At 47.6% G+C, this 72,089-nt stretch overlaps 1 protein-coding gene across 1 annotated transcript; it reads left to right on the top strand.

Annotated features, from left to right (window-relative positions):
• The first annotated feature begins 20,993 nt into the window (after nucleotides 1-20,993).
• PEPKR2 (phosphoenolpyruvate carboxylase-related kinase 2) lies at nucleotides 20,994-24,748 on the top strand. Its single transcript, XM_048674627.2, has 3 exons — nucleotides 20,994-21,865; nucleotides 23,781-24,077; nucleotides 24,164-24,748. Exons 1-3 carry the CDS (start codon nucleotides 21,133-21,135, stop codon nucleotides 24,469-24,471), a joined length of 1,338 nt encoding a protein of 445 aa, XP_048530584.1. The 5' UTR covers nucleotides 20,994-21,132; the 3' UTR covers nucleotides 24,472-24,748.
• The last annotated feature ends 47,341 nt before the right edge of the window (nucleotides 24,749-72,089 follow it).

Here is a 72,089-nt window from a genome sequence, read left to right as displayed (position 1 = left end):
CCTAACAAAGAAAAATCAAATCGTCGATTGTCCGGATGCAGAGGCCCTAGCAACTTTTAAGCACAACATCCACGATGAGTGGCTCGCCCGGCACCTTGGCCAGGAAAAGCCGAAATCTATGGCAGCCCTCACGACACTCATGACCCGCTTTTGTGCGGGAGAGGACAGCTGGCTGGCTCGCAGTAATAACATATCAAAGAACCATGGTACTTCGGATACCAAGGACTACAATGGCAGGTCACGTCGCAACAAACATAAGCGCCACATCAACAACGACAATACCGAGGATACAGCAGTCAATGCCGGATTCAAAGGCTCTAAACCCGGTCAGCGGAAAAAACCATTCAAAAGAAGCACTCTGGGCCCGTCCAGTTTGGACCGTATACTCGATCGCTCATGTCAAATACACGGCACCCCCGACAAGCCAGCCAACCACACCAACAGGGATTGTTGGGTGTTCAAGCTGTCCGGCAAGTTAAATGCCGAAAACAAAGACAAGGGGTCACATAGAGATGATGAGGAGGAGCCCCGACAGCCGAACACCGGAGGACAGAAGAGGTTCCCCCCACAAGTGCAGACGGTGAACATGATATACGCAACCCACATCCCCAAGAGGGAGCGGAAGCGTGCGCTAAGGGACGTATATCCGTTGGAGCCAGTCGCCCCAAAGTTCAACCCATGGTCCTCTTGTCCGATCACCTTCGATCACAGGGACCACCCCACTAGTATCCGTCATGGCGGATTCGCCGCACTGGTCCTAGACCCAATCATCGACGGATTTCACCTCACTCGAGTCCTTATGGATGGCGGCAGCAGCCTGAACCTGCTTTATCAGGACACAGTGCGCAAAATGGGTATAGACCCCTCAAGGATCAAACCCACAAAAACGACCTTCAAAGGCGTCATACTAGGTGTAGAGGTCCATTGCACAGGCTCAGTCACACTGGAAGTGCTCTTCGGATCCCCGGATAACTTCCGAAGCGAGTTAATCTTTGATATAGTCCCGTTCCGCAGTGGCTATCATGCACTGCTCGGGCGAACCGCATTTGCGAGATTCAATGCGGTACCGCATTATGCATATCTCAAGCTCAAGATGCTAGGACCTCGGGGGGTCATCACAGTTAATGGAAACACAGAGCGCTCTCTCTGTACGAAGGAGCACACTACGGCCCTTGCAGCAGAAGCGCAAAGCAGCCTCTTAAGGTAATCCACTAGCTCGGCGATTAAAGACCCGGACACCTTCAAGCGCACCCGGAGTAATCGGCAACAAGACCGCGTGGCACGTTCCGAGCTCGCATAGCAATGCTGCCCCCACCCCAGCCCCAGCCAAACGGCGAAATCCGTGCCACCCGTACACAACTACGCATTGAAAACACCATGGGCACAGGTGGGGAGGGGGGCACAACTACGGCACGCCCAAAGACGCGGCTCAACCGCACTAGGGGCTTCCCGCTTTGTTATTTTTCTCTCTTTCAGGACTTTAATCTCTGGAAACCCTGTCCGGCAGCATGATTGCCACACACATGATGCAGCAACCAAGGAGGCAGAAAGCTACATCGCACCACTAAACTCCCAGGTGGATTCCGATAACGAGTGAAATACTTGCTTTAAATACCATTCCTCAGCTTGCCCTTGGAGGGGACATGTCAAATAGTCCTACTTTCTACTTATCGCACTACTTGTATCATTCTGGTTTAACGCACCTTTTTGAATAAACAATGCATAGCACTAGACTATTATCGCATTCTCTATTCTTCTTTATATATATATATGTTCATTCATGACATCCAGCACCCGTACACTCTGGTACGGCCAGTATGCTAGGGGCTTAAGCATACCCCATAATACGGTGTGAGAAGTCCGAACACTTTCGACAGTGCGGCACCCTGAACTTATATCATTATATGCATCAGCTCTGAATCATGTCTTGAGTCAATAGTTGGGTTTTCCCGGCTCCCATGTGTTTGGTACCTTACGTTCCGCTATATCAGCTAAGGTAGCACTGGGAGAACTACTGCGATTGTGCCCCGGTTCAGCTGGGCTAAGCACCTCAGTAGAGAAAGCTAAAAATGATGTCATGATAAGGCGAGAGCTGGTCGCTCTTCGAGAGGTTTCGAGTCCCTAAAGACTTATGCCGCTTAGAGCGAGGAGTCGGCTTTGTCCGGCTTAAAGGCGTGTATAGCGCCCCGAATTCGGCCTTACGAATACTAGGGGCTTCGCCAAAATTTAAAATTATAGAATTCTATGGCTAAGTGAGAGTGATAAAGCATTATAGTCCGATTGCCTTGTTCGTTGTGCTGAGCACCTCCCTCGAAGGACCCAAAAATGGGAAAAAGAGTGCTCAGGTTTATCCCGAACACCCCAGCACTCGTGGCATGGGGGCAGAAGCTGACGACTAGCCATCTCTCGGATTTGATAAACAGCCAAACAGAAGGTAATATTTTAAATTCAAACAAGCATTGCATAGCGCATATGAACAAGTTTTCATAATACAGGATCACACGAGCAAGTTCATTCAAATATTACATCTTTCGCACACTCGTCCGCTACAAGACGGGCACCCTTCAGGACACCCTCATAATACATCTCGGGGTGGCGATGCTCCTTGCCCTGCGGCGGCCCCTCCTTCACCAGCTTCTCAGCGTCCATCTTGGCCCAGTGCACCTTTGCACGAGCAAAAGCCCGGCGGGCACCTTCGATACAGACGGACCGCTTGATGACTTCCAGTTGTGGGCAGGCATCCACAAGCCGCCTCACTAGGCCGAAATAGCTGTTGGGAAGGGAGTCGCCTGGCCACATCCGGACTATAAAGCCCTTCATGGCATGTTCGGCCACCTTGTGCAGCTCGACCAGTTGCTTCAGCTGGTCGCTCATGGGAATCGGGTGTTCGGTCCCAGTATATTGAGACCAGAACAACATCTCCGTCGAGCTTCCCTCTTCGGCCTGGTAATATCTCGCGCATCCGACACGCTGCGGGGCAAATCTGCGAATGCTCCTGGAGAGCTCCGGACTCGGGTAAGTAACAAGTAATTTACTTTCACATGCTTGCTTTGCATATTGAATGTCTTACCCACCGCTATCTTCCTCATCGCCTCAATCTCCTAGAGGGCCTTTTGGGCTTCAGCCTTGGCATTCTTTGCGCTCTCGAGGGCCGCAGCAAGCTTGGACTCTTGTGTCCTCGAGTCAAGCTCCAAAGCCTCGTGCTTCTTCACAAGATCCTGGAGCTCTTGCTGCACCTCGCCCACCCGTGCCTCTTGCCTCTCCCGCTAGGTGCACTCCTTGGCCGCTTTGTTTTCGGCCTCGGACATCGCTTGCTTCAGGGTTGCCACTTCGGTCGTGGCCCCTGGCACATTCATGATGATCCTGTCATTTCGCAACCACATTTTATTTTATATATAGACAAGGTATTACTTACCTTTGTTCTCCTCGAGCTGCCTCTTGGCAAGGCCGAGCTCTTTCTCGGACCCCTCGAGGTCCTGCTTCAGTGCGGCGACCTCCACAGTCAGTGCGGCAGAGGTCAGCGGTGAAGCCTGCATATGCATACAGACATACTTATTTTAGACTCCTGCGGATATTATTTGATCCTCTATTCGGCTTTTCTTTGTGAACACCAAACAGAGCATCGGGGGCTACTGTCTATGCGGTAATATTTTCCTATATTCTAAATACTTACCTCAAAGCCTGTTAGAAGGCTGGCACAAGCTTCAGTCAGTCCGCTCTTGGCGGACTGAACCTTCTTGATCACCGCACTCATAATAGTGCAATGCTCTTCATCGATGGAAGCGCCGCGAAGCGCTCCCAGCAGGTTGTCCAGTGCCTCTGGATGGACAGAGGTCACCGGCACGGGCGGCTTGCCCCTCTTGGAAGAGGGCCGCATGCTCGAGTCCGGAACCACTTGAGGTTCCGGCGCGGTGTTCGGCTGAGAGCCGGACTTGGAGCCCCCGGGAGCCTTGCTCCCTTTGCTCCTGGAGTCTGGGAGGTCGCCTTGAGGCGCCTCCGGGACCGTCTCCCCTAGCTCGGTGCCCCTTGAGACAATGCCTCGGCATTGTCCGTAGGGCAATGGGAGGAGGCGGTTGGAAGTGTATCACTATTCATGTCCGACGAGTCCAAGGAACCGTCCGACGATGATACATCGATACGGGCTTGGGGCGGACTGCATAATCATATTCGACGTTAGGAGAAGCAGTGCGACAAAGGTATACTATGAGTTACTCTGGTATCTGAATACTTACGACTTCGCCAAGGGCTTGGCCCTGAGCAGGCACTCGTCTTCGCCGTCGGCGGCGGTGGTGGAGCAGTCCGGAAGGAGAGTCCTTCCCTTCTTGGACCCTTCGGCCTCCCCGGTTGGGGAGGCTTTCCTTTTCTTGTCTCCCCCGTCTGGAGGGGGAGAATCTTCATCATCCTTCTCCTCGTTTTCACGGGAGGAGGATGTCTCGGTGTTGTCGGACAATGAGTCTGATACCACCTGGCGCCGAGAACTCTTTCGGGTTCCCTTGGCCTTCTTCTTGGTCTTCTCCGGCACCTCATAAGGAGCCGGAGTCCGCATCTCCATCAGGAGAGCGTCCGCAGTGTCTTCGGGAAGAGGGGTCGGACAGTCAATCTGCTCCGATGCCTCCACCCAGTCTTGTCAAAGGCATGGGAGCTCAGACCCCGCACATGGTTAAGCTATGGGAAATAAATATCCTACCAAATGTACAGAACTTACCAGATTCGCAGGGCGCTTCACGCTTAGCCCGCGGTCCTCAGTGAGAGAAGGAGGACCTCGGCGCCCTTGAACATCACCCTCCAGACATCTTTGTGCATCGTGTCGAAGAGCTCACTTAGAGTTTGGTGCCGGGCCGGGTCAAACTCCCATAAGTTGAAATCCCGTTGTTGACACGGGAGGATCCGGCGGAAGAGCATGACCTGGACTATGTTGACAAGCTTAAGTTTCTTGCTTGTCATGTTCCAGATACACTTCTGGAGTCCGTCCAGCTCCACCGATGAACCCCAGGACAGGCCCTTCTCCTTCCAGGAAGTGAGCCATGTGGGGATTCCAGATCGAAACTCGGGGGCCGCCACCCAGTTGGTGTCGTGCGGCTCGGTGATGTAGAACCACCCCGATTGCCACCCCTTTATGGTCTCCACGAAGGAGCCCTCGAGCCATATAACGTTGGGCATTTTGCCCACCATGGCTCCGCCGCATTCCTCTTGTTGGCCGCCCACCACCTTCGGCTTGATATTGAAGGTCTTCAGCCATAGGCCGAAGTGGGGCCGGATGCGGAGGAAAGCCTCGCACACGACGATGAACGCCGAGATGTTGAGGATGAAATTCGGGGCCAGATCATGAAAGTCCAGCCCGTAGTAGAACATGAGGCCGCGGACGAATGGATGGAGGGGAAACCCCAATCCGCGGACAAAATGGGGGAGGAAAACCACCCTTTCGTGAGGTTCCGGGGTAGGGATGATCTGCCCCGCTGCTGGCAGCCGGTGCGCGATATCCACGAATAAGTATCCGGCTCCACATAACATTTTGATGTGCCCCTCCGTGATGGAGGAGGCCATCCACTTGCCTCCCGCTTCGGACATGTTTGGAGAGAGTTGAGAAGGAGGATGCGGATTTGGGCGCTGGAGCTTGAGTGCACGAGAATGGATGAGCAAGGAGGAAGAAGGTGTAGGTAGAAAAAGGTGAAATCTTATCCCTTTATAAGGGCGGACTAAACTATGCGCCCCCACTAGCCTGGTAAAACTCGCTTATCCCCCAAGCACCGTAATTGATGGCGCGGTTGGGTTACCCACGTCCATATTGATGAGAATCCCGTAATAAGGGGAACATGATCTCTGCTTTGACAAGACATGTCAAGAAACCACCTCGCGTTATGTGCAGGGCTGGTTAAAGAAAAATGGTTCAAATAATTACCGGGCCGTGGCATGATGTCATGCTGCCAAAACGTGTCAGCAGATTAGATTTGTGGTAATATTATTCTCTCTACGATGGTATGTGGAACTTATTTTGCAGGGTCGGACACTATCCTTGTATTCAAATTCTTCCGTGGTGTATTCGGAGGAGGAACCCGCCTTGCAATGCCGAAGACAACACTGCGTGCCGGACTCATCGTCACTGAAGCCTGGTTCAAGGGCTACTGAGGGAGTCCTGGATTAGGGGGTCTCCGGACAGCCGGACTATATCCTTTGGCCGGACTATTGGACTATGAATACACAAGATTGAAGACTTCGTCCCGTGTCCGGATGGGACTCTACTTGGCGTAGAAGGCAAGCTAAGCAATACGGATATGTATATCTCCTCCTTTGTAACCGACCTTGTGTAACCCTAGCCCCTTCTGGTGTCTATATAAACCGGAGGGTTTTAGTCCGTAGGAAAACATACAATTAGACCATAGGCTAGCTTATAGGGTTTAGCCTCTCCGATCTCGTGGTGGATCAACTCTTGTACTACTCATATTATCAAGAATAAATCAAGCAGGACGTAGGGTTTTACCTCCATCAAGAGGGCCCAAACCTGGGTAAAACATCGTGTCCCCTGCCTCCTATTACCATCCACCTTAGACGCACAGTTCGGGACCCCCTACCCGAGATCCGCCGGTTTTGACACCGACAATGAGGGTTATGTGGAGAAGACAAAAAAGGAGAAAGTCTCACATCGACGCGGCTAATCAACGGGCTAGGGATATGCCCATCAATTGAGTTCAATGCAAGGAGTAGGGATTGCCATGCAACGGAGATGAAGCGTGTCATAAATGAAACGGTGGAAAGTTGCATGTCAATATATCTCAGAATGGCTATGGGAATGCAATAATAGGTAGGTATGGTGGCTGTTTTGAGGAAGATATAAGGAGGTTTATGTGTGATAGAGCGTATCATGTCACGGGGTTTGGATGCACCAGTGAAGTTTGCACCAACTCTCAAGGTGAGAAAGGGCAATGCACGGTACCGAAGAGGCTAGCAATGATGGAAAGGTGAGAGTGCGTATAATCCATGGACTCAACATTAGTCATAAAGAACTCACATACTTATTGCAAAAATCTACAAGTCATCAAAAACCAAGCATTACTCATAAAAACAGCAATTGCACTAGGCCTTGGGTTAGTAGGTTAGTCCCAAAAATAATATAAAAGTGTACAGTAAGGCCCATTAAACATCCGAAACAGATAATATAATAGCATGGAAAAATCAAAAATTATAGATACGTTGGAGACGTATCAATTGCTTTCTTCATGACATATACATATTCCTTTGACTATGAGATTATGCAACCCCCGAATACCGGAGGAACGCCTTGTGCGCTATCCAATGTCACAACGTAACTAGGTGATTATATAGATGCTCTATAGGTGTCTCCGAAGGTGTTTGTTGGGTTGGCATAGATCGAGATTAAGATTTGTCACTCCAAGTATCAAAGAGGTATCTTTGGGCCCTCTCGGTAATGCACATCACGAAAAGCCTTGCAAGCAATGTGATTAATGAGTTAGTTACGGGATGATGCATTACGAAACGAGTAAAGGGACTTGCCGGTAATGAGATTGAACTAGGTATAAAGATATTGACGATCGAATGTTGGGAAAGTAACATACCGATGACAAAGGGAATGACGTATGTTATCATTGCAGTTTGACCGATAAAGATCTTCGTAGAATATGTAGGAACCAATATGAGCATCCAGGTTCTGCTGTTGGTTATTGACCAGAGATGTGTCTCAGTCATGTCTACATAGTTCTCGAACCCGTAGGGTCCGCACACTTAACATTTGATGACGATTTGTATTATGACTTATGTGTTTTGGTGACCGAAGATTGTTTGGAGTCCAGGATGAGATCACGGACATGACGATGAGTCTCAAAATGGTCGAGAGGTAACAATTGATATATTGGACGATGATATTCGGACACCGGAATGGTTTCAGAATGATTCGAATATATTTCGGAGTATCGAGGGGTTACCGGAACCCCCCGGGGAAAGTAATGGGCCACTATGGGCCATAGGGGAGAGAGGAGGCATCCCACAAGGGGTGGCCATGCCCCCTTTCCTTCTCCTCCTCCTTCTCCCTTCCCCTTTCCCCCTCCACGAGTAGGAATAAGAGGGGGGGCCCGAATCCTACTAGGACCAGGAGTCCTAGTAGGACTCCCCCCACTTGGCGCGCCCCCTAGGGCTGGCCTCCTCCCTCTCCCTCCTTTATATACGTGGGTAGGGCATCCCTTGGAGACACATCAATTGTTCCAAGCCATGTGCGGCATCTCCCTCCACAGTTTACTCCTCCGGTCATATTGTCGTATCGCTTAGGCGAAGCCCTGCGCGGATCACATCACCATCACCATCACCATGCCGTCATGCTGACAAAACTCTCCCTCGACACTTTGCTGGATCAAGTGTTCGAGGGATGTCATCGAGCTGAAAGTGTGCTAAACTCGGAGGTGTCATATGTTCGGTACTTGATCGGTTGGATCGCGAAGACGTTCGACTACATCAACCGCGTTAACCTAACGCTTCCGCTTTCGGTCTACGAGGGTATGTGGACATACTCTGCCCCTCTCGTTTCTATGCATCTCCTAGATAGATCTTGCGTGATCGTAGGAATTTTTTTTGAAATTGCATGCTATGTTACCCAACACCCACACCTTATCGTGGGTCGTGCCGAAGAGGTATTGCACGGTGGCCGGATTGTTAGGCTTATAAGACCACATCGGACTGGTACTTTGTTGGCAAGGAAGGAGGCGGCGTCTGAGCATTATCTGGACCACATTGGTCAGCTTGGCGTCGGTCTCTATTACGTTGGAGATGCATTTTTGCAGCATCTTCACCTCATCGGTGGATCCCCAGTTAGGACCTTTTTTGGTCCACGAGGTCAATCTCGCTGGTGGACCGGATCTGAATTCGGGAGCCGCCATCCAGGCTAAATCCCTTGGTTCCGTAATATAGAACCACTCCTTCTGCCACACCTTGACGGTGTCAATGAATCTGCCCTCCGGCCATTAAACTCGGGTGAGCTTGCTGATCATCGCTTCACCACAGTCCACCTGGGCGCCACCTGCCACCTTCGACTTGACGTTGAATACTTTCAGCCACATGCCGAAATGTGGCTGAACTCGCAAGAGGGCCTCACAAACGACGATGAAGGCCGAAATGTGGAGGAGGGGTTGGGGGCAAGATCATGGAAATCTAGCCCATAAAACAACATTAACCCCTCACGAAGGGGTGTAGAGGAAATCCCAGCCCTCGGATAAAGTGGGGGAGGAACACCACCCTCTCGCTTGACTTGGGTGTGGGGATGACCTGACCCTCTTCAGGGGCCCGGTAGGCGACATCGGCCGGCAAGTAGATGGCTCGCTTTAGCTCCTTGATATCGCTGTTGGTGATGATGGAGGCCTCCCACTTGTTGTTGGCACCGGATCCGGCCATGACCAAAGCTAGGGAGAAGCTGGGAAGGAGATCTTCTACGAAAAATAGAGCAGGGCGCCGGAGCTCTAGAGATAGGAAAGGCGATAGCAAGAGGTGGAAGAAGGCGTAGGCTGGTAACTGCGGTTATTCCCCTTTTTATGGGCCGCGGAGGAGCCGAGGTTTCCTCTTTTCACGTCGCGGGCCTTTCCACTTCCCGATACGCTCACAACGTTATGCGTGGGTGGGGGAATCAAAATCATTGATCATATCCCCTAAAAAACGGGGCACGATCTCTGCCTTGATGAGACATGCCAATAGAGGGGCGGCCTCGAGCCGCGTATCGAGAACTTCCAGCCGTTTGGTGTTATGACCGGACGCGACCCATCGCCAAAAAGTTGTCAGACGAGGGCAATGTTCACACTTGAGCACTTTGGCCTTCGAGGCTAAGTAAAACAAATGCTTTGGATTTCGGACACCACTCAACTCCGAGCATGCACAGGACATGATGGAGAACTAGCCTCGCAAGCCGAAGACCATTGGATATGCGAATACTGGACACAAGCCCTAGCGTTGGAGGCTAGTTCGGGGGCTACTGAGAGAGTCCTGGATTAAGGGGTCCTTGAGCCGTCGGCCTATGGCTTATGGGCCGGATTGGTAGGCTACTGTGGAGCCGCCCTCCAAGTCAAGATTAGGCATGATCTTTCCTTCATTATAACCTATCGCCTGTAACCCTAACCCTACTGGTGCCTATATAAAACCAGAGGGCTTTAGTCTTTAGGTCCAGAGCAACATCCAATCCCTCGTTAACCTAGGGTTTAGCTCGCCTTATCTCGAGGTAGATCGATGTTGTAACCATACCATACACATCAAATACAATCAAACAAGACGTAGGGTTTTACCTTTTAGAGAGGGCCTGAACCTGGGTAAACACCTTGTTCATCGTTCCTTGTTCCCCATGGATCCTAGATCCACAACTCGGCCCCCCTACCCGAGACCTGTCGGCTTTGACACCGACACCAAGTCTGTCCACAAATATAAAAGACTGAGTTGGTGACGATGGTGTCTATCTTCTGTCATTCCTGACCATCAGATCTGCATCTAACGGTTGTGAGGTAAGTTGTGGCATTTTTGCAACAAGACCCCACTTCTCTGCTGCAACTTACAGAAAACCCCTTCATATCTAGAAACCGATCACATCCCTCCCTCACCTCATCAAAACAACCACGAACAATATATTTTGAGGGAAACCTTTCACGCACACACGCCAAAATTAGAGTATTTTTCTTTCAAGTTTGTAAACATATATTATTCTAATCCATTCACACTGCGTTTGGATGTCTTCATTGGAGCCCAGGAAATGGATTTTGTAATCATCTGGGGTCAATATGGATGTTTGGTTGGACACTAAATTCGTATTGGAAATGAAAGAGCAATTCAGCCCGTTTTCGCTCCCGTGAAAATATCCCTCCCATGTTTCGGAGGGGTGGCACTCCGAATTGGCCCAAAATCGCTCTCTCCCGTAGAACGTACCGCTTCAGCCCACGAAACAGAAATAGAAGGCAGCGAAGGGGAACGGGAGGGGCGAACTCGAGCACTGACCTAGGTCGTGGCGGTGGTGACCTAGCAGCAGGTGGCGGCGGCGACCACCACGGTGGCCGGCGGCGGCGCAGGTCCATTGAGGGAGTCCTGGATTAGGGGGTGTCCGGATGGCCGAACTATACCTTCGGCGGACTCCTGGACTATGAAGATACAAGATTGAAGACTTCGTCCCGTGTCCGGAAGGGACTTTCCTTGGCGTGGAAGGCAAGCTTGGCGATACGGATATGTAGATCTCCTACCATTGTAACCGACTCTGTGTAACCCTAGCCCTCTCCGGTGTCTATATAAACCGGAGAGTTTTAGTCCGTAGGACGAACAACAATCATACCATAGGCTAGCTTCTAGGGTTTAGCCTCTCTGATCTCGTGGTAGATCTACTCTTGTATTACCCATATCATCAATATCAATCAAGCAGGACGTAGGGTTTTACCTCCATCAAGAGGGACCGAACCTGGGTAAAACATCGTGTCCCCTGCCTCCTGTTACCATCTGGCCTAGACGCATAGTTCGGGACCCCCTACCCGAGATCCGCCGGTTTTGACACCGACATTGGTGCTTTCATTGAGAGTTCCTCTGTGTCGTCACTTTTAGGCCCGATGGCTTCTCCGATCATCAACAGCGATGCGATCCAGGATGAGACTTTTCTCCCCGGACAGATCTTCGTATTCGGCGGCTTTGCACTGCGGCCAATTCGCTTGGCCATCTGGAGCAGATCGAAAGCTACGCCCCTAGCCATCAGGTCAGATTTGGAAGTTTGAACTACATGGCCGACATCCGCGGAGACTTGATCTTCGACGGATTCGAGCCACAGCCAAGCGCGTCGCACTGTCACAATGGGCATGATTTAGCTCTGCCGCCGAACAGTGCCCTGGAGGCCGCACCTGTGTCCGCTCCGACCCCTAGCTCGGAGCCGATCACACCAATCGAGGATGGGTGGTTAGACACCGCCTCGAGGGCTGCAATCTCTACGGCGATCGAGCCGAACACCAGCCCTATTATCTGCGAAGCCCGTGACTCCAAGGAGCCGGACTCCTCTCCAGACACCGAGCCCTCCGCGCCCCGACCGATCGATTGGGCGCTGATCATGGAGTTCACCGCCGCAGACATCTTTCAGCACTCGCCCTTCGGTGATATTCTGAATTCACTAAAGTCTCTCTCTTTATCAGGAGAGCCCTGGCCGGACTATGGTCAACAAGGTTGGGATGCGGATGATGAAGAAATTCAAAGCCCACCCACCACCCACTTCGTAGACACGGTCGATAATTTAAATGACGTGCTCGACTTCGACTCCGAAGACATCGACGGTATGAACGACGATGTAGGAGATGAACACGAACCAACGCCTATAAGGCACTAGACAGCCACCTCATCTCATGATGTATACATGGTGGACACACCCAAAGGAAGCGACGACGAGGAACACAGGGATGCAACGAGGGATCGTTCACTCGAAAAGCAATCAAAGCGGCGACGTAAGCGCCGCTCCAAGCCCCGCCTCGACAGAGACAGCAACCATACAGACCCAGCCATAGAGCAGGACGAGCCGACGGACGACGAACATGCCTTCGAGCAAGCGTCCGAACAGGGAAACTTGGATAAACAAACCGAACACCCCGTCCCCGGCGAAAACAATAGTCCGGACGACCTTACGCCGGATAAACTCATGGAGCAGAAGAACCTCCATAAAAGGCTCGTCGCCACTGTGCATAGCTTGAAAAAGCAGAAGCGGAAGCTCAAAACTGCGGAAGATGCACTCAGAATCAGATGGAGCAAAGTACGCAACACCGCAAACAAATATGCCGGCAGTTGCCGCACAAAAAGCTATCCAAAGCGAAAGCTACTGCCTGAATTTGACGAGGAGGCCTTAGAGCCCCCGCAGTCAAAAAATAGGAAAGCCATCCGGTCGGATGGACGACCGCATGGCCAGCATGGAGCGGCAAGCGGCGCCGCACACAAGCCAGCACGCGATCCACCAAAGGATCCGCATAAAAAATACGGCCCGGCCAAATCTATATACGGGCCAAGAAAGCAAGCTCTAGTAAGCAATGCAACACAACAAATATCCGAACATCACGACACACCCAAATACAGGGGTGCCGCACACCCCCTATGTTTCACCGATGAGGTGCTGGACCAAGAATTTCCAGCGGGATTCAAGCCCGTAAACATAGAGGCGTACGACGGAACAACAAACCTTGGGGTCTGGATCGAGGATTATATCCTCCACATACACATGGCCAGAGGAGATGACCTCCACGCCATAAAATACTTACCCCTCAAGCTTAAAGGGCCAGCCCGGCATTGGCTCAAAAGCCTTCCCGAAAACACCATTGGAAGTTGGGAAGAGCTTGAGGATGCTTTCCGGGCAAATTTTCAAGGGACCTATGTCCGCCCTCCGGATGCAGACGATCTCAGTCACATACTCACATAACTCAACAGCCCGGAGAGTCAGCCCAGAAATTCTGAAACAGATTTCTTACTAAAAAGAATCAGATAGTCGACTATCCGGACGCCAAAGCCCTAGCAGCTTTTAAGCACAACGGTCGAGACGAATGGCTCGCCAGACACCTCAGCCAAGAAAAGCCAAGAACAATGGCCGCTTTTGCGCAGGAGAGGACAGTTGGTTGGCAAGATGTAGCACCAGCGATCCAAGTACATCCGAAGTTAGGGATGGAAACGGAAAACCCCGACGCAGCGAGGACCAGCGCCGGAATAAGGGAAACAACCCAAAGAGCATGGCGGTCAACGCCGGATTCAAAAGCTCGCGGCAGAATCATAGAAAGCCGTCCCTCAAGGATAACAGGGACGAGCTATCCAACTTAAACAAAATCTTGGACAAGATATGTCAAATACACAGTACTCCCGGGAAGCCTACGAACCATACCCACAGAGATTGTTGGGTTTTCAAGCAAGCCGGCAAACTCAACGCCGAACACAAGGGGCTCGACACACCAAGTGAGGACGACAACGAACCCCACAAGCAGAGCACCAGAAAACAAAAGGATTTCCCACAAGAAGTCAAAACAGTACACTTACTTCACGTGACGAACAGAACGGCGCCACCAGAGATATGCGCCATACGGCCTATCCCAAAGGAGTCTCGCCAATGGTTGTTACAACCGATCACCTTCGACCATCAGGATTACTCTAGAAGTATCCGGAACGCAGGCTGGACTGCCTTGGTATTAGTTCCAATAATCGGCGGACTCCATTTTACAAATGTCCTGATGGACGGCGGCAGTGGTCTAAACCTGTTATACCAGGACACAATCCGCAACATGGGGATAGACCCAACCAAAATTCGCCATAGCAAAACCTCCTTTCAAGGGGTAACGCCAGGCCCGGATGCCCGTTGCATGGGTTCTCTCCGGCTAGAAGTTATGTTCGGCTCCCCCGATAACTTCCGTTGCGAACAGCTAACTTTCCACATCGCCCCATTCTCAAGTAGCTATCAAGCACTGCTGGGACGCGAAGCTTTCGCCCGCTTTAACGCAATACCGCATTATGCATCTCTTACGCTTAAGATGCCCGGTCCACGAGGCATCATCTCATTAAAGGGAAAACATTGAGTGTTCCTCCCGCGCGGAAAATAGTGCGGCTGCCTTGACAGCCCCATAATAAAGCGGCTTCACCAGCCAAAGCATCTAAACAGGTCGTCAAGACCACGGACACGGCTAGACGAGTCCGGCATAAACATACAATTGATGAAGGCTTAATAACCGTATACCCCTGCACTGGGGGCTCCGCGCATATAAAACAAGAGACAATAAAGCTCAATTTTACCCATTTCGATTTATACTTTGTTTATTTAGTATAACTCATGTTCGGCACGATCTTTCTTTAATTAAGTTCCTCTCTTTTACAGATGAACAACGTGCTACGCCCGTCCAGGATACGGCACAACGGAGACACAGGCGCAGACGTGCAGCAGGGACCCGTTCCAAGGATTCTTTTCAGATTAAGACCCCGTGTAAACCTTTTTTACTGTCTCTTGTTGATACACATCCCCTGGTTTTTTGGTATAACCAAGGAGGAGGCTGGCGTTTTGGCATGTGGCCACGTCAGAGTTTTGCACGTACCTGGACACTAGGGGCTTATTACTAAGGGCGTTATCCCGCCCGCCCTCATAAAGACCGAATACCTTAGGGAGTGTTCGGCGTCGCGAGTTTGGCCTTATATGCATCAGCTCCGAATCATGTCTTTGGTCAAATGTTGGGTTTGCCCGGCTCCTGTGTTTTGCTGCCTTACGTTCCGCTCTATCGGCTAAGGCGGCACCAGGAGAACTACTGCGATTGTGCCCCGGTTCGGCCAGGCGAGCACCTCAGTAGAGAAAGCCGAAAACTGACTGTCATGATATAGCGTGAGACTGGTCAACCACTCGATGACTTACCGAAATCTTTAGGATTCCTCCGCATTAACGAAGGGCCGTTTCCTGGCCAGGCACATACGCGCCCCGAGTTCGGGCGAGCGCAGGCGCCACCAGGGGCTATATAAGTAGCCTCAATGTCAAACTCCTATGGCTAAGTGAAAGTGATAAAGCATCATAGTCCGATTGCCTAGTTCGCTGCGCTATCACCTCCTTTGTAGGACCAAGACGTTGGATCAAGTGTGAAAATGCACCTTCTGCGAACACTCCCGCATTATGTGCGTGGGGGCTGAAGCCGACGACTGCCATCTTTCAGATTATATACACGTATATGTTAAACGGCCGCACAGGAGGTATTCCAATACTTGCAGGCACAAGTATAAAAAGCTTCTACAATTTATCAAAATATTGTTTTACAATAATACATGCTATTCGAATATAGTATCCTTCGAGCACTGCGTCTCTATTAAACGAGCGCCTTGCAGAACTTCCTGAAAATAGTGCTCGGCAGGTACTCGGCTTCCATCCGAGTCTGGGGATGCAACAGCGGTGGCTTCCATTTCCGCCCAGTATGTCTTGACACGGGCAAGAGCCATCCACGCACCCTCTATGCACGTTGACCTCTTCATCGCATTGATATGCGGCGCCGCACCAAGGAACTGCCGCACCAAGTTGAAATAACTTTTCGGCTCTGGCCTCTCTAGTCACAAATGATTCATGACATACTTCATGGCGAGTCCGGACAACCTATTTAGCTCGGCCCACTCGGCCAAACGATCGGCTAATGACAGTGAACGCTCTGGATTGTGGAACTGCGACCAGAAGAGCTTTTCCACTTCGCGATCTTCTTGATCTTGGAAGTGTTCGGCCGCATCTGCGGCACTCGCTGGTAAATCCAGATAGGTGTCTGTCGTACTCCACATCTGGTCTAACGGAGCATGTTTAGGATCACAGAACTTCCTCCGCAGCATAAAGGGCTTTCCAGCCGCGATCTCTCCGGCCTGACGCAGCTCCTCCTTCATAGCTCTCATCGCAGAGCGAGCATCCTCGGCAACGACCTTCTTCAGGTCCGTCCGTTCCGCCCGATCTTCTTTTTCAAGAAGCTTGCAATGGTCAGCAGCGTTCTTCAGCCTCACGGCCATCTCGGCCATTTCCTTCTTGCTTCGGCAGTGAGAAGCCTGTTCGGCTTTCAGCTCTTCAATTGCCTTTCCGGCAGCCGCATCACTTTCCCTGGCTTGCTCCTTGGCTCGGGAAAGTTCCGCCCGAAGATTCTCCATGGCAGCAGCACCATCTACATCAAGCGCACACATTGTAAGATACTGGCATAAAGCTCCTCTTACCAGGCACCGCCGACGGAATTACATACCTTGTGCCTCGTCAAGCCGCTTGTGGACAAGCACGATGTCGGCATCTGCCACGTCAAGTTGCAGCTTTAGCTCGGCAAATCCATAAGTCCGGCTGGCCACCGGACACTTCGCCACCTACATATAAAGGCGGCATATTGGACCTGGGATTATGATCCTCTGTGCGCCGTCACTTTTGACAACACACAGAGTCTCAGGGGCTACTATCTACACAAGGCGCATCTTATTTATGCGCAACTGTCCAAAAAGGGTACATTATTTCGCGTACCTCAAAACCTGTCAGTAAACTCCTGACGGCCTCGTGCAATCCGCTCTCCGCGGATGAAATCCTCTCAATCACCGTACCCATCAATGCACGGTGCTCCTCTGAGATGGATGCTCGCCCTAGCAGATCCTTCAGCTCCTCCGACCGCGCACCAGACGGTGCCGGACTCGTCAGATGGCCCTTTCCGAAGGCCGGACATGGAGGGTTTTGGGGGGCCATATGACTACCTTCCGGCCCCGCCGGATTTGGAGAAACCCTCCACGATGATACCTCAGGGTCGCCCGCCTCGCAAGGCGGTACGGGAGGGGGAGGCGTTCTGCTCTCCATCATCTCCGGAAGAAGATCCCCCGAAGACGAGCTCTCCTGAGAAGGGCTAAGGTCCGAGCTACAAGGTAAATTTTTGATTACTTTTCTCAGATATAAAGCGGGGATTTCTCTCGTTTCTTAAAAAGAAAACTCCTCTCTACTTACGGCTCGGTGGAGGGCTGATCCCCTTGAGGGCATAATTCGGCCGAAGTATCCCCCAGCACAGGACCCTCTGGCGAAGATTTCTTCCCCCGCTTTAAGGCCATGGTCTCCGGGTCTTTAGAGGCGGTCCTCTTCTTCCCCTGAGGAGAGGAATTTTCGATTCCTCCCTTCCGGACAACCTCCTTTGAGAAGGCTGTAGCTTCCTTGTCCCCTCCCTCGCTTCCCTTTGAAGGCACAACCTCCAACATCCTGACTAGCACGGGACCCGGCGTGGTCTCGGGGAGGGGGGGCGGACACCTGATTAGCTTTGCTTTCGCTACCCACTCCTGTTTAAAGGACAGCTCTTTTAGGGGCAATTTTATGATAAATATACGGATAGCGAGTCCGGGCACAAGGCTACTTACTTGAGTATCCGGACGATTGCAGCTCAGACCTGCGTCCTTCGTAGAATCCGGACACACTACTTGTGGTCCGAAGAACAATTTGTACATCTCCATGGGCGTCATGCCCAGAAAATGTTGGAGAACTCGTGGTCCCTCCGGGTTGAACTCCCACAGGTGGAGGGGGCGACGTTTGCAGGGTAGAACTCGGCGAATTAACATAACTTGCGTCACCACGACCAGACTGATGTCTCTTTCTAGGAGATCTCGGATGTGGCCCTGCAACAGGGGCACATCCTTTGCCGGCCCCTAGTCCAGCCCCGTATTGACCCATGACGCCAGTCGTGGCGGGGGACCCGAGCGAAAGGCAGGTGTCGCCACCCACTTAGGGGCCCTGGGAGCGGTAATATAAAACCACTCTCGTTGCCATAAGCTGGACTCCTCTTGAAAAGAGCCCTTGGGCCATGGAATACCAGCACTCTTGCTTATAAAAGCACCTCTGCACTCTGTGTGCCGTCCCTGGATCATCTTCGGATCTACTTTGAAGGTCTTGAGCCATAGTCCGAAGTGAGGAGTGATACGGAGGAAGGCTTCACACACGACGATGAATGAGGAAATATGGAGGATGGACTCCGGGGCTAAGTCGTGAAATTCTAGCCCATAATAATACATGAGCCCCCACACGAAGGGATCCGTCGGGAAGCCTAGCCCCCGAAGGAAGTGAGACATGAACACCACACTCTCGCCGGGCTTGGGAGTGGGAATGACCTGCCCTTGAGCAGGCAGCCTATGCGAGATTTCGTCGGTCAAGAACCTGGCCTCTCTCAACTTCAGCACGTCCTCCTCCGTGACGGAGGAGGGCATCCATCGGCCTCGAAGGTCGGAACCGGACATTGTCGAAGGTCCGAAGCGCCTGAAATCTGGAACCTTGGGTGTTGGAACTCGAGGCGAAGGGCGGACTCGTTTGAGATTGAAAGAAAGGATCAAGGCCTTGGTCTCTTTATAAGAGGTTGAATACCAAGGGCCTTCCCCGTGACCGTTTGGGACTCGCCTTTGATCGAGAAAATATACCAATGGGTACGGTTGGGTTACCCACACCCGTATTGATGAGAATCCCGGAATAAGGGGACACGATCTCTGCTTTAACAAGACGTGCCAAGGAAACCGCCTCGCTAAACGCGTTGAGGTGGGATAATAAAACGATTCGAATAAAGACTTGGCCGTGGTGTGATGTCACGCTACGGAATACGTCAGCAGATTAGATTTGTGTAAATATTATTCTCTCTATGGCAATATGTGGAAACTTATTTTGCAGAGCCAGACACTACCTTTGTGTTCAAAATCTTCTATGAAGTACTTGGAGGAGGAACCCGCCTTGCAATGCCGAAGACAATCTGCGCGCCGGACTCGTCGTCATTGAAGCCTGGTTCAGGGGCTACTGAGGGAGTCCTGGATTAGGGGGTGTCCGGATGGCTGGACTATACCTTCGGCCGGACTCCTGGACTATGAAGATACAAGATTGAAGAATTCGTCCCGTGTCCGGAAGGGACTTTCCTTGGCGTGGAAGGCAAGCTTGGCGATACGGGTATGTAGATCTCCTACCATTGTAACCGACTCTGTGTAACCCTATCCCTTTCCAGTGTCTATATAAACCGGAGAGTTTTAGTCTGTAGGACGAACAATAATCATACCATAGGCTAGGTTCTAGGGTTTAGCCTCTCTGATCTCGTGGTAGATCTACTCTTGTATTACTCATATCATCAATATCAATCAAGCAGGACGTAGGGTCTTACCTCCATCAAGAGGGCCCGAACCTGGGTAAAATATCGTGTCCCCTGCCTCCTGTTACCATCCGGCCTAGAAGCACAGTTCGGGACCCCCTACCCGAGATCCGCCGGTTTTGACACCGACATCCATCCCTCCCCTCTTCCCCACCCCTTTTCCCGTCGCCCCCTCGTCATCTCCTGTCGCCCTGTGCTGCGCCCCGCCATGGAGGTCGACGGCGGCCCAGGACCGGCGCGCCCCGCCGTCGGCTCCACCCTTCTAGCCACGTGTGGCCATCGTCCTTGCCTATCATTGCCTGGCTCAAGTCCTCCCTTCTCCACGAGCTGCAGCTCCTTCTGTACAGCGCTCCACCATCACGGATGTACGAGTTGCTCGTCTTTTTGTGCAGCCACAACACTGCTCCACCATGGATCCATGGCCATGGCCTAGATCTTCTTGTCAAACCCCTCCATATCCTGAAAATCCCTCTGTTTTTGCACCGCTTTGAGTCATGTAGGGCAAGGTATAACCTGGTAAGGTAATGTAGCTATGCAATTCCAAAGTTTGTCATCCAAACATGATTTGGTATTGAAATCTCAGAGGCATTTGAAGGGCCAATTCATTAGACAACCAAACAGGTGAATTCGTAGTCGTGCCATTTCAGTTTCCCCACTGATTTGGAATTTAGACCAATACAATACGGAGCTCTCCAATGGAGACATCCAAACGAAGCGTCAGACACATTGCTAGTCTTGTTAAAAAAAGTCACATCTCTGGACTTTTGGAAAAGGGAAAAGAACCGTACCCGATCCAGCTGGCCCCGCACGGTGCTTACCAGACGCAGCGACAGTCCCATACACTGCCAGCAATCACATGCTTACGGTGTACGCAAAAGTAAATGCCAGAACACGAAACGAGCAGAGCAGCCGCACGAGCGGCCCGTGAGCCCGTAATGAGCCCGGATCCAACACAGATACTAATTCACCGGCCACGAACGGACGAGAGTTCCACCGTTCCACGCCACCCCCGCCCGTATCCGTATCCTTCCAGAAGCCTCCGCCCGTCCGTCGTCAGAAAGATCTGGCCACAGTCGCCATCAGCCGGGGCATCAAATCGGGGCAGATAACCGCGCCCGCACCGGAACCGGCAAAAGCCCAGGCGACGGAACGTCGCGTGATTTCCCCGCAGACCAGACCACCACCGTCACCCACCCGTCCGGCACCGCGTCGGCCCGTACGCGTCCACCCGCCCGCCCGCCCCAGCCCGAACCGTGCCCCTTGTCTCCCCCCCCCCCCCCCCCCCCCGTGCTCCTCCCGAGCGGCCGAACCGACACCGAGACGACGCCAGCCCCCACCCGCGGGAGGGAGGGACACGAGTCCAACAAAGGCGGCCCCTACCCCCCACCACCACCGTCCTCATCTCCTCCTCGAGCCCCTCCCCTCCCCTCCCCCCTCCGCATCTCGCCACCAACCTCCCTCCCCCCCGATCCCCAACCCCCATGATCCGCAGGAGGCGCGGGCACGCCGCCTAGGGTTTCCACTCCCCGCCCCCCCGATGGAGTCGCTGCCGCGGAAGCGCAAGGGCGCGCGCTCCCTCGCCGGCTCCCTCCACGACGCCTCCGCGGACCGCAAGCGCACCTGCCGGGAGCGGAAGCCGCGCCCCGACAAGAAGAAAAAGAAGCCCTCCGACGACGCCGCCACCGCCTCCGGCCGGGGCGGCGTGGTCATGACGGCGCCGCCGGCCAGCGGCCGGGCCACCCCGGACAGCCCCGGCCGGGGGCTCAAGCGCAAGGTCGGCTGCATCGAGTCCGCCACGCGCATAGGCCGCAAGAAGCGCCTCGAGGCCGAGTACGAGCTCGGCGACGAGATCGGCCAGGGCAAGTTCGGCTCCGTCCGGATCTGCCGCGCCAAGGCCGGCGGCGAGGAGTTCGCCTGCAAGGCGCTCCCCAAGAACGGCGAGGAGACGGTCCACCGCGAGGTCGAGATCATGCAGCACCTCTCCGGCCACCCCGGCGTCGTCACGCTCAAGGCCGTCTTCGAGGACGCCGACAAGTTCTACCTCGTCATGGAGCTCTGCAGCGGCGGCCGCTTGCTCGACGAGATGGCCAGGGACGGCACCTTCTCCGAGCAGCGGGCCGCCCTTGTCATCAAGGATCTAATGTCGGTCGTCAAGTACTGCCACGAAATGGGCGTCATCCACAGGGACATTAAGCCGGAGAATATTTTGCTCACCAAGACTGGCAAGATGAAACTAGCTGATTTTGGATTGGCAGCACGAGTTACTAACGGTAAATTCTTGCTAATATTTCACGTTGAAGCTCTACTAGATGATAAATAATTTGTTGTGTTCCTGGGGGTACTCTATGTTTACACAAGTTGCAATTTCGATTCGCTTTATATGGCAAAAAGATATCAATTACAAGTAGTAGAAGATCGACTGGAAGTCCGACATTGGACCATACAATGTTCTATAATATTTAATAATTATTAGTATGATGTCATGGCATTTAGAATTCATGGTTGTACATAGTTGATCTGCGATACGAGTAATTTGCCATGTTAACCGAATTACTGCGCGTTTCAGGTTTCAATCACTTCACAGCATTTTTGCAGGTTGCTCATATTTGTGACCATGCATATCATCTAATCTAATGTCTTCTAAACTTCTGTACAAGTCGGTTGGATAGCATCCAATTTGTGAGTCATGAGTTGGTAGGAAATGTATTCATGTGTATGCTCCTCTTGCCCGATATGCTTAGAGAATTGGGGATTTGAATGGAGTGTCAAAGTCGAGCGCCCATCTGGTATCTCTTAGTGCATTCATCTGCAAGTATTTATATGTATAGTCTGAGGCCCAATATAGCACTCTTAAAGTACTGAGCATTTCAGACAGTTTCATGTTTCATACTTACACAATCGGTACTGATTGTATTCATTGAATTGGGCCACTTGGTTATGATGGTTGTGTAACTAATAAGATGGGACCAGTTCTGCATCAAGAGTTAGGCGCTCTCATTTCTTAAGTCCTTGCGGAGTTGGAAGTGGTGAATGTTTAGCTCAGATTCTTGTTTAAATGATGATTTCTGCATGCCGATTCAGTGTTTTGCATGGTATTGCAAATGAAGAAATGTTCTGTGTCGTACCAATTAATATGTTAAAAGGTGTTTTTAGTCATGAATTGGTAGCATGTGGTGCCTTCATTGGTAAGTTCTTGCTAGATATCCAAGGTAATTGAGGCATTGCGCTAATTGATAGTTGGTTCCATTCTACTTGTGGTGGTGCTGATACTAATTTTTCTTATTTGCGTGGAATTTGGATGTTAAGAATCTACACTGATCAATTTAATCCTTGTATTGATATTAATTTATGGCATGCTCCTGCAAGTACCTGTTGTGATGAGTCTGAGGGCCAGAATAGTCTTCTTGAGCATACCAAACTGGCTGTGTAATGTTTTGAATATGGTCTTGAGTCATTTTGATGAATTAGGAAGTGGTGTGATGTCTGTCTGAATGGAGTCATATAGTCTATGAGTTGGAGTTGTCAGCATGGCTTCAGGGGCACTGGTTCTTATAAACAGCTGCTTATATTTTGTAAGGTAATATTTAGATTATAGTAATTCTGCAGTATTTATCTATTGTTACCCATGTCTCTATCCTCTGTTCCAACTCTAGTTATCAGTTATCACTCTAATGTCTAATGCAATGCAGTAAGCCAGCCTTGGTACTTCTTATTAGACACTTACCGATTAAGTTCAAGAGTCTTCTGTCATGCTAGAGTGATGCATGTGTTGTCTTAAACTTCACTGACACTGCCCTAGGCTAAAACACATACATCCCATGGTGCTGAGGTGGAGCAGAATGAGAGGAATTTAGCCGCATGAACATTGAGTGACGAACAGATTATCTAATGCTGCACTGCTCTAAACATAGCAAATGATGATAAGTGACAACAATAATGTTACTGTATGATATTTTACCTTATGCATCGAAGTTCTAAGAATCCAGTATCACCTAATTTTGTGCTAAGGGATGCAGATGTTTAGAGCTCTGATGCTATTTTGTTTAGTCTGTTATGTTTGTACGATTGACTTTACTTGGTTCCTGAATAGCCCCAAATCATCTTTCTAGGGTTTTACTTGGACAGTCAGATGTATAAATGTGTGTTTACTAGAAGTAGCTGATGTTTTTGGTCACCACTAAACAGGTCAGAAATTGTCTGGCGTTGCTGGGAGCCCAGCCTATGTGGCGCCTGAGGTGTTGTCAGGAAGCTATTCTGAGAAAGTAGACATATGGGGTGCTGGGGTGCTCCTCCATGTACTACTGCTTGGTTCACTTCCATTTCAAGGAGGCTCTCTGGAAGCTGTCTTTGAAGCTATAAAGACAGTTGAGCTTGATTTCAACAGCGGTCCATGGGAATCAATGTCAGTTATTGGACGGGATCTTATAAGTCGAATGTTGGATCGAGATGTCTCTTCTAGAATAACTGCTGATCAAGTTCTTTGTAAGTCCAGGCAATTTCTCATCCAGCATAACTTTATGTTTATATTTTATAAGGTTTTAATTAATTTTGTGATGATACTGTTTCAGGTCATCCATGGGTGTTGTTCTACACGGAATGTACCCTGAAGGCTGTAACTCCTGATGTCACTAACAAGATTGTAGCACCCAAAATTCCATGGGACAGAATTAGATCACATTGTGAGTCGTCAGCTTCAGATTCGTCGAGCCAGAGGTCGGAGGACCAGGATGAATGTGGCATAGTCGACGCACTGACAGCGGCAATAACACATGTTAGAATATCAGAGCCAAAAAGGACCCGGCTTTGCAGCCCCGGCATTCCCATACAGCAGGAGTGCTCCTCAAACTTAAAGAGCAACCTGTGCACGGCGTTCTGACATGACCCCAATGTATAGCTCCTTGTGTGTTGGTCTGATGTCAGTGATGGCTCGGCCTGCTGGTTGTCTCTGTGCTGAGGATAATAACTCGGGTTTTCCTGTCAGAGCAAGCAAGCGTTTGACATGGTGATGCTGTAGATTGCGGTGATGGCTGATGAACCCGACATGGTAGCTGATGCTGTAAATTTTGTAAATAGAATGATCCATGTAGCTAATTTATATCTTGAGAGTTGAGAATAATTTCAGTCTATGCTGGTAAACATAGTGTGCACCATCATCCTTGTTCCATTCTTTGTTTCTTCCTGTTCCTCCTAGACTATTGAGGATTAGATTTTTGCATCGATTTCCTGCATTTGATATTATTATTTTTTGTTAATAGATCTTTTTCGCTGTGAATGTATTTTCCAGAAGCTGTACTCTTAATCTGATATACTGACTTAAGATATTACACCAGAGAAAAAAAACAATATGGTAAATGCTAAGGTGGTGGAAAGAGAAAAAAGAGGCTTATCTTCTTTTCTTAATTATTACTACCTTCGTTTCATAATATAGTGTGTAGATTTCTTGAAACGTCAAATTTGGAAACCTTGACCAGGATATGTCAATTCCTCCCCTGGCTATAGCTAGGGATTCTCTCGCCGCCATCTGAGAAATTTTGGCCTCCTCGTCTCTGACTGCCATCTTGGCGCTGAGTGGTGGGGGACCTTGGAATTTCAAGATCTCTATGTTTTTTGTAATGCCTAGTGATCATCATAGTTTTATGAGAAAAAAAATTCTGTTCTTTTGGCAGTGCCATGAGGTTAGAGAATTTTATGTCCTTGCAGATTCAATTATTCGGATTTGATGAGTTTATGTTGTCGTGCCAAGCTTTTTTGTTACTTGATTCTTGGTGGAGGTGAAATTTTTCATCGACATCATGTGGAGATATAGTGACTCGACGGCCTGCACTTATACGGAATCATCGTCGGCCCAAGTACGTTCATGATCAAGGTTCCCCATCTGTTTAGATGGGCGACTCAAGGCGCTTTCAAAAATCATTATTGTTAATGTTAGTGCACGTGAAAGAGTGACAACGTCGGTGCTTCAGTTTAATTGTAGCCTTTTTATTGAAGTCTTTGGAGTATTTTTTTGAGCAGAGATTGCTACCATGAAGAAGGTCATAGGAGTTACTTTGCATTTTTTTGAATTTTAAGTCCAAATCAATGTATTTGTAATTGTTATGATCAATGAAGTTGCAGGTTTTTTAAAAAATGGGAACCTTGACCAAGTTTATTGAAAAAATTATTTTTATCTACAATATCAAAAATATAGAATATGAAACTACTTACAATGAATGTAATGATATATGCTTGACGTTATAGATGTAAATCTATTACTCTAAAAACTTGGTCAACCTTTTGAGATTTGACTTTTTTGAGAGAAATATAGATGTAAGAGCATCTCTAGCAGACCCCGCATCCGGCCGGCCCGCAAAACGCATTTGCAGTTCATGGAAAACGGCCTTTGCGGGCTAGTTCGAACGGCCGCAGATGCAGACCCCTAAACGGACCCGTATAAAAGGATATTCGCGGAATATATTTTTTACGGGTCGGCTTTTTGCGGGGTCTGCTCGGGCACCGCCGTGTCGACCCGCAAATAGAAAACGCCCAATTCTCAAATTTGACATAGGTTCCCACAAACAAGTTCAAATTCAAACAACATAACACAGTTTACGCGCACATAAAAACTTCAGTTTAGTAGGACAAACACAAAAGAGGGTCTTGCAAAAGTGATGACCACGCCCGGCATCATCTTGGTCGATCTTCACTCCGCGCCATCGAATCCATCTTGAAGTTCATCGCCACCACCGAATCCACCTCCGGCGCTTGTTCCAACCCCCGCACCGAAATCATCGACATTGCCACCATATGGAGCAGAGAAAACATCTCCGACACTGTAACACGCACTGGACGACGCAACCATTCTCCTTTTCAAGATTTCTCTCCTTACTATATCATGCCATTCTTTGGTGAGGTCGTCCATGTCATTGCGGTTCATTGTCATGATCTTGTTCTCTTCGGCGATCAACTTGGACATGACTTTGTTTTCAGCGGCACGTGCTCTTCTCTCCTCAATGGCCGCTTTGCGTAGCCCCTCTTTCTTGAGCAATTGCCACTTTTCTTACTTCTCCTTTGACTTCTTCTCGGCCAACTCTTTCTTAATCTCCAACGACTTCAACAATATCAACTCATTTGATTGCACCATGGCATCAATCTTCCCCTTCAAGCTCGATGCTTCGTGCTCTCTCTTCATCTTCTCCTTAGTATTCTTGTCGCCATCGGGCTTGTTCAAATTTCTTGGGCCATCATCATCCTCATCTCCATCCATGTTTGTAAGTGAACCTCTCTTCGGTGGGGATTCTTTTTTGATCAACTTCCACTTCTCGCACTTTTTGAGCAAGTCCCAACAATGCTCTAGTTTGAAGAATTTGCCTTCTGAAGCTTCCATGTCTTTGTATCTATGTTGGGCAATTTTGTCCTACACAATGTGAACAAAGTGAAATGATGCAATCATTTCATATGATGCACAACTTGAACAAAGGCAAAACAAACTCACATAGTCGGATTCCACGGTTCCACTTGGAGGTGCATTGTGTACTTGCTCCAAGCAAGCTGCCCAACGGCTTCACATAGGCTTGATCACCTCCCAACGCCCTTGAAGCGACCAAAATGTGCGTGGAGTCCTATAGGGGTACTTTGCCATCATGCGGAAGTATTGATCTTCGATCCTTTGCCAATACCTCTTGGCGGTTTGAGAAGTACCCGTGCATGCATCAAGAGACACCGCACTCCATGCATTGATCAGAACTTGATCTTCCAAGATTGTGTAATTCTTCGGTCTCTGGCTTTTCCCAGTTTTTGTTTGCGATTGCTCATACACTTCCGCTTCGATCTCCTCCAATTCTTCCTCACAACCATGATCATCCACACCGCCCTACGTTTCATTGTAGTCGAATGCGGCGATAGAGGCTTCATCAATGTCAACGGCGTTGGTAAATGAAATATGCCCTAGAGGCAATAATAAAGTTGTTATTTATATTTGCTTATATCATGATAAATATTTATTATTCATGCTAGAATGTTATTAACCAGAAACTTAGTACATGTGTGGATACATAGACAAACAGAGTCTCCCTAGTATGCCTCTACTTAACTAGCTCGTTAATCAAAGATGGTTAAGTTTCCTAGCCATAGACATGTGTTGTCATTTGGTGAACGGGGTCACATCATTAGAGAATGATGTGATGGACAAGACCCATCCGTTAGCTTAGCATAATGATCATTTAGTTTTTCTGCTATTGCTTTCTTCATGACTTATACATGTTCCTCAGACTATGAGATTATGCAACTCCCGAATACCGGAGGAACACCTTGTGTGCTATCAAACGTCATAACGTAACTGGGTGATTATAAAGATGCTCTACAGGTGTCTCCAATGGTGTTTGTTGAGTTGGCATAGATCGAGATTAGGATTTGTCACTCCGTGTATCGGAGAGGTATCTCTGGGCCCTCTCAGTAATGCAAATCACTATGAGCCTTGCAAGCAATGTGACTAATGAGTTAGTCACGGGATGATGCATTATGGAACGAGTAGAGAGACTTGCCGATGACGAGATTTAACTAGGTATGATGATACCGACGATCGAATCTCGGGCAAGTAAAATACCGATGACAAAGGGAACAACGTATGTTGTTATGCGGTTTGACCGATAAAGATCTTCATAGAATATGTAGGAACCAATATGAGCATCCAGGTTCTACTATTGGTTATTGACCGGAGATATGTCTCGGTCATGTCTACATAGTTCTTGAACCCGTAGGGTCCGCACGCTTAATGATACGTCTCCAACATATCTATAATTTTTGATTGCTCCATGCTATTATATTATCTATTTTGGATGTTAATGAGCTTTATTTTACACATTTATATCATTTTTGGGACTAACCTATTAATTGGAGGCCCAGCCCAAATTATTGTTTTTGCTTGTTTCAGTGTTTCGCAGAAAAGGAATATCAAACGAAGTCCAAACGGAATGAAACCTTCGGGAACGTGATTTTTTCAACAAACGTGATCCAGGAGACTTGGAGTGGGCGTCAAGAAACAATCGATGAGGCCACGAGGCAGGGGGGCGCGCCTACCCCCTGGGCGCGCCCTCCACCCTCGTGGGCCCCTCGTTGCTCCACCGGCCTACTTCTTTCTCCTATATAAGTCCACGTACCCCGCAAACATCCAGGAGCACCACGAAAACCTAATTCCACCGCCGCAACCTTCTGTACCCAAGAGATCCCATCTTGGGGCCTTTTTTGGAGCTCTGTCGGAGGGGGCATTGATCACGGAGGGCCTCTACATCAACTCCATGGCCTCTCCGGTGATGTGTGAGTAGTTTACTTCAGACCTTCGGGTCCATAGCTAGTAGCTAGATGGCTTCTTCTCTCTCTTTGGATCTCAATACAAAATTCTCCTCGATTCTCTTAGAGATCTATTCGATGCAATCTTGTTTTGTGGTGTGTTTGTCGAGATCCGATGAATTGTGGGTTTATGATCCAGATTATCTATGAACAATATTTGATTCTTCTCTGAATTCTTTTATGTATGATTGGTTTATCTTTGCAAGTCTCTTCGAATTATCAATTTGGTTTGGCCTACTAGATTGATCTTTCTTGCAATGGGAGAAGTGCTTAGCTTTGGGCTCAATCTTGCGGTGCTCGATCCCAGTGATAGTAGGGGAAGCGACACGTATTGTATTGTTGCCATCAAGGATAAAAAGATGGGGTTAATATCATATTGCATGAGTTTATCCCTCTACATCATGTCATCTTACTTAAGGCGTTACTCTGTTCTTATGAACTTAATGAAGGAAATATGCCCTAGAGGCAATAATAAAGTTATTACTTATTTCCTTATAATCATGATAAATGTTTATTATTCATGCTAGAATTGTATTAACCGGAAACATAATACATGTGTGAATACATAGACAAACAAAGTGTCACTAGTATGCCTCTACTTGACTAGCTCGTTAATCAAAGATGGTTATGTTTCCTAACCATGAACAATGAGTTGTTATTTGATTAACGGGATCACATCATTAAGAGAATAATCTGATTGACATGACCCATTCCATTAGCTTAGCACCCGATCGTTTAGTATGTTGCTATTGCTTTCTTCATGACTTATACATGTTCCTGTAACTATGAGATTATGCAACTCCCGTTTACCGGAGGAACACTTTGGGTACTACCAAACGTCACAACGTAACTGGGTGATTATAAAGGAGTACTACAGGTGTCTCCAAAGGTACATGTTGGGTTGGCGTATTTCGAGATTAGGTTTTGTCACTCCGATTGTCGGAGAGGTATCTCTGGGCCCTCTCGGTAATGCACATCACATAAGCCTTGCAAGCATTGCAACTAATGAGTTAGTTGCGAGATGATGTATTACAGAACGAGTAAAGAGACTTGCCGGTAACGAGATTGAACTAGGTATTGGATATCGACGATCGAATCTCGGGCAAGTAACATACCGATGACAAAGGGAACAACGTATGTTGTTATGCGGTCTGACCGATAAAGATCTTCGTAGAATATGTAGGAGCCAATATGGGCATCCAGGTCCCGCTATTGGTTATTGACCGGAGACGAGTCTCGGTCATGTCTACATTGTTCTCAAACCCGTAGGGTCCGCACGCTTAAGGTTACGATGACAGTTATATTATGAGTTTATGCATTTTGATGTACCGAAGGTTGTTCGGAGTCCCGGATGTGATCACGGACATGACGAGGAGTCTCGAAATGGTCGAGACGTAAAGATTGATATATTGGAAGCCTATGTTTGGATATCGGAAGTGTTCCGGGTGAAATCGGGATTTTACCGGAGTACTGGGAAGGTTACCGGAACCCCCCGGGAGCTAAATGGGCCATGATGGGCCTTAGTGGAAAAGAGAAGAGGCAGCCCTACATGGGCTGCACGCCTCCCCCTTCCCCTAGTCCTATTAGGACTAGGAGAGGTGGCCGACCCCCTCTCTCTCTTTTCCCCCTCCGCGAATCCTATTCCAACTAGGATTGGGGGGGGGGGGGGAATCCTACTCCCAGAGGGAGTAGGACTCTCCTGGCGCGCCACACCTTGGCCGGCCAGCCTCCCCCCTCTAGTCCTTTATATACTGAGGCAGAGGCACCCTAGAACACACAAGTTGATCCACGTGATCTATTCCTTAGCCGTGTGCGGTGCCCCAGCCACCATATTCCTCGATAATACTGTAGCGGAGTTTAGGCGAAGCCCTGCTGCTGTAGTGCATCAAGATCGTCACCACGCCGTCGTGCTGATGGAATTCTTCCCCGACACTTTGCTGGATCGGAGTCCGGGGATCGTCATCGAGCTGAACGTGTGCTCGAACTCGGAGGTGCCGTAGTTTCGGTGCTTGATCGGTTGGATCGCGAAGATGTACGACTACTTCCTCTACGCTGTGTCAACGCTTCCGCAGTCGGTCTGCGTGGGTACGTAGACAGCACTCTTCCCTCTCGTTGCTATGCATCACCATGATCTTGCGTGTGCGTAGGAAATTTTTTGAAATTACTACGAAACCCAACACTTAATACTCTAGATGCATGCTGGATAGCGGTCGATGTGTGGAGTAATAGTAGTAGATGCAGGTAGGAGTCGGTCTACTTTTCTCGAACGTGATGCCTATATACATGATCATGCCTAGATATTCTCATAATTATTCGTTTTTCTATCAATTGCTCGACAGAAAGAAGCCACTAGTGAAACCTATGGCCCCCGGGTCTATTTTCCATCATACAAGTTTCCAATCTATTTTATTTTGCAATCTTTACTTTCAATCTATATCATAAAAATACCAAAAATATTCATCTTATTATTATTATCTCTATCAGATCTCACTCTTGCAAGTGGCCGTGAAGGGATTGACAACCCCTTTATCGCGTTGGTTGCGAGGTTCTTATTTTTTTGTGTAGGTACGAGGTGACTTGCGCGTGGTCTCCTACTGGATTGATACCTTGGTTCTCGAAAATTGAGGGAAATACTTATGTTGCTTTACTGCATCACCCTTCCCTCTTCAAGGGAAAACCAACGCAGTGCCCAAGAGGTAGCAAGAAGGATTTCTGGCGCCGTTGCCGGGTAGATCTACGCCAAGTCAAGACAAACCAAGTAACCATCACAACTCTTATCCTTCGCATTACATTATTTGCCATTTGCCTCTCGTTTTCCTCTCCCCAACTTCACCCTTGCCGTTTTATTCACCCACTTTTCCTTTCGTCCTCTCTTTCCGTTCGCCTCTTTTTCCTTCCCGCCTTCTGTGTGCTCGTTCTTTTTGCAATCTCTTGCCATCATGTCTGAAACTGGGGAGGTTATCATTGGTAAGGATAGTAATATGGAAAACTTTGATGCTATTGATGATCCTCTTGAAAATCCCACTATTTTGCACACTAAAAAGTTTCGCATTGGTAGCGGTAATATTATTGGGAAGGGAATTATCCAAGATTTCTTTACTTGTGTCGGTGCTTTGCCTACCATGAGTGGATCTATTCTTCATAAAACTAGTAGCCTCGCAGATGCTATATCTTTGCTCATAGTTGAACTTGAAAGACAATTTTTACATATGCACCCTTCCATACAAAGGATTTTCCTAGAATTTTCTAATATTGAGCATTCTTCTGTTAAGCAAGCCGCTACCATCTTTTTAGCTCATGAGTTCAGATTTATAATAAAAGAAGCAATGAAATTTTTGCGCATTATAGGGTGGATGATGGCCGTCCTCCCATAGAAGCGATCATTTTCTATCAAGAAGACATTATGCGTTTACGATCGTTAGATCATGTTGCTTTTAATGAAAACCTTAGACGCTCTTGTTAATAGGATCTCTGAACTTAATGATAATTTTGCCATCCAGAACAATGGGCTAGGTTTTCCCCTTGAACAAAGGCTCATGACTTTTTGCCAAAAGAATGCTTATAATGATGAATTGATTGTGCAATATGAGGGGCCAAAGGAGGAACCAATACCTCCCGAGCTTGATCTTGGAGACTTTTGTCCCATTAAATTTAGGCCTTTTGATTACTTTTGCTTGCCACAAAGAAAACTTGCTACTGAACATAGGGGGTATGAGATGAGTTTCCGTGATTTACCTTATCATTATCACGGCAATACCTAGATCTATCTTCGCTTTTATGCCTAGCTAGGGGCATTAAACGATACCGCTTGTTGGGAGGCAACCCAATTTTATTTCTATTCCTTGATTTTTGCTCCTTTTTAGTAATAGATAATTTATCTAGCCTCTGTTTTGGTTGTGTTTTTTGCATTTAATTAGTGTTTGTGCCAAGTAGAACCGTTGGGAAGACTTGGGGAAAGTCTTTTTGATCTTGCTGTAAAAAACAAAAACTTTAGCGCTCACGAGAATTGCTGCCATTTTTATTTGGAAAGTGATATTTAGTTAATTATTTTTGCAGATGATTAATAGATAAATTCCTCACGTCCAGCAATTTATTTTAGAATTTTTGGGGTTCCAGAAGTTTGCGTTAGCTACAGATTACTACAGACTGTTCTGTTTTTGACAGATTCTGTTTTTCGTGTATTGTTTGCTTATTTTGATGAATCTATGGCTAGTAAAGGAGTTTATAAACCATAGAAAAGTTGGAATACAGTAGTTTTAACACCAATATAAATTAAGAATGAGTTCATTACAGTACCTTGAAGTGGTGTTTTGTTTTCTTTCGCTAACGGAGCTCACGAGATTTTCTATTTTGAGTTTTGTGTTGTGAAGTTTCCAAGTTTTGGGTTAAGTTTTGATGGATTATGGAACAAGGAGCGGCAAGAGCCTAAGCATGGGGATGCCCATGGCACCCCAAGGTAAAATTCAAGGACACCCAAAAGCCTAAGCTTGGGGATGCCCCGGAAGGCATCCCCTCTTTCGTCTTTGTCTATCGGTAACTTTACTTGGAGCTATATTTTTATTCACCACATGATATGTGTTTTGCTTGGAGCATCTTGTATGATTTGAGTCTTTGATTTTTAGTTTACCACAATCATCCTTGCTGTACACACCTTTTGAGAGAGACTCACATGATTTGAAAATTATTAGAATACTCTATGTGCTTCACTTATATCTCTTAGAGCACGGCGGTGGTTTTATTTTATAGAAATAATTGATCTCTCATGCTTCACTTATATTATTTTGAGAGTCCTTTAGAACAACATGGAAATTTTCTTTTAGGAATAATATAAAAACTTTCATAGAAGTGCATTGAATACTATGAGAAGTTTGATATTTGATAATTTTTTTGAGATATGGAGATGGTGATATTAGAGTCATGCTAGTTGAGTAGTTGTGAATTTTAGGAATACTTGTGTTGAATTTTGTGATTCCCGTAGCATGCACGTATGGTAAACCGTTATGTGACGAAGTCGGAGCATGATTTATTTATTGATTGTCTTCCTTATGAGTGGCGGTCGGGGACGAGCGATGGTCTTTTCCTACCAATCTATCCCCCTAGGAGCATGCACGTAATACTTTGTTTCGATAACTAATAGATTTTTGCAATAAGTATGTGAGTTCTTTATGACTAATGTTGAGTCCATGGATTATACACACTCTCACCCTTCCACCATTGCCAGCCTCTCTAGTATCGCGCAACTTTCGCCGGTACCATAAACCCACCATATACCTTCCTCAAAACAGCCACCATACCTACTGTCGGTGTCAAAACCGGCGGATCTCGGGTATGGGGTCCCGAACTGTGCGTCTAAGGCAGATGGTAACAAGAGGCGGGGGACATGATGTTTACCCAGGTTCGGGCCCTCTCGATGGAGGTAATACCCTACTTCCTGCTTGATTGATCTTGATGTAACGCCCTCAATGCGGCTATATCTCCTACGTGTTGAAGCATGACTTAGAGGCATAACCGCATTGAAAGCAATGTCGCAAGTGAGGTAATCTTCACAACAACCCATGTAAATAAATAAAGGGGAAAGGTACATAGTTGGCTTACACTCGCCACGTCACACAAATACATAAATAAGTCATTACATTCATCCAATTCACTCATGGTCCGACTACGGTACCAAAATAAAGATCAACCCCCAAATGCGACAAAAACCCCAATCTCCCCAACTGGGCACCACTACTGATCATCTGGGAAAGACACATAGTAACGACGAGAGTCTTCATCGAACTCCCACTTGAGCTCGGTCATGTCATCTCGAACGGTATCATCGGTCCCTGCATCTGGTTTTGGAAGTAAACTGTGAGTCACGGGGACTCAGCAATCTCGCACCCTCGTGATCAAGACTATTTAAGCTTATAGGTAAGGTAAGGTATGATGTGGAGTTGCAGCAAGCGACTAGCATATATGGTGGCTAACATATTCGAAAAAGAGAGCGAGAAGAGGAGGCAAAAGCACGGTCGAACAACTATGATCAAGAAGTGATCCTAGAACAACCTACGGCAAGCATTACTCCAACACCGTGTTCACTTCCCGGACTCCGCCGAGAAGAGACCATCACTGTTACACACGCAGTTGATGCATTTTAATTAAGTTAAGTTTCATGTTATCTACAACCGGACATTAACAAATTCCCATCTGCCCATAACCGCAGGCACGGCTTTCAAAAGTTCAAATCCCTGCAGGGGAGTCCCATCTTAGCCCATCACAAGCTCTCATGGTCAACGAAGGATATTCCTTCTTCCAAGACAATCCGATCAGACTCGGCATCCCGGTTACAAGACATCCTCGACAATGGTAAAACTAAACCCGCAACACCGCCCGAATGTGCCGACAAATCCCGATAGGAGCTGCACATATCTCGTTCTCAGGGCACACTCAGATGAGCCAGACGTCGGGTAGGCCAGCCCAGAGTTGCCCCTGGTAGCCTCGGACATCGCTTAGTTGGACCAACACTTAGAGAAGCACTGGCCCGGGAGGGGGGGTTAAAATAAAGATGACCCTTGAGTCCGCGAAACCCAAGGGAAAAAGGCTAGGTGGAGAAAGGTAAAACCAAAGTTGGGTATTGCTGGAAGAGTTTTATTCAAGGCGAACTGTCAAGGGGTTTCCATTATAACCCAATCGTGTAAGGAACGCAAAATCCGGGAACATAACACCGATATGACGGAAACTAGGGCGGCAAGAGTGGAACAAAACACTAGGCATAAGGCCGAGCCTTCCACCCTTTACCAAGTATATATGTGCATTCAGCTAAACAAGATAATATTGTGATATCCCAACAATAAACAATGTTCCAACAAGGAACGATCTCCAAGCTTCACCTGCAACTAGCAACGCTATAAGAGAGGCTGAGCAAAGCGGTAACATAGCCAAACAATGGTTTGCTAGGACATGGTGGGTTAGAGGCTGGTCATGGCAATATGGGAGGCATGATAAGAAAGTGGTAGGTATCGTAAGATAGGCATAGCAAAAGAGCGAGCATCTAGCAAGCAAAGATAGAAGTGATTTCGAGGGTATGGTCATCTTGCCTACAAAGTACTTAGAGTTGCCTTGATCCTCGTAGGCGAACTCAATGGGCTCCTCGTTCACGAACTCGTCTTCCGGCTCTACCCAAACAAGAACAACAAGCAAGAGGAACACAATCAACCACGTGCAATGCTCAAACAACATGATGCAAACATGGTATGATATGCGGGATGCGGTATGTGATGCATATGCAAGATTTGGAAAGGAATGATTGAACCTGGCCTCAACTTGGAAATCCAAGAGTGCCACTGGGATTTCGGTTGAAATCGATATAAAGATCAGCGGAATCGGATGCACGGTTTGGAAATGACAAGCAAAACAAATATGACACCGGTCTGCGATAATCAGCAAGTAGCCATCTAAATGCATCAAGATAAATATGCTACGGCACTCAATCATGACAACAAAATACATGGCAGGGATCCACTCATAATGCTTGACAAAAGATGAACACTGATCTATGGCTAATTCATCCATTAACAGGTTCAAACAAGCATGACAAAAGTGCAAATGATAACAAGTTTCAGACTTGGTGAAATTAACACAAGTCTGGAATTTATCATCAGCAAGCACACTTTAGAGCATGAAAACTACATGCTACAGGAACATAACATGGCAAAGAAAGGCATGGCATGAAGCTACTCTAAGCATATAACAAAAGTCCCTTAGTGACCTTGAGCCAAAAGGGATCAGAAAATAAAATTGCAAGCATGTGAACATAGCAAAAACATAAACAGATTCAGACTTAGTGAAAAACTGGAGCATGCAAAACAGTTAACAAGTATGCATGTAACGAGCTCGATGCACTCACTACGAGGCATGGCACGAAAAAATAAGCATACACCCATCAAGAAGACATGGCATAGAAGCTAGACATGACAAGAACAACAACATATCATGCACGGATCAATAGCAACATCCTCAGCAAAATCGCTAAACATGCCAACAATCTGCCAGGATCATTTTATAGCAAAAGTAGAGCTCGACTGACTCAAGCTAGGGTGCTACATAAATGCAAAAAAAGACATGGATGAATAGAACACCACAATATTAACAAAACATCCTTACTGATCATCCTCTAAAGAGGCACGGATCACTAGGAAACAACATGAACATATGACATAACAACAAAATCAGGACAAGCACTTAGTGAAATTCTAAGTCCCTGAAATTAGCATCAACGATTACGCTACTTTGCGTGCTTGTGCTAGTAACCACAAATATCACAAAAATACATGGCATACACCCCTGTAAAGATGGCATGGCATTCCACAAAAAACATGTAGAGCTGAGGATCATAGCATGCACACATTAATCATGGCAAAAATAACAAAAGTCCATTTGCTGAAACAGATCTGACATATTCCTCACATAGCGCTCTTCCAACAGCATTTCGGGCATCAAGATGAGCTCAAATGAAAATGATGCAATGGGATGAAATGATGTACTCGTCGAGGGGAACATTTTGATATGCTACACGCACGAATTGGAGCTACGAATGCAGAGTTCTGGCATATGGAAGAATGCAAAAAAAACTAGGGTTTTGGGAGGAAAAAGTCAACCACGTCTGGATCTGGATATGGAGGTACTATAGCTGTGCATGGATCACGAGGTTCGCTGAAGAGTCGCTGGACTTGCCGTTCCGAGGAGGAGGAAGGAGAGGGGCCAGGCGGCGCGGCGCCTGCGGAGGAGGACGGCGGCGAGGTCGATGCGGTGCGGGGCGGCCGGGCCAGGTCGAGGCGGCGGCGGAGCGGCGGGCGTCAGCGTCGAGGCGGCGCGGTGGCTCGCCGGCGGCGCGGCGGAGCGGCGGGTGCCGGACCGCGGGAAGAAAGGCGGCGGGGTCGGCGAGAGGAGGCGCGGCGGCGATGGGCTCGGGGGGCCGCGCGCGGGCTCTCCCGGGCCGGCGGCGGTGAGATGCGGCCGGGCCAGTGGGGGCGCGCCATGTGGCGGAGGCGGAGCAACCCGGACGTGTCCGTCGGCAGAAAAAGTGTCCGGCGGCGCGGGGAGCTAAATTTTTAGGGTTTCACCCGGATTTGGAAAGTAGGGATCTATATATAGGGGTAGGAGGAGCTAGGAAGCTCCAAATGAGGTGCGGTTTTCGGCCACGCGATCGTGATCAAACGATCTAGATGATGGACGGTTTTTGGTGGGTTTTGGGGCCAAATTGGAGGGGTTTGGGCTGCAACATGCACGAGGCCTTTTCGGTCCCTCGGCTAACTGTTGGAGTATCAAACGAAGTCCAAATGGTACGAAACTTGACAGGCGGTCTACCGGTAGTAAACCAAGGCCACACGACAAGTCTCGGTCCAATCCGAAAATGTTTAATACCCACACACGAAAAGAGGTAGAAAGGACCACCGAAGAACATAGGAGCGCCGGAATGCAAAACGGACAACGGGGAAAATGCTCGGATGCATGAGACGAACACGTATGCAAATGCAATGCACATGATGACATGATATGAGAAGCATGACAAAGACAAAACACACGGAGACAAAAACCCGACAACGAGGAAATAAAATAACTTAGTGCCGGAAACGACAAGAGTTAGAGTACAGATAAGGTAAATTACATCCGGGGTGTTACAACACTCCACCACTACGAAAGGATCTCGTCCCGAGATCTAGGACTGGAAAAAAACTCGGGGTACTCAGAACGGAGGTGATCCTCGCGTTCCCAGGTGGCTTCATGGTCGGAATGGTGTGACCACTTGACTTTGAGGAATTTGATTGACTTGTTGCGAGTCTTGCGCTCAGTTTCTTCAAGAATAGCAACTGGGTGCTCACGATAAGAAAGGTCTTCTTGGAGATCAATGTCTTCGAAGTTGACGGTGCGGTCAGGAGTCTTGAAGCACTTGCGGAGTTGAGACACGTGGAACACGTCGTGCACATTTGCAAAGTTGGAGGGAAGCTCAAGTTGATAGGCGAGATCGCCTCTCTTGCTGACGATCTTGAAAGGACCCACATATCTAGGGGAAAGCTTCCCTTTGATACCGAAGCGACGAGTACCTTTCATTGGAGAGAAGCGGAGGTAAACATGGTCTCCGATCTCGAAAGCCAAATCACGATGCTTGCTATCATAGTAGCTCTTCTGGCGCGATTGCGCGGCTTTGAGGTTATCACGAATGACTTTGCACATCTCTTCTGCCTCTGTGATCAAGTCATTTCCAAGGAGTTGACGTTCACCAGTCTCTGACCAGTTAAGAGGAGTACGACACTTCTTGCCATAGAGAATTTCAAATGGGGCCTTGCCCGAACTCGCTTGAAAGCTGTTGTTGTAGGAGAACTCGGCATATGGAAGGCAATCTTCCCACTTCATACCGAAAGAGATAACACAAGACCTGAGCATAACTTCAAGAATCTGATTGACACGCTCGACTTGGCCACTGGTTTGGGGATGAAAAGCTGTGCTGAAACGGATGTTGGTGCCCATGGCCTTCTGAAAAAGAATCCCAAAACTTGGAGGTGAATATGCTGCCACGATCTGAAGAGATCAACTACGGAATGCCGTGCAGAGAGACAATCCGAGAGGTATATAGCTCTGCCAATTGAGCTGCTGTGATGGATTCTTTGATAGGAAGGAAATGAGCCACTTTAGTGAGTTTGTCGATGACAACGAATATAGCATCATTGCCACGCTTGGACTTTGGAAATCCAGTCACGAAGTCCATCTCAATATGGTCAAACTTCCATTCTGGAATGGCAAGAGGTTGGAGGAGACCAGCTGGTCGTTGGTGTTCTGCCTTCACTCTTCTGCAGACATCACATTCATTCACGAACTGAGCAATCTCACACTTCATTCGAGTCCACCAATACGACTGCTTGAGGTCATGGTACATCTTTGTACTTCCAGGGTGAATAGAGAGGAGTGAATTGTGAGCCTCGTTCATAATGACTTTACGAAGGTCACCTTTAGGCACAGCAATGCGATCCTCGAAGAATAGAGTATCCTTGTCATCAAGGCGATAGCACTCGTACTTGGGTTGACTCTTGGCAATCCCAATCTTCACCTTCTTCACCATAGCATCAAGAAGTTAAGCCTCGCGAATCTGATCTTCCAAAGTAGGAGAGACTTGGAGGTTGGCGAGAAAACCTTGAGGAACAACTTGCAGATTGAGTTTGCAGAAAGCTTCACAAAGCTCGGGTTGGTAAGGCTTGAGAATAAAACTGTTGCAGTAAGCCTTCCTGCTCAAAGCGTCAGCAGTTACATTGGCCTTTCCTGGAGTATATTCGATACTCGGATTATACTCTTGAATCATTTTGACCCAACGAGTTTGTCTGAGGTTAAGATTAGGCTGAGTGAAGATGTACTTGAGACTCTTGTGGTCAGTGAAGATTTCCACTTTTCTTCCCAATAAGAGATGTCTCCAAGTCAAAAGAGCATGAACAACTGCCGCCAACTTGAGGTCATGAGTGGGGTAGTTCTTTTCATTGGGCTTCAACTGGCGAGAAGTATAGGCCACAACTTTCTTCTCTTGCATCAACACTGCACCAAGACCTTGAAGAGAGGCATCACAGAAGACCTCGAACGGTTTGGATTCATCAGGAGGAGTCAGAACTGGAGCAGTGACTAATTTCTCTTTCAGGGTGTTGAAAGCGATGTCACATTCAGGAGACCAAACGTACTTGACGTGCTTCTAGAGAAGGTTGGGAAGCGGCTTCACGATCTTTGAGAAGTTCTCGACGAACCTTCGACAATAGCTTGCGAGACCAAGGAAATTGCGGAGTTGCTTCACGTTCTAAGGTGGTTCCCAATTCACAATTGTAGACACCTTCTCAGGATTCACCACTATGCCCTTGGCAGAGATGATATGTCCAAGGTAGAGAACCTCATCGAGCCAAAACTCGCACTTTGAAAACTTGGCATAGAACTGATGTTCTCTTAGCTTATCCAGCACCAAACGCAAGTGCTTGGAATGATCTTCCTTGTTCTTGGAAAAGACCAAAATGTCATCGAGGTAGACCAAGATGAAGTCATTAGTGTAGGGGTTGAAGATGAAGTTCATCATGCGAGAGAAAGTTGGAGGAGCGTTGACGAGGCCAAAAGACATGACAGTGTATTCATATGAACCATAGCTTATTCTGAATTCTGTCTTGGGGATATCTTGCTCACGAATGCAAATCTGGTGATAGCCCATACGGAGATCAAGCTTGGAGAATACTTGAGCACCTTTGAGTTGTTCAAACAGCTCGTTGATGTTGGGAAGTGGATACTTGTTCTTTATAGTCTTCTTGTTCAATGGACGGTAGTCGACACAAAGTCGGTCCGTTCCATCCTTCTTCTTCACAAAAAGAACTCCACAACCCCTCGGAGAAGAACTAGGTCGGATGAGACCCATACGCTCTTGTTCATCGAGTTGCTTCTTCAGCTCCTTCAACTCTTTAGGTCCAAGCTTGTAAGGACGTTTGCAAACAGGTTCCGTGCCAGGCTCAATATCAATGACAAATTCAAGTTGTCGGTGCGGAGGCATTCCTGGTAGCTCTTCTGGAAAGACGTCTTGATATTCACAAACGACTGGAATTTGCGAGATGGCCTCCATCTCATCCTTCTCATTGAGAGAAAACAGACGAATGGTATCATCCCTTGCGGCAAAGACAATTACATCCTCAGACGTATGAATCAATTGAATCTGCCTGGCAGCACAATCAAGCTGAGCCGTGTGCTTAGAAAGCCAATCCATTCCGAGAATAAGATCGATATCCGAGTTACCAAGGACCACTGGAGAGGATAGAAACTTATAGTCGCCCAACGTGATAGTAACATCCGGGGCCATAGCTCTTGCATTCATGAATTTACCCAGAGAAACAACTGATAACTGCCTAGGCAATTCTTGTAAAGGCAACTCATGCTTAGAAACAAATGGTCTCGAAATGAAACGATGCGATGCACCAGTGTCAAAAAGAACTTTTGCAGGAATATCGTTAACAGGAAGGTTACCCATGATGACATCTGACGAGTCCTCTGCCTGAGCTGCATTCATCAAGTTGACCTTAGCATACTTGGGGTCATGCTTGACCACTGCGGTACTTGCCGATCTCACAGGAGGAGGAGGAAGATGCCTCTGATTGAAGCATTTGTTGGCATAGTGACCCTTCTATTGGCACTTGTTGCACATGACCTCTGAAAGCAGACGGTGATACGGAGCACTTGATCTTGGAGCTTGAGACGAAGTCTTGTTCTGAAAGCCAGGGTTGGGTGGGTGGGAAGATCCATTGCCACCTTTGCTCTTCTGCTGATAAGGCTGACGGAACGGAGGAGGAGGAAGCCAATACTTTTGCTGCTTAGCCACTTGAGTAGAGGAAGAAGGAGCTGCATCTCTGACTCGCTTCTTGGAAGCATTGCACTTCAGTTGAGCAGTCTCTTGCTTCATTGCCATATTGTAAAACTCATCATACTTCTTCGGCTCAAAGAGGACGAGAGCTAGCTGGAGTTCTTCTCTGAGACCACCCCTGAACTGGTATATCATGCTCTTCTCATCAGGGACGTCTTGCTTAGCGAAACAGGCGAGCTTCTGGAACATGATGTTGTACTGGTAAACAGACATAGTGCCTTGCTTCAGGTTGCGGAATTCCTCACGCTTGCTCTCAACCACACTCTGAGGAATATGATGAGCTTTGAAGTCTTGACGGAATTCATCCCAAGTAATCACACGGCCTCCTCTGGAATCTTTGTACTACTGAAACCATTCTGCAGCTTGGTCTTTGAGTTGGAAGGAGGCAAACTTGACAAAGTCCTCAGGCCTGACATTACTGCACTCGAAATGCTTGCATATGTCCACGAGCCAATCATCAGCGTCTGTTGCCTCAACACAATTGCTGAAGGTCTTTGGCTGGTTAGCGAGGAACTGGTTGAGTGTAGCAAACTGATTCTGATTGTTGGCATGGCCATGATTCCCTTGGTTGCGCTCTTGAAGAATTTGCATGATCAGCTGTGTGTTTGCATTGGTAGCGACCATCACAGCTTGCCATGCCTCCGGAGGTGGAGGGGGTGGTGGCGGACCAGGATTCGGAGTTGTGCGCATTGGAGGAGCCATCCTGAACAGGGTGACATCCATTAGCATATTGACAGGCAAATATTCAAGCCGAATCGAACGGATTGAAATTGCAACATAAAGTCTTCACATCCGAACAAAATTAACGAATGCATTCCAATTGAAATGGTCACATTTCCATAAATTGCGAAGCCACTTAGAATTGAGGTAGAAGAATAAAACAACAAGGTACGGACAAGAGCAAATACTTGATGAGGATTACCCAATCCCAAACCAAATATCCGCGGAAGAAGAACTAGAGCTACAAGAATTCCCACCTATGAAACTCCCGAACCTTTCCGGTTATGCAATCAGGTGTTGGGGATACAGGGGAAGCATAATATCTCACCCAAATCTAGCAAATCCTACATCCAGCTGTATCCATCCTTCAACACATAACTAAGAAACCTTTGGAAATCATTTACCTCAACCTTCGAAAAGCATCTGTTATACGAGTTATGGCAATACTCCCGAACTCCCGCCCCAGTACTGGGTGGCGTCGAGGTTATCTCACCAACAACTGCATAAAAGAGATTTTCGATGTCAGCAAAACTCGGGTATTCCAGAATCTCAACGATAAAATTGTGACGACAACACCTCGGAGCTCAACTCCCCGGGACACTGCCACAACCGCTAAATGTCAGGAGGCACCAAGAACAATGTTCTTGTCACAAAACCATCGAAACGATTCCAAGATACCCGCGTGATCCTAAATTTTTTTTTAGTGAAATTTGAGAAGAGAAAAGTCAAAAATCTACGTCAGGATGCCTCACCAGAGCGACGAAGGGACTGGGGAGTAAAAAGAATTCCTAACTCTCTGATATATATAATCCTAGATGACTCAAAACATTTTTCTAGACTCAACAACACCAACGATTCGATCAAGCAGGGGGCTCCTAAGGTCGGGGAAGGCTCTGATTACCAACTTGTAACGCCCTCGATGCGGCTATATCTCCTACGTGTCGAAGCACGACTTAGAGGCATAACCGCATTGAAAGCAATGTCGCAAGTGAGGTAATCTTCACAACAACCCATGTAAATAAATAAAGGGGAAAGGTACATAGTTGGGTTACACTCGCCACGTCACACAAATACATAAATAAGTCATTACATTCATCCAATTCACTCATGGTCCGACTACGATACCAAAATAAAGATCAACCCCCAAATGCGACAAAAACCCCGATCGCCCCAACTGGGCACCACTACTGATCATCTGGGAAAGACACATAGTAACAACGAGAGTCTTCATCGAACTCACACTTGAGCTCGGTCATGTCATCTGGAACGGTATCATCGGTCCCTGCATATGGTTTTGGAAGTAAACTGTGAGTCACGGGGACTCAGCAATCCCGCACCCTCGCGATCAAGACTATTTAAGCTTATAGGTAAGGTAAGGTATGATGTGGAGTTGCAGCAAGCGACTAGCATATATGGTGGCTAACATATTCGCAAAAGAGAGCGAGAAGAGGAGGCAAAAGCACAGTCGAACAACTATGATCAAGAAGTGATCCTAGAACAACCTATGGCAAGCATTACTCCAACACCGTGTTCACTTCCCGGACTCCGCCGAGAAGAGACCATCACGGTTACACACGCGGTTGATGCATTTTAATTAAGTTAAGTTTCATGTTATCTACAACTGGACATTAACAAATTCCCATCTGCCCATAACCGCGGGCATGGCTTTCGAAAGTTCAAATCCCTGCAGGGGTGTCCCAACTTAGCCCATCACAAGCTCTCACGGTCAACGAAGGATATTCCTTCTCCCAAGACAATCCGATCAGACTCGGCATCCCGGTTACAAGACATCCTCGACAATGGTAAAACTAAACCAGCAACACCGCCCGAATGTGCCGACAAATACCGATAGGAGCTGCACATATCTCGTTCTCAGGGCACACTCAGATGAGCCAGACGTCGGGTAGGCCAGCCCAGAGTTGCCCCTGGTAACCCCGGACATCGCACAGTTGGACCAACACTTAGAGAAGCACTGGCCCGGGAGGGGGGGGTTAAAATAAAGATGACAATTGAGTCTGCGAAACCCAAGGGAAAAAGGCTAGGTGGCGAATGGTAAAACCAAAGTTGGGTATTGCTGGAAGAGTTTTATTCAAGGAGAACTGTCAAGGGGTTCCCATTATAACCCAACCGTGTAAGGAACGCAAAATCCGGGAACATAACACCGATATGACGGAAACTAGGGCGGCAAGAGTGGAATAAAACACTGGGCATAAGGCCGAGACTTCCACCCTTTACCAAGTCTATAGGTGCATTCAGATAAATAAGATAATATTGTGATATCCCAACAATAAACAATGTTCCAACAAGGAACGATCTCCAAGCTTCACCTGCAACTAGCAACGCTATAAGAGAGGCTGAGCAAAGCGGTAACATAGCCAAACAATGATTTGCTAGGACATGGTGGGTTAGAGGCTGGTCATGGCAATATGGGAGGCATGATAAGCAAGTGGTAGGTATCATAGCATAGGCATAGCAAAAGAGCGAGCATCTAGCAAGCAAAGATAGAAGTGATTTCGAGGGTATGGTCATCTTGCCTGCAAAGTACTCAGAGTTGCCTTGATCCTCGTAGGCGAACTCAACGGGCTCCTCGTTCACGAACTCGTCTCCCGGCTCTACCCAAAAAAGAACAACAAGCAAAAGGAACACAATCAACCACGTGCAATGTTCAAACAACATGATGCAAACATGGTATGATATGCGGGATGCGGTATGTGATGCATATGCAAGATTTGGAAAGGAATGATTGAACCTGGCCTCAACCTGGAAATCGAAGAGTGCCGCTGGAAATGTGAGGTGATTTCTATTGAAATCGATATAAAGATCACCGGAATCGGATGCACGGTTTGGAAATGACAAGCAAAACAAATATGACACCGGTGTGCGATAATCAGCAAGTAGCCATCTAAATGCATCAAGATAAATATGCTACAACACTCAAACATGACAACAAAATACATGGAAGGGATCGACTCATGAAGCTTGAAAAAAGATAAACACTGAGATACGGCTAATTCATCCATTAACAGGTTCAAACAAGCATGGAAAAAGTGCAAATGATAACAGGTTTCAGACTTGGTGAAATTAACACAAGTCTGGAATTTATCATCAGGAAGCACACTTTAAAGCATGAAAACTACATGCTACAGGAACATATCATGACAAAGAAAGGCATGGCATGAAGCTACTCTAAGCATATAACAAAAGTCCCTTAGTGACCTTGAGCCAAAAGGGATCAGAAAATACAATTGAAAGCATGTGAACATAGCAAAAACATAAACAGATTCAGACTTAGTGAAAAACTGGAGCATGCAAAACAGTTAACAAGTAGGCATGTATACGAGCTCGATGCACTCACTACGAGGCATGTCATGACAAACTAAGCATACACCCATCAAGAAGATATGGCATAGAAGCTAGACATGGCAATAACAACAACATAGCATGCACGGATCAATAGCAACATCCTCGACAAAATCACTAAACATGTCAACTATCTGCCAGGATCATTTTATAGCAAAAGTAGAGCTCGATTTACTCAAGCTAGCTTGCTCCATAAATGCAAACAAAGACATGGATGGATAGAGCACCACAATATTAACAAAACATCCTTACTGATCATCCTCTAAAGAGGCACGGATCACTAGGAAACAACATGAACATATGGCATAACAACAAAATCAGGACAAGGACTTAGTGAAATTCTAAGTCCCTGAAATCAGCATCAACGATTACGCTACTTTGCGTGCTTGTGATAGTCACCACAAATATCACAAAAATACATGCCATACACCCCTGTAAAGATGGCATGGCAATCTACAAAACACATGTAGAGCTCAGGATCATAGCATGCACACATTAATCATGGCAAAAATGACAAAAGTCCATTTGCTGAAACAGATCTGACATATTCCTCACATAGCCCTCTTCCAACAGAATTTCGGGCATCAAGATGAGCTCAAATTAAAACAATGCAATGAGATGAAATGATGTACTCGTCGATACGAACATTTTGATATGCTACACGCACGAATCGGAGCTACGAATGGAGAGTTATGGCATGTGGAAGAATGCAAACAAAACTAGGGTTTTGGGAGGAAAAAGTCAACCACGTCTGGATCAGGATCTGGAGGTACTGTAGCTGTGCGCGGATCACGAGGTTCGCCGGAGAGTCGCCGGACTTGCCGTTCCAAGGAGGAGGAAGGAGAGGGGTCGGGCGGCGCAGCGCCTGCGGAGGAGGACGTCGGCGAGGTCGATGGAGCGCAGGGCGGCCGGACCGGGTCGAGGCGGCGGCGGAGTGACGGGCGCCGGCGTCGAGGCGGAGATGAGGCGGCGCGGCGGAGCGGCGGGCGCCGGACCGCGGGAAGAAAGGCGGCGGGGTCGGCGAGAGGAGGCGTGGCGGCGATGGGCTCGGGGGGCCGCGCGCGGGCTCTCCAGGGCCGGCGGCGGTGAGATGCGGCCGGGCCAGTGGGGGCGCGCCACATGGCAGCGGCGGAGCAACCTGGACGCGTCCGGCAGCGGAAAAAGTGTCCGGCGGCCCGGGGAGCTAAATTTTTAGGGTTTCGCCCGGATTTGGAAAGTAGGGGTCTATATATAGGGGTAGGAGGAGCTAGGAAGCTCCAAATGAGGTGCGGTTTTCGGCCACGCGATCGTGATCGAACGCTCTAGATGATGGAGGGGTATTTGGTGGGTTTTGGGCCAAATTGGAGGGGGTGTTGGGCTGCAACACGCACGAGGCCTTTTCGGTCCCTCGGTTAACCGTTAGAGTATCAAACGAAGTCCAAATGGTACGAAACTTTACAGGCGGTCTACCGGTAGTAAACTTTGTCCAATCCGAAAACTTTTAATACCCACACACGAAAAGAGGTAGAAAGGACCACCGAAGAACATAGGAGCGCCGGAATGCAAAACGGACAACGGGGAAAATGCTCGGATGATGAGACGAACACGTATGCAAATCCAATGCACATGATGACATGATATGAGAAGCATGACAAAGACAAAACACATGGAGACAAAAACCCGACAACGAGGAAATAAAATAACTTAGTGCCGGAAATGGCAAGAGTTGGAGTAGAGATAAGGTAAATTACATCCGGGGTGTTACACTTGATGATATGAGTATTACAAGAGTTGATCTGCCACAAGATCGTAGAGGCTAAACCCTAGAAGCTAGCCTATGATATGATTGTTGTTGTCCTACGGACTAAACCCGCTGGTTTATATAGACACCGGAGGGGGCTAGGGTTACACAGAGTCGGTTACAAGGGAGAAGATCTACATATCTGTATTGCCAAGCTTGCCTTCCACGCCAAGGAGAGTCCCATCCGGACACGGGATGAAGTCTTCAATCTTGTATCTTCATAGTCCAACAGTCCGGCCAAAGGACATAGTCCGGCTGTCCAGAGACCCCCTAATCCAGGACTCCCTCAGTAGCCCCTGAACCAGACTTCAATGACGATGTGTCCGGCGCACAGATTTTTCTTCGGCATTGCAAGGCGGGTTCCTCCTCCGAATACTCCATAGAAGATCTTGAACACAAGGATAGTGTCCGACTCTGCAAAATAAGTTCCACTTACCACCGTAGAGAGAATAATATTTCCACAAATCTAATCTGCTGACACGTTTAGCAACATGACATCATGTCATGGCCCGGTCATTATTCGAACCATTTTTCTCAACCAGCACTGCACATATCGCGAGGCGGTTTTCTTGACACGTCTTGTCGAAGCAGAGATTGTGTCCCCTTATCACGGGATTCTCATCAATACGGATGTGGGTAACCCAATCGTGCCCGTTGGTATGACTCCTTGATTTTAGGCAAGTCCCAAACGGCCATGAGGAGGACGCTTGATATTCACCCTCTTTATAAAGAGGCCAAGGCCTGTCCTTTTTCCCCTCTCGTACTCAATCGAATCCTTCCCCCACCTCGAGTTCCAACACCCAAGGCTCGGGTCAGGCGCTTCGGACCTTTAACCATGTCTGGATCCAACCTTCAAGGTCGGTGCATGCCTTCCTCTGTCACAGAGGAAGACATCAAGAAGCTAAGAGAGGCCAGGTATTTGACCGGCGAAATCTTGCACAGGCTTCCTGCTCGAGGGCAGGTCATTCCCACTCCCGAACTTGGCGAGAGCGTTGTATTCATCTCTCACTTCCTCCGAGGGCTAGGCCTCGCTCTGGATCCCTTTGTTAGGGGGCTCATGTTCTATTATGGGCTGGATTTCCATGACCTGGCCCCGGATTCCCTCCTTCGCATCTCATCGTTCATCGTCGTGTGTGAGGCCTTCCTCCACATTACCCCACACTTCGGCCTATGGCTCAAGACTTTCAATGTGAAGCCGAAGATGATCGAGGGGCGACACGCAGAGTGCGGAGGTGCCATAATAAGCAACATCGCTGATGTTCCATGGCCAGAGGGTTCCTTCCCAGAGGTGTCCAGTTTATGGCAATGGGAGTGGTTTTATATCACAGCTCCCCGGGGTACCAAGTGGGTAGCTGCCCCTGCCTTTCGTTCGGGCCCCCCACCACAACTGACGTCATGGATCAATAAGGGGCTGGACTGGGGGCCATTAAATGATGTGCCGATATTGCAGAGTCGCATCCGAGATCTCCTCGAGAGAGATGTCAGCGTGGCCACGGTAATGCAAGTCATGCTAGTTCGTGGATCGTATGTGGGAGTTCAACCCGGAAGGATCGCGGACTATTCAGCACTTCCTCGGCATGACGCTCGAAGAGATGTACAAATTGTTCTTCGGACCACAAATAAGGTGTCCGGACACCATCGAGGATGCGGGCCTGAGCTGCAATCGTCCAGATACCCAAGTAAGTAATCCCGTGGCCGAACACGTTGTTTTTTTATTTATCACAACATCATTCTGAAAGGTCGCTCTTTGACCAGGACTGGGTAACAAAGGCGAAGATGATCAGGTCAGCCCCCCTTCCCGAAGGCTAAGCAGATCCAGTACTGGCCAGAATGCTCGAGCCGGCGCCTTATCAGGCGCCCTCAGGGGAAGATAAAGGGGGGGAATAAAGAGGCTGAAAGCGGGCCTCACTCATTATTCATCCAAACCAGGGGAATTAGCGCCTCCGTGAAGGAGGGTAATTGGGGAGAAGAGTCTGAAATTCCCTCTCCCCAAGGAAGGAAGAGGACCACCTCTGAAGACCCGGAAACAAAGGTTTCCAAACGGGGGAAGAAATCTTCGCCAGAGGGTCCTACCTCGGAAGGTACCCTTGACGCACAGTGCCCGCGAGGGGGTCAGCCCTCCACCGAGCTGTAAGTAAACAAAAGGCACTAAATAATAAAAATGTCCTGCTTTACTTCTAAGGACAATAACCGAAGCATATATCTTGTAGTTCGGATCGTAGCCCTTCTCGACAGAGTTCGTCTTCGGGGGATCTTCTTCCGGAGATGATGGAGAGCAAAACACCTCCCCATGCCTCCCCGCCTCATGATGCGGGCGACCCTGAGGTGTCGTCACGGAGGATTTCTCCTGATCCGCCGAGGCCAGAGGTAATTCTTCGGCCACCCGAAGTCCTCAGTATTCGGCTCCTAAAGAGAGCAACAGAAAGAGTCCGGAACCATCTGGTGTGCGATCGGACACACTGAAGGATCTTCTGGAGCAAGCGGCTATCTCAGAAGCGCATCATATGCTAATGGGTACGGTGGTTCAGAGGATTTCATCCGCCGAAAGTGGGTTGCATGAAGCTTTTATGAGTCTGCTGAAAGGCTTTGAGGTACGTGAAATAGTGTATGTTTTTGACAGTACCGCACACGTTAGGTGTGCCCTATGCAGATAGTAGCCCCTGAGACTCTGGTTGCCGTTGAGAACGGCGGCAAACATAGGATCATAGTCCCAGGTAATAATCAGGCCGCCTTCATGTGTAGGTGGCTGAAGGTCCGGTGGCTAGCCAGACTGGTGAGTTTGCCGAGCTGAAGCGGCAACTTGATGCGGCAGATGCCGACATCATGCTTGTCAACAAGCGGCTCAATGAGGCACAAGGTATGTGATTTCTCCGGTGATCAACACATAGTAAGAGGAGCATGATGCTAGTATCTTTAATATGTTGTGACTACATATGGAGCTGCCGCCGTGGAGACCCTTCGGGCGGAACTTGCCCGAGCCAAGGAACAAGCCAGGAATAGTGATGCGGCCGCTCTAAAGGCGGTCAAAGAGCTGAGGGCCGAACAGGCTGCGCATTGCCAAAGCAAGGAAAAAATAGCCAAGATGGCCGTTGAGTTGAAAGATGTCGCCGACCTTTACCAGCTTCTTGAAAAAGAAAGCCGAGCGAAGGCGACGGACCTGGAGAAGGCCATGGTAGCAGCCAAGGAAGCCCGCTCTAAAATCAGAGCGGCGAAGGAGGAGCTGCGTCAAGCTGGAGATATCGCGGCTGGGAAGCCCTTTTTTGTTGCGGACGAAGTTCGGAGATCCGAAGTATGCCCCTCTTGATAAACTATGGAGTTCTGCAGACGCATACGTGGATTTGGCAGCCAGTGTTGCTGATGCGTCTGAGTACTTCAAGGATCAAAAAGATCGTGAAGTGGAAAGGCTATTCTGGTCACAGTTCCATGTTCCAGTGCGTCCGCTGCTATTGAATGAGCGAATGTCCGAGTGGGTCGAGCTCCATAGGTTGTCCGGGCTTGCCATGAGGTCTGTTGTGGATCATCTGTGGCTGGAAGGGCCAAGGCCAAATAGTTATTTTAGTTTAGTGCAACAGTTCCTTGGTGTTGTGTCGCACATCGACACTATGAAGAGGTCGGCGTGCATAGAGGGTGCGTGTATGGCACTTGCCCGTGTCAAGACATACTGGGCAGAGATGGAGGCCACCGCTATTGCAACCCAGAGTTCGGCCGTAGGCCGAGTATTTGCCGAGCACTACTTTGAAGAATTCCTTGAAGGCGCTCGTTCAATAGAGGCTCAGTGCTCGAAGAATATTATGTTCTAGTGACATGTATTCCCATTGTAAAAACAATGTTTTATTGAATTATAAAGGCTGTGTTTATACTTTTGCCTTAAAGTATTATGATGCCTCTTGTGCGGCCGTTTATGTATATATGTATATAACCTGAAAGTTTGCAGTCGTCGGCTTCAGCCCCCACGCATATAATGCAGGGGTGTTCGCAAAAAACACGTATTCACACTTGATCCAACGTCTTGGTCCATTAAGGAGGTGATAGCACAGCGAACGAGGCAATCGGACTATATTGATTTAACACTTTCACTTAGCCATAGGAGTTTGACGGTGGGGCTACTATATAGCCCATGGTACCTCCGCGCTCGTCCGAATACGGTGCGTGTACGTACATGACCGGGAAACGGCCCTTCGTTAATGCGGAGGAATCCCGAAAATTTCACGAAGTCATCGAGCGGTTGACCAGTCTCGTGCTTTATCATGACAGTCAGTTTTCGGCTTTCTCTACTGAGGTGCTCATCCGGATGAACCAGGGAACAATCGCAGTAGTTCTCCCGGTGCCGCCTTAGTCGATAGAGCGGAACGTAAGGTAGCAAAACACGGGAGCCGGGCAAACCCAACATTTCACCAAAGACATGATTCGAAGCTGATGCATATAAGGCCAAACTCGCGACGCCGAACACTCCCTAAGGTATTCGGTCTTTATAACATATGCCGGGCTGAACAATGCCCTTAATAGTAAACCCCGAGTGTCCAGGTACATGTAATATTCTGACATGGTGAAATGCCAATAACGTCGGCATCCTTCTCGGTTGTATTGAGTATCCGGAGGATGTGAACAACAAGAGACAGTAAAAAAAGGTTTACGCAGGGTCTTAATCTAAAAAGAAACCTTTGAGCGGGTCCCTGCTGCACGTCTGCGCCTGTGTCTCCGTTGTGCCGTGTCCTGGATGGGTGTAGCACGATTGTCATCTGTAAAAGAGAAGAACTTAGGTGAAAGTTGTCGTGCCAAAAAATTGGTTATTCTCGATAAACCATTAAAATTCAAGATAAGTCAAGTTGAGCCGAACTAGCCCTGATTACACGCGGGAAGCCCCTGGTACCGTCTATGAGGGTTTAACCATCAAACCAATCTCAGGTATATCTAGTGATGTGCCGAACTCGTCTAACCGTGTCCGCGGTCTTGACGACCTGTCATTTATTCTGGTTGGTGAGGCCGTCTAGTGCTCGGCTGTTAAAGCCACCGCACGTTCTTCCGCGCGTAGAGAACGCTCAATATTTCCACTAACTGTGATGGTGCCACATGGACCAGGCATCTTAAGCTTAAGAGAAGTGTAATGTGGTACCGCATTAAAATGAGCGAAAGTTGTTCTTCCGAGTAGTGCTTGATAGCCGCTTCGGAATGGAGCAATGTCGAAGTCTAACTTCTCACTTCGGTAGTTGTCGGGTGAACCGAATACAACCTCTAGTATTAGAGAGCCCATGGAGCGGGCCTCTGGGCCTGGTATTACTCCCTTGAAGGTAGTATTACTGTGGCTGACTTTTGTCGGGTCTATCCCCATTTTGCGGACTGTGTCCTGATATATCAGATTTAGACCACTACCGCCGTCCATAAGGACTCGTGTGAGATGGTATCCGTTTATTATTGGGTCTAACACCAAGGCAGCCAATCCTTCATGTCGGATGCTTGTCGGGTGATCCCTGCGATCAAAAGTGATCGGGCAGGCCAACCAGGGGTTGAACTTAGGGGTGACGGGCTCTACGGCGCGTATGTCTCGGAGTGCATGTTTGCTTCTCTTCGTCACGTGGATCATATGTACTGTTTTAACCTCTGGTGGGAATTTTTTTCTGTCCTCCAGTGCTTTGCTGGCGAGGTTCATCCTCGTCTCCGCTTGGTGTCTCCCTCCCTTTGTGTTCGGCGTTTAGCTTACCGGCATGCTTGAAGACCCAACATTCTCTGTGGGTGTGATTTGCAGGTTTATCAGGGGTGCCATGAATCTGACATAGTTTGTCTAGAATCTTGTTTAGCCTGGACGGTCCATCTCTGCTGCCTTTGAAAGACTTTTTCCGCTGACCTGGTCGAGAGCCCCTGAATCCAGCGTTTATCACTGTATTATCCGGGCTGTCTTCTTTATTTCGACGCTTGCTTTTACTGCGTCGTGGTTTTCCATTGCCATCCCTGACTTTGGATGTGCTTGGGTCGCTGGTGCTACTGCGGGCTAACCAGCTATCTTCGCCCGCGCAAAAGTGGGTCATGAGGCCTATCAGGACTGCCATTGTTCTCAGTTTTTCTTGGCCGAGGTGTCTGGCGAGCCATTCGTCTCGGATGCTGTGCTTGAAAGCTGCCAAGGCTTCGGCATCTGGGTAGTCGACGATTTGGTTCTTCTTAGTGAGAAACATGTTCCAAAGCTTTCGGGCTGACTCTCCGGGTTGTTGAATTATATGACTTAAATCGTCCGCATCCGGAGGTCGGACATAGGTCCCTTGAAAATTAGCCCGAAAAGCATCCTCGAGCTCCTCCCAACTTCCAATTGCGTTTTCGGGGAGGCTTTTCAGCCAGTGCCGAGCTGGTACTTTAAGCTTGAGGGGCAAGCACTTGATGGCGTGGAGATCGTCTCCGCGAGCCATATGGATATGGAGGATAAAGTCCTCAATCCAGACCCCAGGGTCTGTGGTCCCGTCATACGCCTCTATGTTCACTGGTTTGAATCCTTCTGGAAATTCATGGTCCAGCACCTCATCGGTGAAACATAGGGGGTGTGCGCCACCCCTGTATTTGGATGTATCATGGCGTTCGGACGGTTGTAGTATTCCGTTTTGATTTTGTGCCGGAGCGTGCTTCCTAGATCCATAGATGGATCTGGTCATACTGGATTTTTGGCGCAAGTCCTCATGTAGATCGTCTATTGACTTATGTGCGGCCTTGTTAGCCGCTCTATCGCTGCCACAAGGTGGTTGATCCGGCTGGTTGGCCGTTTTATTTTTCGGCTGTGTGGGCTCTAAGGCCTCATCGTCGAATTCAGGTAATAGCTTGCGCTTTGGATAGCTCTTTGTGTGGTAACTTCCACCATACTTTTCTTCGTTGTCGATCACTTTGTTCCACCTGCTGTTGAGCGTATTTTGTGCGGCCTTAAGCCTTTGCTTCTGCTTCTTCATACTCCTCCCTGTGGCAATAAGCCTTCTGTGGAGGTTCTCTTGTTCCAAGTTCCTTTCCGGGATGATGTGTGCATCTTCGTCCGGACTGTTTTCCTCCCCAGAGGGGGGTTGATGAGGTTTATCCTTGGCATCACCGTGTTCGTACATCGGATCCATACTATGTTCGCCGTTTGCAGTTTCATCATGCTCTACCGCTGGGTCAATGTGGTCGTCGTTTCCTCTAGAGTCGACTGGAGTGTTATTTTCTCTTGCGCTGTTATCGCTGTTTTTGCCGAGGCGGGATTTTGAGCGGCGCCTATGCCGACGCTTTGCTTGCTTCTCGAGGGAGCTATACTTCGCTGCATCCTGCCATTCTTCATCATTGTTTTCTTTGGGTGTATCCACCATGTATATGTCATGTGGTGAAGTGGCTGTCCAGCGCCCTGTGGGCACTGGTTCCTGTTCCTCTCCTGCATCGTCGTCCATGCCGTCGATGTCTTCGGAGTCGAAATCGAGCATGTCGGTTAAATCGTCGACAGAGGCTACTAAGTGGGTGGTGGGTGGGCAACGAATTTCTTCGTCGTCCGCATCCCATTCTAGCCGGACATAGTTCGGCCAAGGATCTCCTGACAAGGAGAGAGACCTTAATGAATTTAGCACGTCGCCGAAAGGTGAGTGCTGAAAGATATCCGCGGAGGTGAACTCCATGATCAGTGCCCAATCACATTCGATAGGCACGGACGCAGGCGGCTCGGAGTCCGTGGCCGGAGACAAATCCAGTGGTTCGGCAACACGGCTCTCGTAAGGGGTGAAGTCAGTATCCGGCTCCATTGCCACTGAGAGTGTGGCCTCCATGACGGGGTCTATCCCCCCGTCCTCGGATGGCGCAATTTGCTCCGGATTGAGGGCCGGAGTAGTTGCAGGTGTGATCTCCCGAACACTGTCCGACGGTAGAGTTATGTCATGCTTGTCGTGATTGTGCGGCGCACCTGACCTGGGCTCGAATCCGTTGAAGATCAAGTCTCCGCGGATGTCGGCAGTGTAGTTTAAGTTTCCGAACCTGACCTGATGGCCAGGGGCGTAGCTCTCGATCTTCTCCAGATGGCCAAGCGAGTTGGCCCGCAGTGCGAAGCCGCCGAATACGAAGATCTGTTCGAGGAGGAAAACCTCACCCTGGACCGAATCGTTACCGATGATCGAAGGTGCCATCAAGCCTTACGGTGACGGCACAGTGGAACTCTCAATGAAAGCACCAATGTCGGTGTCAAAACCGGCAGATCTCGGGTAGGGGGTCCCGAACTATGCGTGTAAGGTGGATGGTAATAGGAGGCGGGGGACACGATGTTACCCAGGTTCGAGCCCTCTCGATGGAGGTAATACCCTACTTCCTGCTTGATTGATCTTGATGATATGAGTATTACAAGATTTGATCTACCACGAGATCGTAGAGGCTAAACCCTAGACACTAGCCTATGATATGATTGTTGTTGTCCTACGGATTAAACCCTCCGGTTTATATAGACACCGGAGGGGGCTAGGGTTACACAGAGTCGGTTACAAGGGAGGAGATCTACATATCTGTATTGCCAAGCTTGCCTTCCACGCCAAGGAGAGTCCCATCCAGACACGGGATGAAGTCTTCAATCTTGTATCTTCATAGTCCAACAGTCCGGCCAAAGGATATTGTCCGGCTGTCCGGAGACCCCCTAATCCAGGACTCCCTCACCTACCTATTATGGCATTTCCATAGCCATTCCGAGATATATTGCCATGCAAATTTCCATCGTTCCGTTATTATGACACGCTTCATCATTTTCATATTGCTTGCATGATCATGTAGTTGACATCGTATTTGTGGCAAAGTCACCGTTCATAATTCCATACATGTCACTCGTGCATCATTACACATCCCGGTACACCGCCGGAGGCATTCACATAGAGTCATATTTTGTTCTAAGTATTGAGTTGTAAGTAAATTAAATTGTGATGATCATCATTATTAGAGCATTTTCCTAGTGAGGAAAGGATGATGGAGACTATGATTCCCCCACAAGTCGGGATGAGACTCCGGACAAAAAAAAGGAACAAAGGCCAAAAAGAAAAAAAGGAAGGCCAAATAAAAAAATGAGAGAAATGAGAGAAGGGACAATGTTACTATCCTTTTTCCACACTTGTGCTTCAAAGTAGCACCTTGTTCTTCATGATAGAGAGTCTCCCATGTTATCACTTTTATATACTAGTGGAGATTTTACATTATAGAACTTGGCTTGTATATTCCAATGATGGGCTTCCTCAAAATTGCCCTAGGTCTTCATGAGCAAACAAGTTGGATGCACACCCACTTAGTTCTTTTGTTGAGATTTCATACACTTATAGCTCTAGTGCATCCGTTGCATGGCAATCCCTACTCACTCACATTGATATCTATTGATGGGCATCCCCATAGCCCGTTGATACGCCTAGTTGATGTGAGACTATCTTCTCCTTTTTGTATTCTCCACAACCACCATTCTATTCCACATATAGTGCTATATCCATGGTTCATGCTCATATATTGCGTGAAGATTGAAAAAGTTTGAGAACATCAAAAGTATGAAACAATTGCTTGGCTTGTCATCGGGGTTGTGCACGATTTAAATATTTTGTGTGGTGAAGATAGAGCATAGCCAGACTATATGATTTTGTAGGGATAACTTTCTTTGGCCATGTTATTTTGAGAAGACATGATTGCTTAGTTAGTATACTTGAAGTATTATTATTTTTTGTCAATATTAAACTTTTATCTTGAATCTTTCAGATCTGAATACTCATGCCACAATAAAGAAAAATTACATTAAGAAATATGTTAGAAAGCATTCCACATCAAAAATTCTTTTTTATCATTTACCTACTCGAGGACGAGCAGGAATTAAGCTTGGGGATGCTTGATACGTCTCCAACGTATCTATAATTTTTGATTGCTCCATGCTATTATATTATCTATTTTGGATGTTAACCGGCTTTATTTTACACTTTTATATCATTTTTGGGACTAACCTATTAACCGGAGGCCCAACCCAAATTGTTGTTTTTTGCCTATTTCAGTGTTTCACAGAAAACGAATATCAAACGAAGTCCAAACGGAATGAAACCTTCGGGAACATGATTTTCTCAACAAACATGATCCAGGAGACTTGGAGTGGGCGTCAAGAAACAATCGAGGAGGCCACGAGGCAGGGGGCGCGCCTACCCCCTGGGCACGCCCTCCACCCTCATGGGCCCCTTGTTGCTCCACCGACCTACTTCTTCCTCCTATATAAGTCCATGTACCCCGCAAACATCCAGGAGTACCAAGAAAACCTAATTCCACCGCCGCAACCTTCTGTACCCAAGAGATCCCATCTTGGGGCCTTTTCCGGAGCTCCGCCGGAGGGGGCATTGATCACAGAGGGCCTCTACATCAACTCCATGGCCTCTCCAGTGATGTGTGAGTAGTTTACTTCAGACCTTCGGGTCCATAGATAGTATCTAGATGGCTTCTTCTCTCTCTTTGGATCTCAATACAAAGTTCTCCTCGATTCTCTTGGAGATCTATTCGATGTAATCTTCTTTTGCGGTGTGTTTGTCGAGATCCGATGAATTGTGGGTTTATGATCCAGATTATCTATGAACAATATTTGATTCTTCTTTGAATTCTTTTATGTATCATTGGTTTATATTTGCAAATCTCTTTGAATTATCAATTTGGTTTGGCCTACTAGATTGATCTTTCTTGCAATGGGAGAAGTGCTTAGCTTTGGGTTCAATCTTGCGATGCTCGATCCCAGTGATAGTAGGGGAAACGACACGTAATGTAGTGTTGCCATCGAGTATAAAAAGATGGGGTTTATATCATATTGCATGAGTTTATCCCTCTACATCATGTCATCTTGCTTAAGGCGTTACTCTGTTCTTATGAACTTAATACTCTAGATGCATGCTGGACAGCGGTCGATATGTGGAGTAATAGTAGTAGATGCAGGTTGGAGTCGGTCTACTTGTCTCAGACGTGATGCCTATATACATGATCATGCCTAGATATTCTCATAATTATTCGCTTTTCTATCAATTGCTCGACAGTAATTTGTTCACCCACCGTAATACTTATGCTATCTTGAGAGAAGCCACTAGTGAAACCTATGGCCCTCGGGTCTATTTTCCATCATACAAGTTTCCAATCTATTTTATTTTGCAATCTTTACTTTCAATCTATATCATAAAAATACCAAAAATATTTTATTATCTCTATCAGATCTCACTCTTGCAAGTGGCCGTGAAGGGATTGACAACCCCTTTATCGCGTTGGTTGCGAGGTTCTTATTTGTTTGTGTAGGTATGAGGTGAATCGCGCGTGGTCTCCTACTGGATTTATACCTTGGTTCTCAAAAACTGAGGGAAATACTTATGCTGCTTTACTGCATCACCCTTTCCTCTTCAAGGGAAAACCAACGCAGTGCTCAAGAGGTAGCACTTAACGTTCGATGACGATTTGTATTATGAGTTCCGTGTTTTGATGAACCGAAGTTTGTCCGGAGTCCCGGATTAGATCATGGACATGACGAGGAGTCTCGAAATGGTCGAGACATAAAGATTCATATATTGGAAGGTTACATTCGGACACCGGAATGGTTCAGGTCATTTCGGATAAGTTTCGGAGTACCGGGGGTTACCGGAACCCCCCCCCCCCCCGGGAAGTTCATGGGCCTTCATGGGCCCTAGTGTTGGGGAACATAGTATTTCAAAAAAAATCCTACGATCACGCAAGATCTATATAAGATATGCATAGCAACGAGAGGGGGAGAGTATGTCTATGTACCCTCGTAGACCGAAAGCGGAAGCGTTATGAAACACGGTTGATGTAGTCGAACGTCTTCGTGATCCAACCGATCAAGTACCGAACGCACGACACCTCCGTGATCTGCACAGATTTAGCTCGGTGAAGTTCCTCGTACTCTTGATCCAGTTGAGGCCGAGGGAGGGTTTCGTCAGCACGACGACATGATGACAGTGATGATGAAGTTACCGACGCAGGGCTTCGCCTAAGCACTACAACGATACGATCGAGGTGGAATTTTGTGGAGGGGGCACCGCACACGGCTGAACAATAACCTTGTGTGTCTACGGGGTGCCCCCCTCCATCGTATATAAAAGGGGGAGGAGAGGGTCGGCCCTCATAGGGCCCTGGGAGTCCTACTCCCAGTAGGAGTAGGTTTCCCCCTTCCTAGTTGGAGTAGGAGAAGAAGGAAGAGGGAGAGGGAGAGAAGGAAAGGGGGGCCAGCCCCCCTCCCCAATTCGGATTGGGCTTGGGGGGGGGCCTCCACCTGGCCGCCTCCTCCTCTCTTCCACTAAGGATCAATAAGGCCCATTGACTCCTCGGGGGGTCCGGTAACCTCCTGGTACTCCAGAAAATGCCCGAACTCATCCGGAACCATTCCAGTGTCCAAACATAGCCTTCCAATATATCGATCTTTATGTCTCGGCCATTTTGAGACTCATCGTCGTGTCCGTGATCATATCCGGGACTCCGAACTGCCTTCGGTGCATCAAAACACATAAACTCATAATATCGATCGTCATCGAACGTTAAGCGTGAGGACCCTACGGGTTCGAGAACTATGTAGAAATGACCGAGACTCATCTCCGGTCAATAACCAATAGCGGAACCTGGATGCTCATATTGGTTCCTACATATTCTACGAAGATCTTTATCGGTCAAACCGCATAACAACATACGTTGTTCCCTTTGTCATCGATATGTTACTTGCCCGAGATTCGATCGTCAGTATCTCAATACCTAGTTCAATCTCATTACCGGAAAGTCTCTTTACTCGTTCCGTAATGCATCATCCTGCAACTAACTCATTAGTCACAATGCTTGCAAGGCTTATAGTGATGTGCATTACCGAGAGGGCCCAGAGATACCTCTCCGATACACTGAGTGACAAATCCTAATCTTGATCTATGCCAACTCAACAAACACCATCGGAGACACCTGTAGAGCATCTTTATAGTCACCCAGTTACGTTGTGACATTTGATAGCACACCAAGTGTTCCTCCGGTATTCGGGAGTTGCATAACCTCATAGTCATAGGAACATGTATAAGTTATGGAGAAATCAATAGCAATAAACTAAATGATCATAGTGCTAAGCTAATGGATGGGTCATGTCAATCACATCATTCTCTAATGATGTGATCCCGTTCATCAAATGACAACTCATGTCTATGGTTAGGAAATTTAACCATCTTTGATTAACGAGCTAGTCAAGTAGAGGCATAATAGTGACACTCTGTTTGCCTATGTATTCACACATGTACTAAGTTTCCGGTTAATACAATTCTAGCATGAATAATAAACATTTATCATGATATAAGGAAATATAAATAACAACTTTATTATTGCCTCTAGGGCATATTTCCTTCACCTAGTGGAAGGGAGAGGAGGGCCACAAGGGAGCCCCCCCCCCATGGCTAGTCCGAATTGGACTAGGGAGGGGGCGGTGCCCCCTCTTTCCTTATCCCCTCCTTCTCTCTCTCTTGGATGGAAGGGGACTCCAACTAGGATTGGGAATCCTAGTTGGACTCCCCATGGCGCGCGCCCCCTCTAGGCCGGCCTCCTCCTCCTCCTCCCCCCTTTATATATGTGGGAGGGGCACCCCAAAAGACACAAGTTTATCTTAGCCGTGTGCGGTGCTCCACTCCATAGTTACACACCTCGGTCATATCATCGTAGTGCTTAGGCAAAGCCCTACGCCGGTAACTTCATCATCACCGTCACCATGTCGTCGTGCTGACAAAACTCTCCCTCGGCCTCAACTGGATCAAGAGCTCGAGGGACGTCATCGAGCTGAACATGTGCTGAACGCGGAGGTGTCGTACGTTCGGTACTTGGATCGGTTGGATCGTGAAGACGTTCGACTACATCAACCTCGTTACTAAACGCTTCTGCTTTCGGTCTACGAGGGTACGTGGACACACTCTCCCTGCTCGTTGCTATGCTTCTCCTAAATAGATCTTGCGTGATCGTAGGATTATTTTTGAAATACTACGTTCCCCAACAGTTGGTGTCCAACAAGTTCACGAACTCGGCAGTTGCATTGTTCGAACCACCGCTATAGTGAAGGACAACAAGTCACGAGCTATCGCAAAATGGCGAAAATCAAAGAAAATTGCCATGACCGAACATGCATACCTTCCGGTCATTTCGTCAAACACCTCGCTTGCGGGGGGAGCAGCACCATTGAGCGGCATCGCTGGGGCACCTATTTCCGGGGCGTAGGGAGTGGATGAAGGAGGCGGCTTCTTTGTAGTCAGAATCCTCTTCCTCTTGACGCTGGCGGCCTTGGCGATCTTCTCCGCCGTTGGCTGGGACCACGCAGCGGCGTTGGCGCCCGGAGCGCGGGCCTTCGCGGCGGGCGCAGCCGGATTCCCGCCTTGCACGACCATGTTGCCCTACCGCTTGCGGGCAGGCGCGACGGTACCTTGGGCCACGGCGGGGCCAACATGGCCGGTGATGAGATCTACCCGAGGGGATTGAGCGTGCGCGACCTCGACGGTGACGGGGGACAGCAGGGAGTCATCCATTGAAGTAAATACTCCCTAGTTCCAATAATAAAGTTGTTATTTATATTTCCTTATATCATGATAAATGTTTATTATTCATGCTAGAATTGTATTAATCAGAAACTTAGTACATGTGTGGATACATAGACATACAGAGTGTCCCTAGTATGCCTCTACTTAACTAGCTTGTTAATCAAAGATGGTTAAGTTTCCTAGCCATAGACATGTGTTGTCATTTGATGAACGCGATCAGATCATTAGAGAATGATGTGATGGACAAGACCCATCCATTAGCTTAGCATAATGATAGTTTAGTTTTTCTGCTATTGCTTTCTTCATGACTTATACATGTTCCTCAGACTATGGGATTATGCAACTCCCGAATACCGGAGGAACGCCTTGCGTGCTATCAAACGTCACAACGTAACTGGCTGATTATAAAGATGCTCTACAGGTGTCTCCAATGGTGTTTGTTGAGTTGGCATAGATTGAGATTAGGATTTGTCACTCCATGTATCAGAGAGGTATCTCTGGGCCCTCTCGGTAATGCACATCACTATGAGCCTTGCAAGCAATGTGACTAATGAGTTAGTCACGGGATGATGCATTACAGAACGAGTAAAGATACTTGCCGGTGACGAGATTGAACTAGGTATGATGATACCGACGATCGAATCTCGAGCAAGTAACATATCGATGACAAAGGGAACAACGTATGTTGTTATGCGGTTTGACCGATAAAGATCTTCGTAGAATATGTAGGAACCAATATGAGCATCCAGGTTCCACTATTGTTTATTGACCGTAGATATGTCTCGGTCATGTATACATAGTTCTCGAACCTGTAGGGTCCGCACGCTTAACGTTCGATGACAATTTGTATTATGAGTTTCGTGTTTTGATGAATATAAGTTTGTTCGGAGTCCCAGATGAGATCACGGACATGATGAGGAGTCTCAAAATGGTCGAGACATAACGATTCATATATTGGAAGGTTACATTCAGACACCGGAATGGTTCGGGTCGTTTCGAATAAGTTTCGAAGTACCAGGGGTTACCGACCCCCCCCCCCCCCCCGGAAGTTCATGGGCCTTCCTGGGCCCTAGTGGAAAGGAGAGGAGGGCCACAAGGGAGGCCGCCCCCCCATGGCCATAGCAAAATTGGACTAGGGAGGGGGGCGCCGCCCCCTCTGTCCTTCTCCCCTCTTTGTCCTTCCCTCCTTCTCCCTCTGTTGGATTGAAGGGGACTCCAACTAGGATTGGGAATCCTAGTTAGACTCCCCATGGCGCGGGCCCTCTCTAGGCCGGCCTCCTCCCCCCGCTTTATATACGTGGGAGGGGGGCACCCCAAAGGACACACAAGTTTCTCTTAGCCGTGTGCGGTGCCCCCCTCCACAGTTACATACCTCATTCATATCGTCATAGTGCTTAGGCGAAGCCCTGCGCCGGTAACTTCATCATCACCGTCACCACGCCGTCGTGCTGACGGAACTCTCCCTCGGACTCAATTGGATCAAGAGCTCGAGGGACGTCATCAAGCTGAACGTGTGCTGAACGCGGAGGTGCCGTACGTTCGGTACTTAGATCGGTTGGATCATGAAGACGTTCGACCACATCAACCGCGTTACTAAATGCTTCCGCTTTCGGTCTATGAGGGTACGTAGACACACTCTCCTCGCTCGTTGCTATGCTTATCCTAGATAGATCTTGCGTGATCATAGGAATTCTTTTGAAATACTATGTTCCCCAACAATGGCATCCGAGCCAGGTCTATGCATAGATGTTATATGCACAAGTAGAACACAATGAGTTGTGGGCGATAATAGGCATACTACTTACCAGCAATGTCTTACTTTGATTCGGCGGTATTGTTGGATGAAGCGGCCCGGACCGACATTACATGACCACGTTCATGAGACTGGTTCTACCGACGTGCTTCGCACACAGGTGGCTAGCGGGTGTTTGTTTCTCCAGCTTTAGTTGAATCGAGTTTGACTACGCTCGGTCCTTGTTGAAGGTTAAAACAACACACTTGACGAAAAATCGTTGTGGTTTTGATGTGTAGGTAAGAACGGTTCTTGCTAGAAGCCCGTAGCAGCCACGTAAAACTTGCAACAACAAAGTAGAGGACGTCTAACTTATTTTCGCAGGGCATGTTGTGATGTGATATGGTCAAGACGTGATAATATAAATTGTTGTATGAGATGATCATGTTTTGTAACGGTTATCAGCAACTGGCAGGAGCCATATGGTTGTCGCTTTATTCTATGAAATGCAATCGCCATGTAATTGCTTTACTTTATCACTAAGCAGTAGCGATAGTCGGAGAAGCAATAGTTGGTGAGACGACAACGATGCTATGATGGAGATCAAGGTGTCAAGCTGGTGGCGATGGTGATCATGACGGTGCTTTGGAGATGGAGATCAAAGACACAAGATGATGATAGCCATATCATATCACTTATTTTGATTGCATGTGATGTTTATCCTTTATGCATCTTATTTTGCTTAGTTCGACGGTAGCATTATAAGATGATCTCTCACGAAATTTCAAGGTACAAGTGTTCTCCCTGAGTATGCACCGTTGCTACAGTTTGTCATGCCGAGACACCACATGATGATCGGGTGTGATAATCTCTACGTTCACCGCTAGGTGCAAAGCCCGCTGCAGGAGCAACTCCAGATGTTATGAACGTCTGGCAGAGCAAAGCTGATGACTACTCAATAGTTCAGTGTGCCATGGTTTACGGCTTAGAATCAGGACTTCAACGACGTTTTGAACATCATGTAACATATGAGATGTTCCAAGAGTTGAAGTTAATATTTCAAGCAAATGCCCGGATTGAGAGATATGAAGTCTCCAATAAGTTCTACAACTGCAAAATGGAGGAGAATAGTTCTATCAGTGAACATATACTCATAATGTCTGGGTACCACAACCACTTGACTCAACTGGGAGTTAATCTTACTGATGATAGTGTCATTGACAGAGTTCTTCAATCACTGCCACCAAGCTACAAAAGCTTCATGTTGAACTATAATATGCAAGGGATGGATAAGAAAATTCCCGAGCTCTTCGCAATGCTAAAGGCCGCGGAGGTAGGAATCAAGAAGGAACATCAAATGTTGATGGTAAACAAGACCACTAGTTTTAAGAAGAACGACAAGCAAGTTGCTGCTCAAGTGAAGAAGCCCAAGTCTGGACCTAAGCCTGAGACTGAGTGCTTCTACTGCAAAGGGACTGGTCACTGGAAGCGGAACTGTCCCAAGTATTTGGCGGATAAGAAGGATGGCAAAGTGAAAGGTATATTTGATATACATGTTATTGATGTGTACCTTACTAATGCTCGTAGTAGCTCTTGGGTATTTGATACTGATTCTGTTGCTCATATTTGCAACTCGAAACAGGGGCTACAGATTAAATGAAGATTGTTTAAGGACGAGGTGACGATGCGCGTGGGAAATGGTCCAAAGTCGATGTGATCACCGTCGGCACGCTATCTCTACATCTACCTTCGGGATTAGTTTTAGACCTGAATAATTGTTATTTGTTGCCAGCGTTAAGCATGAACATTATATCTGGCTCTTATTTAATGCGAGACGGTTATTAATTCAAATAAGAGAATAATGGTTGTTCTATTTATATGAGTAATATCTTTTATTGTCACGCACCCTTGATGAGTGGTCTGTTTTTATTGAATCTCGATAGTAGTGATACACATATTCATAGTTTTGAAGCCAAAAGACACAAGTTTAATAATGATAGTGCAACTTATTTGTGGCACTGCCATTTAGGTCATATTGGTGTAAAGCGCATGAAGAAACTCCATGCTGATGGGCTTTTGGAATCACTTGATTATGAATCACTTGTTGCTTGCGAACCATGCCTCATGGGCAAGATGATTAAGACTCTGTTCTCCGGAACAATGGAGCGAGCAACAGACTTATTGGAAATAATACATACTTATGTATGCGGTCCGATGAGTGTTGATGCTCGCGGCGGATATCGTTATTTTCTAACCTTCACAGATGATTTGAGTAGATATGGGTATATCTACTTAATGAAACATAAGTCTGAAACATTTGAAAAGTTTAAAGAATTTCAGAGTGAAGTGGAAAATCATTGTAACAAGAAAATAAAGTTTCTACGATCTGATCGTGGAGGTGAATATTTGAGTTATGAGTTTGGTCTTCATTTGAAACAATGTGGAATAGTTTCGCAACTCACGCCACCTGGAACACCACAGCGTAATGGTGTGTCCGAACGTCGTAACCGCACTTTATTAGATATGATGCGATCTATGATGTCTCTTACTGATTTCCCGCAATTGTTTTGGGGTTATGCTTTAGAGACGGATGCATTCACGTTAAATAGGGCACCATCGAAATCCGTTGAGACGACACCATATGAACTGTGGTTTGGCAAGAAACACAAGTTGTCGTTTCTTAAAGTTTGGGGCTGCGATGCTTATGTGAAAAAGCTTCAACTTGATAAGCTCGAACCCAAATCGGATAAATGTGTCTTCATAGGATACCCAAAGGAGACTGTTGGGTACACCATCAATCACTGATCCGAAGGCAAAATATTCGTTGCTAAGAATGGATCCTTTCTAGAGAAGGAGTTTCTCTCGAAAGAAGTGAGTGGGAGGAAAGTAGAACTTGATGAGGTAACTGTACCTTCTCCCTTATTGGAAAGTAGTTCATCACAGAAATCAGTTCCAGTGATTCTTACACCAATTAGTGAGGAAGCTAATGATGATGATCATGAAACTTCTGATCAAGTTACTACCGAACCTCATAGGTCAACCAGAGTAAGATCCGCACCAGAGTGGTATGGTAATCCTGTTCTGAAAGTCATGTTACTTGACCATGACGAACCTACGAACTATGAGGAAGCGATGATGAGCCCAGATTCCATGAAATGGCTTGAGGCCATGAAATCTGAGATGGGATCCATGTATGAGAACAAAGTATGGACTTTGGTTGACTTGCGCGATGATCGGCAAGCAATAGAGAATAAATGGATCTTCAAGAAGAAGACTGACTCTGACGGTAATGTTACTATCTACAAAGCTCGACTTGTTGCAAAAAGGTTTTTGACAAGTTCAAGAAGTTTACTACGATGGGACCTTCTCACCCGTAGCGATGCTTAAGTCTGTCCAAATCATGTTAGCAATTGCCACATTTTATTATTATGAAATTTGGCAAATGGATGTCAAAACTGCATTTCTTAATGGATATCTTAAAGAAGAGTTGTATATGATACAACCAGAAGGTTTTGTCGATGCAAAATGTGCTAACAAGGTGTGCAAGCTCCAGTGACCCATTTATGGACTGGTGCAAGCCTCTCGAAGTTGGAATATACGCTTTGATAGTGTGGTCAAAGCATATGGTTTTATACAGACTTTTGGAGAAGCCTATATTTACAAGAAAGTGAGTGGGAGCTCTGTAGCATTTCTGATATTATATGTGGATTACATATTGTTGATCGAAAATGATACTGAATTTCTGAATGGCATAAAATGATACTTGAATAAGAATTTTTCAATGAAAAACCTCGGTGAAGCTTCTTATATATTGGGCATCAAGATTTATAGAGATAGATCAAGATGCTTAATTGGACTTTCACAAAGCACATACCTTGATAAAGTTTTGAAGAAGTTCAAAATGGATCAGTCAAAGAAAGGGTTCCCTATGCCTCAACCATAGGTTCTATCATGTATGCAATGCTGTGTGCCAGACCTGATGTGTGCCTTGCTATTATTTTAGTAGGGAGGTACCAAAGTAATCCAGGAGTGGATCACTAGACATCGGTCAAGAACATCCTGAAATACCTGAAAAGGACTAAGGATATGTTTCTCGTTTATGGAGGTGACAAAGAGCTCGTCGTAAACGGTTACGTCAATGCAAGTTTTCACACTGATCCGGATGACTCTAAGTCGCAAACCGGATATGTATTTATTTAAATGGTGGAGCTGTCCATTGGTGCAGTTCCAAGCAGAGCGTCGTGGCGGGATCTACGTGTGAAGCAGAGTACATAGCTGCTTCGGAAGCAGCAAATGAAGGAGTCTGAATGAAGGAGTTCATATCCGATCTAGGTGTAATACCTAGTGCATCAGGTCCAATGAAAATCTTTTGTGACAATACTGGGGCAATTGCCTTGGAAAAGGAATCCAGATTTCACAAGAGAACCAAGCACATCAAGAGACACTTCAATTCCATCCACGATCAAGTCAAGGAGGGAGACATAGAGATTTGCAAGATACATACGGATCTGAATGTTGCAGACTCATTGACTAAGGCTCTCTCACGAGCAAAACATGATCAGTACCAAGACTCCATGGGTGTTAGAATCATTACTATGTAACCTAGATTATTAACTCTAGTGCAAGTGGGAGACTGAAGGAAATATGCCCTAGAGGCAATAATAAAGTTGTTATTTATATTTCCTTATATCATGATAAAGGTTTTTTATTCATGCTAGAATTGTATTAACCAGAAACTTAGTACATGTGTGGATACATAGAGAAACAGAGTGTCCCTAGTATGCCTCTACTTAACTAGCTCGTTAATCAAAGATGGTTAAGTTTCCTAGCCATAGAAATGTGTTGTCATTTGATGAACGGGATCACATCATTAGAGAATGATGTGATGGACAAGACCCATCCGTTAGCTTAGCATAATGATCGTTTAGTTTTTCTGCTATTGCTTTCTTCATGACTTATACATGTTCCTCAGACTATGAGATTATGCAACTCCCGAATACCGGAGGAGCACATTGTGTGCTATCAAACGTCACAACGTAATTGGGTGATTATAAAGATGCTCTACAGGTGTCTCCAATGGTGTTTGTTGAGTTGGCATAGATCGAGATTAGGATTTGTCACTCCGTGTATCAGATAGGTATCTCTGGGCCCTCTCGGTAATGCACATCACTATGAGCCTTGCAAGCAATGTGACTAATGAGTTAGTCACGGGATGATGCATTACGGAACGAGTAAAGAGACTTGTTAGTGACGAGATTGAACTAGGTATGATGATACCGATGATCGAATCTCGGGCAAGTAACATACCGATGACAAAGGGAACAACGTATGTTGTTATGCGGTTTGACCAATAAAGATCTTCGTAGAATATGTAGGAACCAATATGAGCATCCAGGTTCCACTATTGGTTATTGACCGGATATATGTCTTGGTCTTGTCTACATAGTTCTCGAACCCGTAGGGTTCGCACGCTTAATGTTCGATGACAATTTGTATTATGGGTTTCATGTTTTGATGAACCGAAGTTTGTTTGGAGTCCCGGATGAGATCTCAGACATGACGAAGAGTCTCAAAATGGTCTAGACATAAAGATTCATATGTAGAAAGGTTACATTCGGATACTGAAATGGTTCGGGTCGTTTCGGATAAGTTTCGGAGTACCGGGGGTTACCGGACCTCCCCCCCCCCCCCCCCCCCCGGGGGAAGTTCATGGGCCTTCATGGGCCCTAATGGAAAGGAGAGGAGGGCCACAAGGGAGGCCGCCCCCCATGGGCAATCCGAATTGGACTAGGGAGGGGGGAGGCGCCCCCTCTTTCCTTCTCCCCTCTTCCTCCTTCCCTCCTTCTCCCTCTCTTGGATGGAAGGGGACTCCAACTAGGATTGGGAATCCTAGTTGGACTCCCCATGGCGCGTGCCCCCTCTAGGCCGGCCTCCTCCTCCTCCCCTCTTTATATACGTGGGAGGGGGGCACCCCAAAGGACACAGAAGTTTCTCTTAGCCGTGTGTGGTGCCTCCCTCCACAGTTACACACCTCGGTCATATCGTCATAGTGCTTAGGTGAAGCCATGCGCCGGTAACTTCATCATCACTGTCACCATGCCATCGTGCTGACAGAACTCTCCCTCGGCCTCAACTGGATCAAGAGCTCGAGGGACGTCATCGAGCTGAACGTGTGCTGAACGCGGAGATGGCGTACGTTCGGTACTTAGATCGGTTGGACCGCGAAGACGTTTGACTACATCAACCGCGTTACTAAACGCTTCCGCTTTTGGTCTACGAGGGTACGTAGACACGCTCTCCCGCTTGTTGTTATGCTTCTCCTAGATAGATCTTGCGTGATCGTAGGATTTTTTTTTGAAAAACTACGTTCCCCAACATCCATGGCGGCCAAGGACGGTCGGGGAAGCCGCACCAGAGCGTGCGGTGGCGGGGCAATGGTGGCGGAGGATGATAGGGGCTGAGCTCGGGTCGTCCTCCTAGCCCGTGAATCTAGAGGTCGAGGGAGATGTTTTGTCGCACCCCGCAAAAAAAATTCGGGTCGGCCGTGAATGCGGTGTCTGATCGGGCAGGTTTTACCGCCCCGACCCGCATTTTGGCGGTTATTTTGCGGGTCGGGGCGGGATGCGGGGTCTGCTTGAGATGCTCTAATAGACAATCTCCTAGCAACGTAATCTTTCATCAAATATTTAAACATATATCGACCATTATGTCAGTACGGATTGTTTCTGCTCGTTCATCGTCGCATTTTTACAAAAAGCCTCATTTGTTTTTAGGTAATTAACCTGACATCCACATTTAAGTGAAAAAACGAACCGTTTATAACTGTTTTATAGACAACCTTCCCTCTTTTCTGATAAATAAACTGCACTCCACCATTAAGTGACCGGGAACGAATCGCTCTTTGCGTTTTAGCAGAAAACCACATGTTGTTTCTACAATTAACTCGCAGTCCATTTAGAACAAATAATACCTTTTTAAAATACCCATATCTTTTACACCCTAACCGCAATTTTGACATGTTATACATGAAATTTGATTAGAAAAACTATAAAATATGAATGTGGTATTATTTTACATGCTATTTAGGGTGCAACCTTAATCAATAGTGCATGATCAATCCTTCTTTCGTTCTGACACCGACCCGGATTGCAATGTACACCTCATCAAAGCCAAATTGGAGACGAAAAAAACTTCGATAACCGTTGATGTATGCCTCGGCAAAATCTTTCATGAAAAAAGTAAATTTCTCATCTTATACCACGAGAGAGACGCCTCGGCAAGACCTATTGGGGTGTTAGTCATGGTTATTGGGTTAGGGCCATGCGGTATTTTCTTCTCCCGTTGCAATGCAGGGGCTCTTTTGCTAGTATACTCTTAAGGGCAGAGCGTAGGTCGCCACACGACCCTACGATTAAACTTTCTACAGCTTGGATCCCATCCCCGTCATCGTCTTCCTCCCCCTCCCCCATTGCACGTGTCTTGCGCTCCCGCATGGTCATACCTCTCCCCCGTGGATGCCCCCGTCTTTGGAAAAGAAAAGGTAATGCTTTGATGGGGCGCTCTCCTGTTCTGTTCGCGAACTTCTTCAACTTCGTGAACTTTTTTAAAAATCATGAACAATTTTAAATCCATGAACATGTTTCAAATATATGTTTTT

The sequence above is a fragment of the Triticum urartu genome, chromosome 5A (genome assembly GCF_056163025.1).
Source record: "Triticum urartu cultivar PI428250 chromosome 5A, HENAU_Tu73, whole genome shotgun sequence".
Taxonomy (NCBI): domain Eukaryota; kingdom Viridiplantae; phylum Streptophyta; class Magnoliopsida; order Poales; family Poaceae; genus Triticum; species Triticum urartu.
The sequence above is the reverse complement of the archived record's forward strand: the minus strand, read 5'-3'. Positions and strand labels throughout refer to the sequence as shown.

What these genes read in the sequence shown, in the direction of transcription:
- PEPKR2 (XM_048674627.2), top strand. Translation starts at nt 21,133, where the DNA reads ATGGAGTCGCTGCCGCGGAAGCGCAAGGGCGCGCGCTCCCTCGCCGGC. An exon ending in GGCAGCACGAGTTACTAACG is followed by an intron (nt 21,866 to 23,780) that starts GTAAATTCTTGC and finishes ACCACTAAACAG; the next exon opens with GTCAGAAATTGTCTGGCGTT. An exon ending in AACTGCTGATCAAGTTCTTT is followed by an intron (nt 24,078 to 24,163) that starts GTAAGTCCAGGC and finishes ATACTGTTTCAG; the next exon opens with GTCATCCATGGGTGTTGTTC.